Here is a 68,843-nt window from a genome sequence, read left to right on the forward strand (position 1 = left end):
ATTAGACTTCTGGAACATCTCTGCTATCATCCTTTACCTCCCATAAGTTGAATGCATTGAACTTTTGTGGTAAAATGTTCTTCTGTATGTATTTCTGGCTGAAGGAGTTAAGAACAATCCCACCATGCAGTAAGATCATAAAAAATGGCTGGCACTCAGATCTGCGGTGTGCATCTGCCCTGGTGAACCTGAATTAACCAGCCAGGGCACGCAACTGATAATGCACCGCTGGAAATAAAAAATCTAGACATGAGCCTCATGATCACTTTTTTTTTAGTAAAATAAACTAAAACCAGCCTGCCAGACGCTGCCAGCTCACCCAATTTGGTGGTTTTCCACAAACAATAAAGGATCTGGTTTAGGCCGCAGACCTCTGATGTCTATCAGCACAGGTCACTGTCTGGGGGCAAGTGGAGCCCTTGGCAAGACGAGTGCATCATCGCTTTCCCTCAACACATAATCAAGAGAACAGCCACTGACACATTCCTAGCGTTTCTCGGGTTCTCTTTCGCAGGTACTTGTATTTTACATAAATATGCTTAATCACACTACAACTGTCAAGCTCAAATCAGACGCAGTGTCATTTTAAATGCAAGTGCATCTTAAGAGTGAACAAAAAAGATCCTAAAATCCAAAAAGGTTTATATAAACCACTTTTATTCAAGAAGAATAGTTGAACACAAATATGAAACAGACATGGAAGAATGAATTTAAACAATTTAACATGAACCAGAAAAGAGAATAGATGTTTTCAGACATGACATACAAGAAAGAATCTGGAATAGAAAAAGAAATTATAGGGAAAAATATATTTCTGTACACTGGATGCAGATAACCAAAAACCTGATAAAGGTATGCAGAGGGAAACCATTCCAAGGTGGCCTTAGGTTGATCTGTAAACCAAAAAACAGTAGAAAATAGATTCAATCAACTCAAGAGCAATTACTGAACCAGTGGAGACAAGTCATATCCCATTTCACTTTTTTTCTGCTCCTAATATGTCTTGTAGCATGTAAAAATATCCCATGGACACATCAGCAAGGTTAAAAACTTTTTTTTTCATTGGGTCTTTCAAAACTGGATCAATAAGGAGAATCAGAATCATTAAAATTCAAATGATACCCAATCCCAGTCCACACAGAGCATTCCTGGAAACAATCAACCCCCAAAATTTACTATATCCAGACCCAGGCTTTCAAACAGGTTAGGGGTGTAAAAAAAAAAAAAAAAAAAAAAAAAGAAAAGAAAAGAAAGAAAGAAAGGTAAGAACAATGCAAGGATAGAGAGTGTGGGTATAACTACCAACTCCGACACACTAGAGTTCTTATGAACCAATGTTACATTGACTGAAATACAGAAAACATCAAAATCATTAGCTGCAGCTGTACCTGATAAATTGTCCTTTTAAATGCTTGTTTCATCACACTGAGCCTAAACTACATATGTACTACTGGACTTTAGAGAATAAGCTAAACCTGCAGTGACCAGAAAAGAACAAACACAATTCAAACTGAACTCAGTTGTCTTCTATTAAAACACCCTGTTAGTACTTTGCTCAACCTCACGGATAAACATGGAGAAGCTAAGTATGACAAACACATTCCAATATAACACAAGTTAATGCAGCAACCACAAACAGCCTAAAAAATGACCACCTGACTGCCTTAGTGTCAAAAAAATGCATGCTTCCAGTTCCACTAAGGTAGTATTTATCACAGGGCTATAGTGTTGGATTGCTTTACAATGTACAGCAGGTTTCTATTTGTCTGGTCACTGAGTGTATATTTATGACAGCACAGACACACAAACTGGGGGAGGATTTTAATCGATCCATCTTTCAACTGTCGGATATTGAAAAGTGGACGGACAGAGATATAGATCAGCATATGCTGCAGCTGGACGTGTTCCTTGTAAATGCAGCTGCTCACGGATTCAGTGAGTGGCAAACCGTCAAATACTGAGGACACAAGAGGTGAGGGAGACTCACTTGGGCTTGGTCTCAGCGTCTGTGACTTGGCGGATGAAGATGGCGTCCTCTGGGTGGCTTATGTCTCCCTTCTCGTACATGTAGGAGGAGGCAATTGCAAGTAGGGTGCCATCATTATTGAAGGCCAGTGAGGCGATGCTGGTCGGGTACCTGTGGAACTGACACAGGCGCTTCTTGTTGAACGGGTCCCAGATGTTCACGAAGCCGTCTGAGCCACCTGGTAAAAGGAGAGGCTCAAGGTCAACCATCAAAAGATTTGGGCCATGTTACTACTACAATATGGATCTATAATAAGTGTGTGCTCCTTATGCAACCTTGGCATCTCAATGCTAAAGGTCACAGGAAAATCCACGAGGTTTATAAAACCAAACTGCCCCATTAGAGAAACAAATTAAATGTAGGAAAAAACAAATGCTTCTGCCAAGTAATAACTAGCTAATCATACCTGTGGCAAAGGTGTTATGAACACTGTGAAATGAGATGGCATTGACAGGGTAAACATGCTCAATTCCATCCTCCTTCAGCCTGTGGCACTTGAAAGCGTATTTCTTCTTCTGAAACTCCTGGCTTGGGTCCAGGTACTCCACAGCTACACGTCCCTCGATTGAACTCAAGACATAGCCCTGGAGCAAAGACAGAAAATCTGAAGTTACCATCCAACCTCCTCACATGAACACAGTAATCTGCATCTGTAACACAATGCGTTATGAGGAGTAAATTATCTGACAAGTTTGAACTGTTGTCTGCATCTTTCACCAGAACTGTATGCACTTCTGATTTAAAAAAAAAAGAATAATAAATTCCAATTCAAAGTATACCTGTTTGTTGGGGAAGGCTCTAATGCAGCGAGTCTGATACTTGAGACTGGACTCTCTTCTTTGCTGTACGTAGCCCATGTTCCTCAAATCCCATACCAGGACACGTCTTCCTGCCGTGCCAACGATCAGCCTATCTCCAGCCACAGACAGGGTATACACCTTTCACAAAGACGACAAGTACGAAGCAAGAGTGAGACACAACAGCATCAATGCCAAAAGTCTTGATTCCTGTGCAAACACGTGTAACAATGAATGAGTAACAATGAAATAGGACATATAATACATTTAGAGTGCATCGTTAAGGGCCACCACTTTGTGCACCAGTGGCAAGCGTTTCTGAAAATGCCATAATATAAGCAAAAAAGTATTTTTTCAGCGCATAACATCCTGCTGGTTCATACTTTTGAATCATTATTCTGCATGTAATGTCCTTCCCAAACATCATATTTCTTTGAGAAATACATCAAATAAGCAAGGCAGAAAGGTCTAAAAATCCCATGCCACTGGGACCCATGTCCTCTTTCTCTAACATCTAATTTAGGTTTACAAATTAAACCTGGGATGACAACATGATATCACAGTGAAACTTAATGGGCTGTAAGTAGTTTAGATTCAGAGTAGTTACAAGACAGTCACTCATTCATAAAATCTTGCACACATTTACAGCATTTTTATACTATACTATACTCTGTATTTTTTGCTCTACCTTTTCAGGTTGAGAAAAGGTGCCAGCATTGCAGGGTGTCCTTGGGTCCCACAACCGAACTGATCTGTCCCAGCTCCCTGTTACCATGACATTAACCTCTGGGCAGTATTCCACACAACGAATGGGGGCATCATGTGTTCCAACAATTGTATCTGTTGAAGAATAATATCAATAATAAGTATTAATACAGACATACAGCAAATTAAGGTCATAGTGATGAAGATCTGCGACAGGTTTGGGTGATACTGCCAGAAACCTTTTATTAGTACTTAGCAGGTTTATGACATACCTTGGTCTGTGTTCAAATCATGAGTTTTTAATTGTGCATCTAACCCTCCACTCCAAGAATGTGTTGGGTCCTGCAAGTAAAAGGGGAAGGTTATCTGTGTGTACCAGACTTCTGTGCTTTTACATGGCTATGAGGAACCTTAACAAATACATAGAAATCTGTGACTTACATAAAATGCACAGTCAAGAACTGGAGCTGTGTGTTGGTACTTCATCCGCATGGTGTTGCTTGAAACATCATAGAGACGGACAGTGCAGTCCCAGGAAGAGACCAGCAGGAACTGGGTTGTGCTGGGGCTGAACTTGACAGCAGAGATGCCATCCTCTGGTCCCTGGTTTAGCTTGTACTCATTTGAGCCTGTCATCTGCCAAAAAGAAGCTTACCATTAAATCTGAAATTCAGACTAAGTGACACCCCAGGGTAACTTTCATACAGACAGACCTAACTGATGCATAACTGACATATTTCAATATAGCAATACCTGAACACAAGACAATACACACAGGGGTGGACATAAGAACATAAACACCTTTAAGTATTGTGCAATCTCGTTTTAAAACACCACAAACTAGCGCTTATAGCTCCATAGAGCTTTATCAACACCTCTCTTATATGGCTAAACAAAAAGTTATTCACATAATATGCTTCAGGAAAGTAATAATTATGTACCACACATACGTTCAACCCCTGTATATTATTAGTGTAATTTTATCCAAAACCAGGGGAGCTGAAACTAAACCACAGCTGCCACTGCCAAAACAAACTGGTGTCTAGAAAGTTCAGGACTCTTGACTACTACATATACAAGTGAACATTCAGTGAAACCAAATAAAACCATGGCATACAGATTTGTGATTATAAAGGTTTGCTTTGAGCTAAAACAAACACAAGCCAGCCGTTTTGTACCATAATAGCAGGTGGCTCCTAGTAGCTGTTATGAATTATTTTACAAAACCTTGCACTACAGCACAAGCTAAATCACTCAACTAAGTCAAACCATTCATTTCTTTTTCGTAAATCAATGAAAGATATACGTTAGTTATAAAACATGCCCGTTACATAGTCTTGACTGTCTGAGAAACATCTCTCAAAACTAGATTTTCCAAGGTTTACACTGGGAGAAGGCTACTGTCATAGTAGTGGATCAATCGCTCTCCTGCTCGTTGCTAGCCTACCGCTAACTTAATGATTTTGTGGATGCAGCTAACTACCCCCACCGAGTTACTTACTAATATTCAAGATCAACAACATACTTTTCTGTTGCGAACGCTGGTGGAACAATACGTCTATTATGTGAGTTTTCGCCCGCTTTGTTCTTATGTCAAACTATAAACATGACTTCCGTTACATCCAGCAATTACACCAAGCCCACTTGTGCTACAACCGGTGTTTGCTAGCACTAGCATGTAACGGTAAAGTAGGCTACAAGCCCTGGTGTTAGCCGTTTCACTGTACTTACCGTTTCACTTTGGTGTCGTTCAGATGCGACTGGTCCTTTTCTTTAAGGAGATTATTATGCCTTGGTTAACAATAAAATATAAAACATATAACGCGGGGAATGCTACAAGGCAATGTGGCTGCGTTAAGATAACTGCCTTGCCAGCGCTGCCGAAACTCCAGCGGATGCTGATTGGTTGAAACGAATGTTCAAATTCCCGCCTGCGATATGATTGGTCGATGTAATCTCAACGTGAATTTCCGTTGTTTTCGTACAGATCATATGACATGGGACTGCGCTCTCCCTCGCTCCCTCTTGGTCTCTCACTGGATCTGACTGCCAGTAATTATGTGTCTTTCATTTAAAATAGACACAATACAAATTTCATATACACTATATCGCACTATAGTAAAAACAGCAAATAAGACTACAGTGGGATTAGGGTTTAGCATATGCCAGCTATAAACGAGGACAAGTCTGCAATTACAGTTTACAAAGCTATTTTTCGACAGGTCGACTGGCTGTCAGTGATGTCACTCATTCATAAGATGAGGATGATGATATTGTATCATACAATACAAATCATCTGTATATAGCCGTCCATCATCATCATCATCATCGTCATCATCATCAATATCATTCTTTCTTTCTTTCTTTCTTTTTGGTAGTTTTTGTCTACAGAACAAATAACAGTCATCTATTAGCCAACAGGTCGTTGTTTCAGCCCCCTTCTCATATACAGAATAGAAAAGAAAAACAACTCATCCTTCTAAATATATTATTATCATATCGTTAAAATGTGTGAAAAAAATAACCACTGATTTATAGACAATTTAATCCGTTAAATTTGTTTTGTAATTGTAGCCAGTCTACCCTTTGCAAATGAGACATCCTATTTTTATCTGCATAGCCTATAATCAGTTATTTAAGAAGCACAAACAATAGCTTTATAGCAAGTGATCGAGCTGTGTAGTGGTCAAAATAGAGTATTCCAGAATAACTTCCAGGATATGGGTCATCAAACGCTGTTTAAAATTAGGCTCCCATCGCTCAAAATTTCTCAAGTCATCAGGTTAAAAACGATGGCCATCATCAATTAACTGTTAAAATGATCCAGTTTTAGTATTTTATTTTGGAAGGGACCGTGTTCTCTGCAGACCCCCATTGTGCCTTAATGCCTCTTTATAATTATACATATTATTAATCTATTTTAATCTTCACGTCATGATTGAACTGAATGATTCGTTTCCCATGTAAACCTGCATCATAATTATATTAGGATAGATACATTTATTTTTGAAACGAAATCTTTACTGAGTGTAAGACCATATAATATACAGAATTTCAATAACAATATGAGAGAAAAAAACATACACAGAAACAGAGGCTATTTTTGGCTCTTTCATGGCTTTAAAATTACCGGCAAAACATTGCGTGATAAAAACACCTTTCACCTGCAGTTCTTCAGGGAATTTTTTTTTAAGAATCACATGATTGTCCTCACTATTACAAAGAGCTTTTTTTCTGTAAAAGTGAACTGTAGGTGACGAAGGCTGGTAGCCTAATGTGAAGCCAACAGTATTGCACAATATTGGAAAATTTTCTGCTACAAACACTGACACAAATCTCTGCAAAATACATAAGCTATGGACAGTCAACCCTGTTCAAAACAAGTTCTTTTTTCAAATTCAGTACACTGAAATATATCCTACTCGTTTTTGAGCATGTAACAATTTCACTAATAATAATAATCATAAAAATAATAATAGCAATAATAATAATAATAATAATAGTTGTAGAGTTCCTCATTTGATCCGTAGCGCTTCAGCATAAATGATGATTACATATAATAATAATAATAATAATAATAATAATAATAATAATAATAATAATAATAATAATAATAATAATCTGACATTGTGTCCGTTGAATCTACAAAATATACAAAATTTTACTTTATTTTATTTTTTTCAATGAAGGTCACTCTTATTTAAAAACATATGTACAGCGTATAATGACACAGTCAGCGTTAAACAGGCCTCAGCAGCGGGACCGGGTGGGAATAGTACATGTGGTGGGGAAAAGCCAGGAGTGACTGGCTACTCGGTGAGTTTGCAGCGGGGGCCGCGGCCGTTTCTGGTGCCCCGTTCTCGTGGTAAAGTATGGGCACCCGCACAATCCTCTGCGCCGCCGCATGGCTCAGGTTGGCCGCCTCCAGCTCCGCGGCCAGCTGCCTTTTCCACTTATTCCTCCGGTTCTGAAACCAGATTTTCACCTGCGTCTCCGTCAGGTGCAGGGACGCGGCCAGGCCTGCCCTCTCCGAGCTGCTCAGGTAGCGCTTTATGTCGAAGGTGGACTCCAGCTGGAAGACCTGACTCCTGGAAAACACCGTGCGCGTCTTCTTCTTCCGACACGGCTTCCTGTCGGAGTCCAGCTCGTCCGTTTTTCTCCTCCAGTCGTCCTCCTGGTCTATTTCTTTCTTTGGCTCTTCCGAGTCACTTTCGTCCAGCGCGATATCGTCGTCGGCGCTTTCCTCTTTGGCATCTTGGTCACTTTTTTGGAGATCCGGGGAGCGCCTGTCCGGAGCGGGTGATGCTTCTCTCAGGTTGGCCTTCTCAGACCCTGAACAGAAAAGAGAGTATTCAAATTTGATCCTCTAAGCTGTGAAAAGCGTGATCTGCAGATGCCTGTATTTAAATTAGACATGTATCTTATAGGTTTATTAGTATATTGATAGGCATATTTAATAAAGAGTTTAGGGACACAGTTAGGCATATATGAACATATAGGCTAGAAATCCCACATTACTCATATGGTATTTCTTCATCATATGAAATAATTGGCCTTTTACTCCAAACCTTTACTAAATCCATACTTTTGCAGACAAGAACACGACATTTTTTTTATCTGACGAGCAAAGGGTTCAGATATTTACCTCCTGTTCTCAGATGAGTCCCGAGCGTGTATGGGTACCACCAGGTAGACGCTCTCTCCAAATACTGCGCTGATAGTCCAATTCTCTGTGTGGGCAACTCTAATCGAGGGAAAGACAAGTCACCGAGCCGGGAGAAGAAGCTGCCTTCAAACACTCCTTTGGACGAGCCGAGGAAGCTTTTCGGCTTCGTGGGTTTGTCTTCAATGTTCAGCAGGTTCTTTATGGAGAACGGCGACTCTTTTGCGGGTTGGCGAGCCTCTTGCGCATCAGAGTCTGCCATCACCGTTTACTGACCGATGTGGATCACCATCAAAATTTATAGAGGGAAAGAAAACGCCCGAAAAAGACCGTCTTGCTTTGTAGCCTATGCTGAAATCATACGAGAGAGATCTTAGAGGGAAAAAAAACAAAGTTGCCCGAAGCTGCGTTCCGCTCCTGAGGATGATGAGAGTGAGAGCGCAAAGATAACTACGTCAAACTTGCACCGGATTGTAATGATGAAATAAAAAATGCCATCCCAGTTAAAACGCGCTCGGTCTCTGCTATTGGGCAGGTACAATAGCAAATGGGATTTGAGATGAAACCGCGGGGGGGCTGTGACGAGAATAGACTCCAAAGAAAAAGGCCGCGCAAGCGTTTTGCCATCGGGCTCAACAGTACGCACCCACTTATCATCCAATTAGATTAAAGAGGAAAATGTCTCAGGGTTTTTGGGGGCGTGCGCGAGCCGCAATCACCCGTCAGTAAATTGAATAAACGGTGCAGGGATTATCACACCTCAACATGGAGTTGTATCTTGGCACAAATATTACGCATATTACGAAAATTTTACGCACGAATGTAGACATATAAAGCAACACCAAAAATTAGGAGAATTCGACTTAGAAAGTATTATATTCATTTATTTTAGCACAAGAAAGACAGGGTGCAGTAGAAGATGGTGTTTGATGAACACTGTGACCTGCTGAAGGACCAACCTGTCATTCATCTGTCGTATCAAATATTCAGACGTCTTCTGTTCCACCTGTGTGCAACAGGAAAGCAATATGCACTGCGTATTTCTCCTGGACCGGAGCTCGTTGACTTAATTTCATCAGCCAGGAAGTGCTACAGGCACAGACATCAAATTGAATGCTTACCACCGTGATAAAGGCTTTTCAAATCAGCTTTGTACAAAACGCTGCAAACCCACAGGGCCAGCAGGTGATCTAATGAGAGAGGATGACACAGCAAGTCTTGTTTCTGTCACATATTACAATGACAGCAGTGCTCGGATGTTTATATTTGTAATGAGACATTCATATGATCAAGTGTGATGAGACTAGATGATGAAGACTCAAAATGAACAGGAGGGAGATTGAGGTTACATTTCAGATTTGCAGACTTCAAAACTGCTTTTCTCCGGAGATTGAAGGAACTACTGAATCCTGGATTTTTGAATCAAACAACTGGCTTCTGCAAGAAGACATAACACATCTGTCACTTAGAAAATCCTGACACACACACACACACAATAGCTAGTGAAGGGGGAAAAACAACCTCAACACAGTGTTTGCACAAAGCTTTTGGAAATAGATCTTTTTAGCTGTAAGGTAACATTTGGCTTATACGGCCAGACATGAAAAAGCACCAAAAAACACAACACAGGATGCATTTAAGAACCATCATTTAAACCAGTCTTGAAGCAGATGCAGAGAACTAATCCAATCAATTGAATTTGCTCAACCTACAAACATGCAGCCTGTCCTTTTAGCTCATGGAGCGCTCTCCAGCTCTAAAGGACAACACTGTGTTTTGTGAAAAGCTACTTGAATCCCTGCATAATTAGAGGTCTCATAGCTGTGTTAAAGATGGGGGCGGAGAGAGAGGCTAGTTGAGCTGCGCTCGCCAGTGCAATGTGAAAAGCAGATAGCTGTGTTTTCATCAGATTATGTTCATTAAACAGGGGCTTGCACAATGGACGGAACAAGTCGGAATGGACCAGAGGGGGAAACAAAGTACTCTCAATCAGTGATGCAAATGCAGGCCTGTGTCTCCCTCCTTTCATTTTTGTCGCTTTAGTGATTTTTGGAAATGTCTGAGCAAACATGGAGCTGATCTTGTTGGTAACATTTTGTTTTCTGCCTATAAGCTTCATTTTGAACCTGTCATGTGGTCTGGCTGAGGTTAACGTGATCCAGGGCAGGTTTAAATTATGGAGATTTATATCTACATATAATAAACTCAACTCATGTCAGATTAACTCCAGACTAAGTAGACCCAAGCCTTAATTATGCTTTGTATTAAAGAGATTGATGGTGAAATACAAATATGTAGGCTTCTTTTACAGGATGCGATGATGAATACACTCCAATGTGGTCATTCTGTCTGACAGACAACCTCGACACAAATAACCCAACATTTTCATGAGGACAGGAGATATTTCATCTGAATCTAGTTCCTCATGTGGAGAAGACCTTAAAATACAAAGCACTGCTGTGTCTGATCTGGTACCAACAGGTGACACTGAATATTTGCCATAAACTAATCAGCAAATAAAATCTTATCATCACATGAATATTATCTTATTCTCATCCAAGTTACTCATTTAGTTTTTAATTAAGTGGAATAAATATTTAAAAAATGAAAATTGGGACATTTTTAGACACTTTTGGACAATGTTTTGTCAACTTAAAGCGTTCTTACTATGTCTGTTATTCTTTTCCTCTCCTCCTCAGACTAATTTACTTTTTTGAAATATGACATAATCTGGTATGGTTAGAGTGTATGAAACAACTGTTATCCAATAACTTAATGTGAATCTGATATTCCGCATCAATACTGCCAATTTTTTATCACTGCAGCAGTCTTGAATCTGACTTTTTCCACCCCTTTCACTAAATATTGTTAAGTACCGTTAATGATTAATGGCTTTCAAGACACACCATTCATTTTTACAAGGGGTCATCATGTGTAAAACAATGGATCTCATTTTACACAGCACATGAAGGCCACGGAAATGTAATGAATCTCACCTGAAAAATGATCAGTGAGTCAATTACACAAGGCAGCCTCTTTGCATCTGAAGCACCAGCATAATTAAATTGGTATAAAATATCATTAGAGGTGATGGGCGGTTAAAAGACGCGCTAATTGACTGATCTCTCAGTGAGAAGCTGCCTCAACCCAGAGTGCTGCTGTCACTCTGGAGAAGGCTGCCATCTAGTGACAGAACACAGTGCCAGTCTGCAAACAGGCGACCACACCAAAAGAAACTGACTGCACAACAGCACACATTTATTGATATCGCCACAGTTATGGACAGATCGCTCTTTACAGATTATGTAAAATCACTTCCTCATTTTCCTGACTAGGAACTGTACAGTATTTATGGAGAATATAAATGTTACAATCCACCTATTTTAGAGTGTCCTGCAAAGAAAACACACTTTCAAGTGACTGATCTCAGTCATAGCGGACCTTCTGAAGGCACAGAAACTTCCAAAAAAAAATCCCAATCAATATGTTTGAACAAATCATCCTCATATTGCAAAATATGGATCAGTTATGAAGAAGACATATGTGGATAAGCACGAAGAGCTCTACATATAACACAGTTATTCCTAGACTTTTGCAAAGAGCAACATTAGCCCTAAAGTTGGGGAAATGTAACCACATCAGTAACATCAGTCGTGGGAACTACTTAACAAGAGGAAAAGTTGTGAAACTGCAACAAAAAAAACCCCTCTACAAATATGAAAGCAAGTCTACAGCAATGACCAAAGTCATGTGAGGAGAGGAATATGGAGTGTAACACAGCAGAGTGCAACCTATCAAACTCCGGTCAGAAGGTCTCAGTGGTCGAACTCCTTGTCGATGAACTTGGCCATAGTGGATAACTGGACATTTGTTGTGCCTTCATAAATGGTACCTGCACAAGGAGACAAAACAAAGCATTAGAACGAATTCCTGCTGCACAAAAAAGGTCAATTTTGTTAGATTCCTCTACATGAATGTGCGGCTTTCACTATCAGGAGACAAGGGGGCTTATTATGCAGACTGCCGCTGCTCCAGCTGGAGAACCTGAGAGCCAAAATGGTGGTGATGAAAGGAAAAGTGACATTTTGCCCTGGCAGCTTTCCTTGGCTGTGTGTTGGTATAATGGCACTCTGAAGGGGTCGGACGGGGGAATTCCTGCAGAGTCCGATTACAGTCGCTGCTATCAGCCCCTCTCCCCGCCCCCACTCTGGTCCAATCGCAAACAGCTCCACCTGACCTTCCTGCAGCCCTCATGAGTTTTGTCCTTTCCACAACGGTAGCTTCAGTCACAGTTACCTAATCCACCTCTAACCTGAAGAACAATCTAAGAAACAGTGCGCAAACGAAAGTCAGTGTTTGTCGGGTGGTGCATATTTGTGCAGTCATGCTCACCAATTTTACAGTCTCTGTAGTATTTCTCTATGGGATAGTCTTTGGTGAAGCCTACCCCTCCCATCCATTCGATGCATTTAGATGTGGTTAGAGTTGCAAGCTGAGGAAGATAAAACATAACGAATATTATAATGACTTTAATTCAACCAGGAGGATGCCTCTGAGACTGAAAATATCATTTTCACCACACCGCATGGAATAGACAACATTGATTTTAAAACACTACAAAATATTTAACACAGACTTTTAAATAGATGAATTATGAAGAGAGAGATTTATGTTCAACACAGACAAAAATCAGAGAAATAATGTAGAACTGACCAACTATCATTAGAGGGAGAGGGATTAAAAATACAGAAAATGGATTAACAAAAACATAAAACAGATAATCGTGATGATTAAATGTATCCTAGAAATACACATGAACTGTTGCAAAACTGTTAGCAAAACCTTGTATTAAACTGTGGTCAGTGAGTGATGAAGCTCACCTCTGCACAGAAGTATTTAGCCATGCAGGCCTCCTTAATGAAAGGTCTCCCAGCTTCCTTCAGGCGAGTGGCGTTGTACGTCAGCAGCCGAGCAGCTTCAATCTGTGTTGCTACGTGGGCTATTTGGTGCTGCATGCCCTGGAATACAAAGCATAACCATAACAACGTCACTGAATACACCGGCCACCAGAATAATGTGAATAATGACAAACATCTGAAGGGAATCGACTTCGGAGCTTCACCTGGAAGTCAAAGATACGTTTTCCAAACTGCACCCTCTGCCTGGTGTAAGGAATAGTGTTGTCAAAGCAACCCTGTGCCAGCCCAAGCATCTGCAACACACAGTTTTCAGTTTACACGTTGTAATATTGAATAAAGCGCATTTAGCTTGTTTTAAATTATCTAAATAAAAATTTACCTGAGCTGCAATTCCAATCCTGCCCTCGTTCAACATTCCGATGGCGTACTTGTACCCGTGACCGATCTGTCCCAGAATATTCTTCTCTGGTATCTACAACAGCGAAGCGGAGTGTTAGTGAAAGTGTGTGCAGCTGTATCTCATTGATCCAGCACACACTGGATCGAGGTGTTTGGCAGTACCTTCACATTGTCGAAGTTGAGCGGGCAGGTGGAGGACGCACGCAAGCCGAGCTTGTTCTCCTTCTTGCAGATCTCCAGCCCCTCTGTGTCCCGGTCCACGATGAAGCAGGTGATGCCTCTGTATCCCTGTCGATGAAAAGTCAGCATGTCTTTATGCTCCAGAAGCGCACATTTCAGTTAAGGATGTTACTCACTATTGCACACCGTCTTTGTGATGTAAACTGACATTATGTATTTTATGTTATGTGTATATTTTGTACTTTTTAGCTGACAACAGGCAACAAGAATGGAAAGATGAGCAGCTACTCACAGCAGATGGGTCCACATTGGCCATCACCAGGAAAACGCCTGCTTGTTCTGCGTTGCTGATCCACATCTTGGATCCATTGATGATGTAGTAGTCTTTATGTTTTTCAGCACGCGTCTTCAGAGCAAAGGCATCGCTCCCCGACTCTGCTTCAGAGAGGCAGAAGCTTCCAATCTGTGCGACATTGACGTATAAGGAAGTTCAGGAATACATTTCAGCAAATGCAGTGCACAATACCTACAGCCAGTCAAGAGATCTACAGTCTTACAAGTGTTTTGTCATAGTTGTTTTCATCTTGAGACTACAATGAGGAAAACAACATTTGACCTATGCTACAACAACAATGTTTTATGTCATGCATTGAGTGTCAGATTGCTCACCATATCGGTCGAAAGTCGGCTGAGGTACTGCTCCTTCTGAGTTGGCGTGCCCAGTTTGGCAAACAGTGTGTTGATCAGTGTGTTCTGGATGTCACAGAGCACGGCCACAGAGGGGTCAACCTTCGCCAGCTCCTCAATGACCAGGATGGAGGAGAAGAATGAGGAGCCAGTGCCGCCGTACTCTGGATCAATCTCGATACCCATGAGCTGTGAAAAAAAAAGAAAAGGAAATCTGTATCAGAGTCACTGGATAGAAAATATCATTGTATTGTAATTCCACATCTGTTAATGATCAAGTGAATTACATACACCCTGCTCAAAGAGAGATTTGATCACTTCCTTGTCCATGGTAGAATTCTCATCCATCTTCGACACAAACGGAGCGATGCGCTCTTGTGCATATTTTTTCACTGTCGAACAACAAGACAGGTGTTCGGTGTTTTGAGGGATTTCGGCAGCAGTGGGACACAGGTTACCAGATTCACAGCTCACCTGCCTCCCTCATCATGTTCTCCTCCTCCGAATATGTCTGCAGCGGAGGAAAGGAGACCAGCCCCGCTGCCGGGTCTGAAGCCATGTCTGGGACAGGCCTGCTGGACATGCACCTCCATCCAGCCTGCCGTGCACCCCATGGTCGAGAGATCTGTCTGCAAGACTGAGAGCAGGACAGACAACAGTGGAAATGTCTATCTGCGTGTTTGAGTAAATGCAAAGGTTTAATAAGAGCGCTAGACTGACATGTCGCCCATCAGTCACCACCAACGACAAGTTAATTCAACGTTTCATTGAATGATCAGCTACGTTATTGCCGAGTTTGTGCTCTCAAGCTAACGTTAGCCGTCTGTTAGCTAGTAACGTCACATCAACAAGAGCCAGCCAGGTTACGTAATTCAAGGATAAAGGATCCATACAGTGGAAAAATTAAACTTAAAATCAGTACAGAAGCCCTGCAAATGTAGATAATTATGACCTGAATACTCAGACGCACCTTTGAGAAAATCCTGACCAACTGGGTAGCCATGATTTGTTACAAAATGTTTACATGTGCTGCTGCCTTCAAGTGCCCATTTCACGAGTCAGACACTCGAACTTCATGGGTGTGTATTCGCGTTAATGATAAAACTATTGAGAGAGAGAGCAAATACAAGTTCATGCTGCCAGGTATGGTGGGTGTTCTATATCAGTAGGTTTAAACATAAATAAATTTAAAGTGCTGTGTTGTGTGTGAAGGAAAGATTTTTTAAAATTGTTTGTGTACCTTACTATAAACTGTGGCATGTAGTGGTTACATGATCAAGGGATGCTTGACATCTCGGATAACATACACAAAGTTTTCGCTGATTTGAAAAGCGTTCTTGAGACTGTTTTGAATGTGCGAAACTGAATATCACAGTATTTCCGACAGCACACGAAGGCAACAGTTGCATTTGAGGGGACGCGGAACACGAATGCATTAGCGAAAACGGAAGCGTTCCTCTCTGCACAATTCAATCCCGATAATTTATCTCGATAACCCCATTTTCACACTTTTCTCTGAGCAGCGATAATGTTACTTAGGCACTGAAAGGTAAGATACGAACTGCGCTGAAGGTGGCGTTATATAGTCAGTGTTAATAATAATGAAAATGACGGTAAGGGTTGAGCTAGCTAGGCAACGTTAGCATTGTTGTCAATAGCAATGAGCTGACATGAAGATGTTTTATAGGCGGCTACGTTAGTAGTCACACGTGAAAACAGAGTTGTCACACGTCTCACTGTCGACTCATCTCCGTTGGACCTTTTCAGGTTCAATACCGAAGAAGGAAAATGGAAGAGATAAAGACCGAGCCGGTTGATTTTGTGAGGGAATTTCAAGAATACCTGACCCAGCAAACCCAGCACGTCAACATGATCTCAGGCTCTGTTTGCGGAGGGAAAGAGTCAGTGGAGCCGTTTCAAGCCGGTGGGAACAGTACTTTATATTATGCAGCAGTACATCTTTAATGAGTACAGTCTTAGTCATTGTGTGTTTGGCTTTAGTTGCCCCCAGGAGTGAGCAGAATGGTGTGGACCCTCCGTCTGTGGAGGTGAGCCTGTCAGTGGAGGATGGCTCGGACGTACAGATGGACGGCTTGGAGAGGACCTGCGACGGGAAATACAAGTGCAGCTACTGCAGCTATGCCAACAAGGGCATGGCTCGTTTAATAGAGCACATCCGCATCCACACAGGTGAGTGTTCTCACTGCGTTCATTCACTATAGCAACACTATGCCTAAAAAACACACATCTGTCTGAAACACTGCAGGTAATCCACACGCACTCCCGAAGAACTGTAACATGCCAGTGGCTTTCAGGCTGGGGGTCATTAAGAAAGTGCAAGGTGATTCCCTGCCACATTTTTAAAAAATGTGCTATTTTGCACTGGGAATCAACTACTGCACTGTAATTGTACTGTATGTCAGCTAGATGTCATTTTTCTCACATAAGGTTTATACAGTGCAACCACTGAGTGACCACTATATGCAGATCCCTGGTACAGTCTTAGCAAATGCAAAATCCTGCTCAAGCCTGTACACAACATTATTTGAAAATACCTACTAGGAGTTTGACATAAAGAGCATTCTGATTGATTGAACATGTGCGGTTAATTAGTTGCCCAAAAACTCAGCTATCCTGTCATTAATGTGTCATCAAGTTCAATTGGTGTGTCAGTGTTCCTCGTTTGTTGTGTCCTAGAATTTTATATTAAATGATAACACGCAATTCTCTCTAAATGATCAATACAAAATTACTAGTAAGTCACATTTATGTTTAAATGGCTTGAAACTCTTGAGAATGTCAGCTGAAAATTGTAGTCTTAGTTTGATTTGCTTCTTTTTGTCTTTGTCTTCCATGCATTGAACGTGGTACCTCACCTCTCTTTACTGTCTCTCAGTAAAGCATGCTGGGCAATATCAATATTTCACTGCAACTATTTCCTCTCCTGATTGTCACCCAGGAGAAAAGCCTCACCGCTGCCAGCTGTGCCCGTTTGCCTCAGCGTACGAGCGCCACTTGGAAGCCCACATGCGCTCGCACACGGGGGAGAAGCCGTACAAGTGTGACCTCTGCGCCTTCCGCTGCAGCGACCGCAGCAACCTGTCGCACCACCGCCGGCGACGCCACAAGCTTCTGCCCACGAGGGTCGTCCGCTCTCCTTTCTCCAGCAAGCGAATGTTGAGCTCCCTGCAGAAGAGGACAGGCTCGCTGGGCTACAGCAGGCGGCTGCTCATCAACTTCAACCCTCCCTCCGTGGGATTGCCGAAGACGGATTATCTGAATGACTTGTCACACAAGATCCACCACCATTTGAACGGCAGTGAGTATAAGAACCTTCCCAAGGTAGATGAGAACGACAGTCACGGCAGAGGTGCAAATGGTTTGACTTTTAATAACCCGCTGGACCAGCTGTCTACACTTGCTGGCCAGTTGGCTGATCTTCACCCTGAGTCTCAGACTCCTGCATCCCCAGACAGGGAGTCTTTAACAGACGAGAAGCCCATCCTCATTCAGCAGGTCTCTAGTGAACACATTGCAATGTGTTCAAATGGAATGCAGACTTCACCGCCTAACAAAGACTCCCCCACCTCAGGCCACGGGAGCTGCAGTCCCGTTCCCGGCCCCGGCTTTGAGAGCAACACTCTCACTGCGAGCGTGAGCAACAGCCTGCCGAGCACACCCGCCCCTGCCCTGACCACACCGGACCAACAGCTATTCCATAAATGCCAGCATTGTGATGTTCAGTTTCTGGATAATATCCTCTACACCATTCACATGGGCTGCCATGGCTATGAGCATCCATTCCAGTGCAACATCTGTGGTCACAAGTGCGCAGACAGATACGACTTTGCATGCCATTTTGCCCGTGGACAACATAAAAAGTGATTCCCTGCAACATAGATGCATATGGAGTCTTAGATCCTGGTGTTTTCAGTTAATTACCTGTACAGCGTCTAAGCATGATGACACTTATTTACATTTTATATTTTTGTTACGCACAGTTTACTGATCCTTTCTTATTTTAAACCCACTAACTGAGCTATATTGTTGCCTTACTGCAGTTCTACATGCCTCCCAACTTTGAGTTCTTCATATTAGCTTTGGATTGATGCATGCATACAAAGGGCAGATAAAACAACTTCATGCAATACAGCAGCTCTGCAGTAAAAACATAAACTGAAGCTTATACAGCATCATTACATGTCGTCTCATCAGTATTAGTCGGGGCACTGTCCTTCTTTGCCAGTGCAGCTGCTGGTGTGTGGCCATGTCTCAGTACTTTGCAGTGATAGCTCAGGCAGCTATATACAAGACATTTGAAGTAAAATACACATTAACAGTATTTAGCACCAAACATTATGAGCTTCACCAGCTCACTGTTCATTTTGGGGTTGTTTAAACTGTAATCTTGTCAACCATCTGTGTATCGCTTATACACCAAAGTTTCCATGTGAGCTAAATCAGCTGGACACATGTTGCTGTGAGTTTGTGTCCAGCCAGGCTTATAATCCGGCTTCCTGTTCCCATATTTATTTACCTCACTCCACTGACTGCAGAAGGTGTCAACCAAACCAAACAGTAATATTTTAGACAAATTTCAATGTTGCTTTTCTCTTTTTTTGTTACTAATTTGTACACATGAAACAATTTTCTACAAATATTTATAAACTGTCTTGAGTAGTTTTGTGGTACCAATTTTCAGTACATGTAATTTCACTGTAGCCACTTCTTATTTGTACAGTAGCGGATGTTGAGATTTTAGTAGATTTTGTTTGCATGTGATCTTATTACAGACAGGGTGAGCAAGCAGACACCATGTACATGACCACAAGTGTATCACTGTATGTTGAGTTGTAATACTTTTTGAGGAATTGGCAAGTGTCTGAACTGAGGCGATTAAATCTGGCTTCGTCAAATATCAAGAAAAGATTCAAGTCATTTATTTCCATTCATGATTCTCCACAGGATTTCCTTTCTCTCACGATCAAAAACATCCACTGCTCTTTCCACCACACGTTCTACATCAATGTCCTCTTCTTGAGTGAAAGACGCTCCCTGAAGCAACTGTCCCCGCAGGCTGTGAAGGAATGTTGCCTTGGAGTCATTCAGCTGAGCGGCCAAAGACCTCATGTGCTCGGGGCGTACTTGATTTTCTAAAGTTAAGTTGACAAAGTGATGATGATGCAGAGCTGCAAATGACAACCTGAGTAAAATATCAAATGTGTCCCATTACTGACGCTCACAACCGACCTCTGGCTGTCTTCATGGCTTCAGAGATGCGCCGTCGACAGGCCTGGTCAGCCTGGTGAAGCACACTAGTGGCGCATTTCAGGCGGTCAGCCTCCTGCAACAGTATGAGACCACAGCAGAGGTAAATTTTCCACTTCTGTGGTTGCATATTTAAAATGCACTTTAAACAGATTTAATGGGAGCTACGCTGACACCGTTTGTTCAGTGTTGTCCTCCACCGGGCTCAGCGGGTTGCTCAGTGCAGAGGAGATCAACTCCATCACTCTCTGGCTGAGGAGAAACCATAAAGGAAGTTGATGTATGCAAGCAAACTTCAGTAATAAGTTAATTTTAAGTTATTAACTGCTTATTCTTACATGTCACATTTTGATAAATTGCTTGTAGTGCTGAGTGAAATGCTGTTTGTCTCCCATGAGTTCTTCTGTGGATTTGGAGCCTCCAAACGCTTCACCATCTCCAATATCACCTCAGTGGGAATGGGTTCAGACCTGCACTGGTTTCTGTTGATGCAGAACTCCAAATCACAGTGCAGATAGACCTGGCAGAAACCCAGCGAATCTAAAGAGACAACTCACAGTTAAACCTGAGGGACACTATTTCAAAGGCATATGAGTGGTTTTGCATGTTTTATCCTACAGTGCACCAGGTTTTTACATTGATTTATTGTCGTCCAGGCAGTCAGGAGTAAACTAAAACAGATTTATGTGCAAAGTCTTAAAACTTGCTTAGAGTCAGTAATTTATCATGGTAAACACGAAACACTTCAAATTTGTCACAATTATGGTGTTTTGCAAGACAGTGGTAATGAGAATATTCACTGGTGCATTCGGATACTTAAAGATCCGAATGATCAGATCTTTCCAGATTTGATGGTTTTGATAGGTTAGATGTATAAAAGCAATATAAAAGCTTTTAGCATGCTTTTAAATATTGCAAGCAGATATCTAAAATATACAGCATTTGTTTAATGAGCTAAAACATGCAAAGCTACAAGTGTGGTTCTTTCTGAACATTCATTAATTCAACACAATTAATGGCCTATACTGTTGATGGAAAACTACGTACACTTTCTGGCAAGTTGGTACACTTCATATCTCATGCTTGGATAGTAGAAGTTGTCGTCCAGTAGAAAGAGAAGTGGTGCTCGGTCAGCTTGAGAGCAATCCAACGCTTCAGGCTGCAGTACAGCTTGAATGCATCGTTCCCATGCAGCCCCGTTGATCTGACAGCTGCTCGGCAGCTCGGCCAGAACTTGAGGCTTCTCCAAAAACCGTTCAATGGCCTGCAGAACTGCCTGTCTGTGTAACTTCCATTCAGTCTGCTAGAAAGAGAGAGAAAAAAAGACATTTTCATGGCACAAAACTATAGTGAATTATGAATAGGGGCACATCAAAACCCAAATGATGAAAATGACTCTGATACATTACAGTGAATATTTGTTAAAAGTTTGGTTTAAAAAATGTGAAGAAAAATAGTAAAATAAGAAAAGCCCTTTAAAAGTATGTCTAAGCTGACATATTAAAATTGCATGTTTTGTCTGATCAACAGTGCAACACCAAAATATATTCTGTTAAATATTATAAGGAAACTACCTGTATGATCTCTTACAATAATCACAACCTCTGATATTGATTAAAAAAAAAAGCTGAACTTCTCACAATACAACTACAGTAACTCCCAATGATAAATGACATTATATTGTAGAGAAAGTCCACTTAAAATACTTTTCATTGTGCTGTCCTATTAGTTTTATTTATGGTATCATCAGATGGAAATTTTTGGGCTTGCATCTAAATGTGCTACGTATGCCCCATTTAAATCCGGAACTCCCATGAAATATCTGCCAATTTAGCTCAAGTCTTTTACCATTCTTTGCAGTTTGACAGCGTCCTCCACCACTCTGGTCTGAAAAGCATGCTCGGGGATCAGGTCATCATACGGCACCAAACTGGCTCTCCATCCGTGCTGTGCAGCGGTGCTCAGGACCTGGCGGGCCAACGTGGACTTCCCAGCAGCAGGTAGTCCGCAGAGGACGCACAGACAGGCCGGAGGTCGGCCGACAGCCCCTGCTTCCTCTGCTGCCATGAGCTACCAGAGAGCCGCTTTAAAACTCAACTTTTTAACTCCATGTTGCACCCTCCGATGGTTGCAGGTGACAGCTTACTTCCGCATCAAGCAGCGTCAGAACGTAAGGAAAACACGTGACTTTCGGCTATTGTCCTTTCAAAATAAAAGCCCATGGAGTGAAGGAAAGTAAATAAGGGAGGGTGAAACAACACTGATGGTACAGACGCGCTACTACAGTTCCAAGAATAAAAGCTTGAAACCCACTACCTGATAGATGTTTTTATTACAATTCATGAAATCAAAATTTACAATATATTTTAATGAAAATGAAAAAAATGAAGAAAAATATACACAATAGCATAAAATACAAAAGATTTTTCCTTTTTTTTAATATTGTATGTGCATATATTTCCAATGAGTGGTACACAGGAATCCAATAAAAAAAACACATATTCCAATACATATTTACATGCCTCGTCTACCACCATGTTGCTACAGTTGACCTTAAAAAGATGCTGGTGAGTTTATTGTTATCACAGTGTTTTAAAAGTCTCTTTATAAAGCTGTGGTAAACTCCATACGATCAAAATACAGTTGAAGAAAAATGAAAAATCAGTTTTGTAGCTGCTTGGGCAGGATTGGTTTGGGCACTCCAGGACCCTGTCTGGGGGCTGGTGGTTGTGTAGGGACAGCGCTCGGTTCTATAGACCAATAGTCCAGCTCTCCATACCTGAAACTGACAAGTTAAGTGCAAAATCAGTTAAACCAGCTATACCGGTATGCTTGTGCATTAACAGCTTTCCATCTGTGTGTGAGGGCAATATGTATTGAGTGAATTGAAAAAATTAATTGGTTCATACCCAGGAATTGGAGATGGGGCACCTGGTGGATATCCAGGCTGGAATTAGAAGAAAAACAATATATAATCCTCCTTTGATTGATTTATCTCTTTTCTCTTGTGTGACTGTATTTTCAGGAAATGAAAAACTGCAAAATCAACATTACACTGCCTCCCCTGCAGTGATGATTATCGAGAAAAACAACAATACTTACCCTATCAGGGGGAGCCTGTGCGGGAGGCTGGGTTGTTGCAGTTGTCTGAACATTGCTGTTTGACTGGCTATTTACATTTCGAGCATTACTTGACCTGTGAAAGAAAAAGTAACATATGAAAAGCAATGATCTCTTCAAAATTAAATATATATAACATTTTAACTGCAGCCTCTAAAACATCTATTACTATATTCTTAACATGTGATGTTTACTTGAGACGGCTGGCGAGGCCTCCTTTTAAGCATGGGTCAAGGGAATCTCTCCTGAAGATGTAGAGCAGCACCAGAATGAGAAGAACCAGAAGAGGGACCACCAACAGGAAGAAGATCAACAGGCCGTTCCTGAGGGAGTAGTCTGACGTAGAAAAGATGTGTGAAAAAGAAACATTATAGAATTTAATTGCACACACCAGCCGGCATGCAATCCCAGCAGATCAGCTACAATGAGTGATTTGCTGATTTTGCAGTGATTTTTGTCATGAAGTTTTTATTAATGAATAAACAAACTAACATAATGCATTTTTAACATGATTAAAATGATCTAAGACACAGCCATGCCAGCAAAGGACAGAATGATTAAAAGATGAGTAATATGAAGCCCTGATAAAGGAGTATTACAGGCCACACAATCTTGTATTAAATTACCACCAATCTAGTGATGCATTTAGAGAATTTATTTGCTGATTTCCATATGGCGCCCTAAATAGAGTTCATGAGTGTGGCATTAGGTAAACTGTAGATAGTAGAGCGCCTTTGACTTTCTGTGAGATAGAATCAATTCAAACCCACCTATCTGAGTAGGACCACTGTCTATGCTGCCACCGACCCCCGGCTTGTCACAGTAAGGTGGGGCCCACCTGTCTCCACAGTGGCAGTGCCCTTGGTCATTACATACCTGACGGAAACATTATAGCAGCATAGTCAGACAAAGTCATTCATGGCTGGTAACTGAGTAAAGAAAATAAAGAATACGCAGTCTTACCCCATGGCCATTGCAGGTGGTCTCAGAGTCACAGTCCAAGTCGGGCAGCAGAGCAGAGGCGTTCACACACTGAAAGTCCAGGCAGGTCTGAGAGAGAAAACAAACGGAGTCATTACGCGTCTTTTTAACAATGCCAGTCCTGTCCTGGAACAAGTCAAACCACTTTCCTTCAGTATTCAGCGTCTGTTTACCTTTCCTTTATCACAGGGGCTGCCAGGGTTAACGTAGGCAGGATCTAGCACATCTGTGCCGAGGTTGAAGTCTGCATTAACACAAGTTGCCCCCTGAATTATTTGGATGCTGACTTGGGCTCCAGGAGGGACGGTGCTGAGGTCCACGTTGGTACACTGCACCTTTCCACACATGGCGTTCCTGCAGTGCAGGTTCAAGAGAACACAGTCAGTTGTTAATGAGTTAGAAATGTTGGAAGAAAAAAAGCAAATCAATTCTTTAACAACTAAGTGAAGTTGCATCACATAATTGTGCTTAAAATTAAGCTCTGACGTATATAATTGGAAGACTTTCTACACCTGTGATAAAACAAAGTTCCACACCTAATTAGATAAATATTACTTTTATCTACATGGGTTCACAAACAAAAGCCAATTGTACTGAGAGGACAGATGATTTGATTTTTGATCATCTAACTTTACTCTGATTATCTTAAATTTACACCAAACAATTACATTAAGTGAGCTCAGTGATGATTTAGGAGTTTCTATCCTGCTGCAGTTTTTCCCAGAATTACAAACTTCCACAATTAAGTTCATATCATTAAATAGTTAAAAACAGAGTACTTACGCTACAGTGCACTTGATATACTCTCCTTTGCTATTCCTTCCACAGTTTCCAAATAAGTTTCCTCTCGTATTTGCATGCTTAAAACAAATATCATCTGCCTTTGTTGCCGGATCTGCTCAAGAGAGACATAATAACGGACATGCTGAGTTATTATCTTACCAGATGATCACTGCTTCCTGGTAGACTTTGGGCTGAAGTGTTTTTCACTGGATTATCCACTGTCAGGGTGTTACACAAACAGATGGAAATCAAAAGTTTCTGGTTTAATTAGCTGCAGTAGTCCTTGTAAGGAGCATTACTAGATGTACCTGGTGCAAAGAGATGTCTGCACTGGAAATCATACGTCTGGCATCGGCCCTCATAGCAGTACGCGTCATTACAGGGCAGGCCGTCCATGACATAGAAGTCATCGGGACAAAATGCAGTCTTTCCATTACAGTATTCAGGAAGATCACAGGCGTCGGCAGACTCTCTGCATGGCGTTCCAGAAACTCTGATCTAAACAACAGAATGCAACAACAGAAAAATAACTACTCTCTGATTTTCCCAAGTAAAGTGTACTGCCTCGATCCAGCCCTAAGTCCAACACAGTGCTGACCTGACAGTTGTCGCAGCAGCCCCCCTGAGCACAGGCGGACCCGCGTGTAAATTTACAGGTGGCAGCATCACAGCACTTATTGTCACATTCCTGTGTGAAATGGAAATGGTGAAAATTATTACCACAACACTTAAACACAAGAACTTAACGCTGCCAGAATTTTTCATTCTAAGATCAGTGTGTGTGTGTGTGTTTATCTAATAGGCAGGACTCTACCTCTGGTTTGCCACAGTCACACTGCTCTCCTTCATCCAGCCGGCCATTGCCGCATTCAGCTGAGCCGACCACATCTGACGGGGAGGGCTGGTTTTTCAGACACATGCCTCCTCCACGGGTGATGAGCGTCTCAAAGTCTTCGCCACTGCAGCGGCTGAAAGTGGTGGAGCCACTACAGGGTGACAGGATAAACCATTAATGGAAATATCTATTTGGACAAGCCTCACATTACTGAACAATCTTAGAGCAAAGACCAGTCATATGTTTTTTTTTTCATTAATTATCAGTTTTTTGTACGGCATGTAGCATTTATAGCATGCAAAAACATGAACTAACACGCAATTATATTACCAACGTATGGGACCACAAAGTCCAATTGTAGTTTTCAGCACAATATGAACTGCCTGTATAAGACACTATGGCTGTTGTAAAAAGGCACAGAATATACTACGTACGTTTAACTACTGCTTTTTCACTTTATGTGAAGGGGTTAAGAAATATTTCATGAAGATGTGTTACCCGGCACTGGCTGCCATGATGCAGCTTCCTCCATTGCATTTGCAGCGGGTATCGTCGTGATTCATCCCCAGGTTATGGCCCATCTCGTGGGCCACCACAGTGGAGACATAAGTCAGGCTGTTGTCGCTGAACTGTGAAAAGACACCCAGTACATTCAATGCCTACATTATCCATAGTTTATATCCCTAAACTTATGATTCTGAATTGTTATTATGCAATATTATCAAAAACAACTAAAAAGACGTTTGCCTATAGATGAGTCTTCCCTTAAACAAAAGCATTGTTAAGTCACAGTGAAAGAGAGCATTTTACTTGATTCATTGTATTTTTCTACTGTTGAATCGGAGGGAGAGTCTTTCAAAAGTGTAAACCAATAGTAAAGTTACATAAAAAAACATTTTATTCATTTTATGGGAGGGCAGCGATTGTTTAATTATATTATCTGACTGGATTTTGCACACAGGTAAAATATTCTGAGTTGATCAGGATGTAAAAATGATTTGTTTGTAACCATTATAAATGTTTAAGATTAAATGTGTAACATGTTCTCAAAGTAACATGTGTTACACTAAAGTTATCTATTTAAAAAATGGTTATTTTTCTTTCCAGTGTGACTTTAAGGGTTAGTAAAACAACACAATGCTTCACAGTCCAAAAAAATTTAAGGAATCCAATAATCCAAATAAAGGTGCCTTGTCGTGGAGCTCAGGAAACTGTGTTCAAGTTGAACCTGTTTGACTGCTGGGGTGTTCGGAGCCGTGAGATGGAGCTACACTCGTAGGACTTCCCATGAATAATGCAGCCAGTATCAATTTCTGCACAAAAGCTCATGCTGTCAAAGCACCGCGGTGTCAGCTGGTGTGAGGAGTTAAAAGGGAGATGAACTAACCACGTTGATTCCTCCAGAGGATGCTACGGAGCACACCGTGCCTACAAAGGCCATACCTAACACGCCTCCATCATAGGGTTTGGGCTGACCTCTTTGAAACAAACACAACAAGAAACAAGTCACGAATCTGACTACATTTCATAACAATTCGGAGCATGTGGCTTCTATCAAGCAATCTAATCTGATGGCATCAAATGACACACATTACTTACACAATGAGTTGACCGACGTCATGTCTGATCTTTGGCCACAGAGAAGTCTTCCTCCACTTAACAAACCTCCCCAGCACCTCTCCTGCAGAGCCGTCCACACTAAAGGGATTACTGTCCTTAAAAATCTCCAGGCCCACCAGCACCACGCGGATATTCAGTGCCTTGTAATACTGGAGTGGAACAGAAAATAAAAGCATAAGTTTAGAAAGCATAGCACAGCTTTAGCACAAAAAAATTAGATTCAAGTACAATTGAGCATAATTTCTTTTATAAACAATTTAAAATCTCACCCCATCCAGTAGATTAGCCATTTCCACCATTTCCTCTTGTACCGCCGTCTCATTTTTTCTCTTAAAATTATACTGTAAATACAATTAACACAACAATATAAAACTATTTCTGAGTAGGTAAGAAAGATTGGTTAATACTTATGGTACAGCACAGGGGCAGCACTGCAACATTTGAGGGAAAATGCACATTCTTAACGAAATATTACATGGCTGATGAATCAGTGAGTGCAGTAAAAGTGCTCATCTAGTTGCTCACTCTAGTCAAAAAATGCAAACCTGTTGCAGCCAAATCATTCTCCGTCCATACCAGGGACTTCATGAACAGATGAACACACTCACCCTGAGATTATCGACAACCAGCACCAACTCCACATAACTGGTTTGAGGTAAATTGCGCTTCCTCTATTGAAACAACAAACAGGAAAAGCAGCCGTTTAGACGCTCATCCACTCTGCATTTTAAAGCCTGTTCATTCTACAAACATAAGTTTTTGTAAATGGAATGAGCATCCTAACCCGCAACAGAGAGGTCAGCGACTGGCCAGGCTCAAAGTCTTCATGGCTTTGTGTCGATGATGCAGCCTCGCTGACGACCCCACATGTGACGGGGTCGGACTGAACGTCCCTCAGTAGGTACAGAAGGTGCTCGTTGGTGGCAGACTGTGGCACAGGCTCAAGCCCATAGGTCTCATTTCCCAGAATAATCACACCCCTACAGAGAAGTATTGCATAGCAGATAAACTATTGGAGAAATTGGCCAAAGCCACACCTGCCGTATCATATTTATAGATAGCCCAGCTGTGGCTCATGTATCACTTCAAGGAGGAACTAGAAAAAGCAAAGAGCAAGAGAGATGTTCATACCTGAGGCCAGAGCATGTACTGAGTGCCACCAGTGAATCCTCATATCCTTCCACCTCTCCGTGATAATAGCAATGCACCTGGGAAAAGTAAAGAACAAAAAGGTTCAAGGGTTGGTATTCAAACCAGCCTAATTAACCTGAATGAGGAAGTATTGACCTACATGTGGTTTTGGATGTGATGACTTGTGGTCACCGGTGGCGTCTTGAGAATACTGAACAAAGTTTGGGTGTAAAAAATCTCTGACAAGAGGAGAAAAAAATACACAGGATATTTAGTCTGAAGCGTTAAGACTGACTTATAATGATGTCAGTAATATTAACAAAGCAGTGTAGTGTTCCTACCTGTTCTTTCGTAAATGAAGGAAGTGTTTTGTGTTGTTTATGATGAGTGCATATGATATTGTCTCGTCTCCATATTTCTGAATAGGACAAAAACAAGAAAGCATCCTTAATGCTGTCATATTAAAATATCAATTAAACGGATAATTTAATCAGGGTTGTTTCCTACCTCTTCTGGCTGTCTGCTGATGCTCCTTGCCCGCCTGTGAATCAACTGAGGATTTACAACGGAGTACTTGGAGAGTTTTAATGGAAGCCCATAGGAAATGTCTGAAAGAAAGGTTAACATGCAGAGAAACTAATTATTGGAAAAGTATTCTGGGTTAAATACTGCTATTTCTTTTCCAAATGCAAATAATTCAACCATGAATGAATTGAATTTGGACCTCTTACTGCATTTTATAACTCCCTTTAAAACAAGAAAACAAACAAACTCCACAAGCAGGCTTGATGGCAAAAAACAAAACACTTCTGACAATGTCCAACCATCGTTTCTGTGTAACAGAAACACGAGCTCTTTCTTCTGCTCCATGTGCCTCACCTTCGTTATCAATCCCAGATAAGTAACACAGCGCACAAACCGCGAATAAGATGTACTTTCTGACCATGATCCCGGTGAAGATGTCTAGATCATTTCTCCATTAAGCCTGTGGTCCGTCGACTATTAATGAATTCAAGTTCCGTGCCCTTGCGTCCTTCTGCTGCTCAGGTGCGTCATGGTGGGTGTGGCTAACTACAGGTGTGGAGCTGAAGAAACACAAAAAACAAACAAAGTGCAGCGGGGAGGTGACAAGACATTAAATATTTGTGAAAGGATTTACTTAACAGTTAGCAAAACGTTACTAAAGACTATGGTGTGAGTTGAGGTAAGTGTTAACTGGCGCTATATACCAGCTTTACTCCCTATTAACTTTCTCAAATGATTTCTGGTTTTCCCCCGTTATTCCCTCTATCGACGTTTATAATATGAAGATACAGTAAATCCATAATAAAATAAAGTGCCTGAATCAGAATTTGTGCATGACTAACTACCTTACAACAAAAATAATATCTGCTGCCATAAACGTTGAGAGCAGTTTTAGAGCTCTCGCGTGATTTCACTCGGTGGTACGTCACTCGCGCCCGGAAGTGTTTTGTAGTAGCGGAACTGTTGAGCTGTTGTTGTGTTCAGTAACAGTATAAAACTACCATTGTGCGTTTTAACGAGACCAAAAACAATTATCCTAGTATATTTTAAAGCTATTTGTTAAATAGAGCTGTCACTCTACACAGCAACTTACGTGTCTGACGCTATTCAAAATCATTTTGGCCTTTGTTTTGACAACTCGATGCAGTCTAAAGCTAGTTAGCATGTAAGCTAGCTGACAAACTATGGTTCACTGACATTTGTTTGGAGAGAGTCTAGCATTCTATCGTCCGACAACTAACTACGACCTGAAGTCTGAATCGTATAAAAATAAAAAACAAAATTCTCCTGCCTTATAAGGTACTTAGCTAACGCTTATTAGTCAGGAACGTTAGTCAGTCAGTCATACAGCAAGACGGATAAGTATGTCTTGAACCAACCGGTACCGGTATATGCTTTGTTGAAGTTGACTGTGACATGTATGGCTGCGTACCACTTTCTAAGAGTTGCTCATCTATTGAAGAAAGGACTACCCAAGAAACAAGTTTGGACAAAACCAAAAAACCCCTCGTTGGTGTTGTCAGCTCAAATTGTATTGTGAGTATACATTTAGTAGATTTTTATTTTTAAATGGCCAAGACGTACATCCGCTTCAAAATCATATGGACAGAAGTTATGTGTTGCTTTCTCCTTTTGTAGAATGACTGCTCTGACAGACTTTGAACCTTTGGCAAAGAGACTCAGGGTTGAAACCAGTGCCAGGACGTCCCCTTCATCTTCTCTCAAAGGTAATTTGGTTAGATACATGTTTTTCAGCCAGAGTATATGTCAGACAAGCTATTTGCTACATATTACTATACCCCTGTTGTAAAACAATTATTTTTTTATTCTTCAGTCCCATCTTTATGTATGCAGAGCACAGAAAATGAGACGGTAGATCAAGAAAGGAGGCAAAACAACACAGAGACGAGGATGGATATACGGCCAAAGACTGGCGCAGATGGTTTGCGAGGTGTAAAAACGAAAGGTTACCATCACAGAGTTGGCCCCAGACAGCAACAGAAGGTCAGAAATACTCTTGAGCGATGGTTGGTTAAGCCTTCAAACAACCAACATACAGCTGAAGTATCCCAAACCCAAGAGGATGTTGAAATGACCGATTACGGTGGCTTTCAAAGCACCTCAGCTCAGTCTCTGGACTGCCAGAATACTGAAAAACCTGCTGTTTCTAGCTCAGATGAAGAAACCCAAGTCTTGACATCACAAGACCTAGATGAAGACAATCCTGTGTCACCAGCTCCCAAGGATTCTCCAGGGAGTGATCTTATTCAGGCTCTGAACCACGATGGTGGTGGATTAGAAAAAGAAGAAAGTGAGACATGCCCAGCAAGCTCAGAGGGATCTGTCAAACACAATACCAAAATAACAGATTTCTTTTCAGGGACCTCATCACCAGCTTTACCTGTGAGACGTGGCAGGCCTGATAGGTCTCTAGGGAAATCAGATGCAGACAAGAGAAATACTGCTGTCGTCAAGCCTGATGTCAAATGGCTGGGGACACCAATCACCGAGCTGAAGAGAATGCCTGAATGTGGCGGACCGCTTCCACCGCTGAAAGATATTCCCGACCAGCACACTGTGATGATAAGGGTTTGAGCAATTCTCTATTTTTTTGTACTATTATTCACAGCACTTTGTGTGGTTTGATAATTTAACAGTAATGTAATTGGTCAACCCAATGTCTTGGCAGGTTCCTGCAACAATACTGCACTGTGTTTGGAAATGTAGAAGTTATTATTAAAGCTTCTGACTACAAACTGTAGCATCACTCTTGTCATATGCTGTTTATGGCTTGTACAATTAGATGCTTTTCATGTGGGCTTTTGAATGATTTCTAAGCATGCAAAGGCATGCTACATTCAACAACATGGGCTTTGACATGATGATTATTCTTTGAGTTTCTCTCAGACCCATATTTTATTTTCAGAAGGACTATTTGGTTTACACACAGTTGTTACATATGCTTATGCCATTTGTTTTCACTCACTCCCTTTGACAGACAGACCTTCTTCAGAATGGTCAACTTCCTGTTCCATATCCTGCTAAGTTTAAGGACACCTGGGATGATGTCCACGTCAAGATGCCCTGTTCCAGTCAGAACCTGTTTCCTGTAGAAGATGAGGTAATGATCCAAGTGTTTATAGACCTGTCAGTATAAATAACATTTGTAGTGATGCATTATATTATAATGATAAGTAAATGGCACATTAAAATATGTGATAGATTGTTTTTAATTGCACAGATCGTACACCAGTTGTTCAATTATGTGTCATGTAAACAGTGCAATCACATTATATGCCTGCTTGAACACATATTCAGTCTAGTATTGCAACCAATGAAGATGATAGGATGAGCACTTGAGTGTAAAATTTAAAGTGCTGCTTGAAAGTCATGAAGTATCTTCTCTGGTAAGACTGTAAAGAGTTTCATCAAGTTATGGTGTGTATCCATCCAGGCTGGAGCAGCTATTTACGTTCACTTTTATGTCTCAAATTTGGGGCAAATGATGGAATGGAAATCATTAGACACAGTACTTATGAATTTTAGCCATGAAATCACTGCAAGACACATGCACAGCAATGCAGCACTGTCATTCTTTGCATATGAAAACAAACTGAAATCACTCGCTGAGACCTGACAAAAATTTGTGCTTCCACAGGAAACTCGAGAACGGCAGAATAAGAGTCGGTGGGAGTTGATCCAGGAAACTTTAAAAAAGAAACTTACAAATCCACACGAGCTGAAGGCAAGTTTCACATCTGTGTCCTTTTTTTGTCAAGACCTCATGTATTTCACTTCATAAAACACAGGACAGATTGCACTATAGATGTTGTTACCAGACAGCGCCATAAGATGGCGTCATGACCCCAGAAACTGCGAGGCATACCGTCTCTCAGTATTTTGACTGTGTTGTTTTGATAAACATATATAGTATTTCTCACTTAAAAATGATAGTCAAATTAATTTTGCTTCTCAATTTTATATAATTATTGAATTTGTGTGTTACAGAGTGCAATATTGAAATACAGTGCCTCAAACGCCAAGAAATGGGACTTCACAGCATTACAATTGTATTGCACAAAGGTAAATTATATAAATACCTGTTATGATTTCTCATCTTTATGAATATCACTCTACCTGTAGCGAATGAAGTTACTTTTTTTCTCAAAAATCAACTTTTTGGAAGGTTCATTGGATTGCTGGCAGACACGTGAACACACATGAACACACATGTTGAGGATGTTAAAGGATTATTAGCTGTAGACTAATGATACTATCAACTGTCCAATCATGACACTTGATTGGATTGTTGAACAGAAGGCATCGTAAACCAGTGTTGGTGCTTCTCGCAGAGCTCGGGTCAAAGAAAGTACAGCTGGCTCATTAGTTAGTGATGGTATTATCTGCAGTTTGTGGAAGATACAGCGATAGAGATGTCTCATTTGACACCAAATTAGATTTCGCTCTATATGCAGAATTTAGTCACCACAATTATGCAGCCATTTTCCTTATGTTTTTGTTTCTCAACTTCTTTAAAACCCAGAGGTCATAGTATAAGTATAGTATAGTATAATGTTCCTGTCACGTAGTATGATATAGAGTTCAAAATCATTTTTAAGTAAAAATTTGGCTAAGGGTAGGAGTAAAGGTTTAATAGGTTTTGTGAAAAGGTGTTGTTATAATGTTTGCACTGTATTCTTACAAGGCTTTCTATCCTCCGTCATCTTTTTGAGGTTTCTGGACATCTGGGTTCAGATTATAAAGTTGGATTTTAAAGGCGTGGTTTGCACATTTTTTTTATATTTATAAATATATTTTACTCACCCCAGCCAAATAATTTTCTTTATAGGCCAAGGGTAAAATAGGTCTGACTTGCATCATGGTGGCCAGATCACTGTTGGTCCATTGGTTGTCTTCTCCAGTCTTGTTTAGAGGCCATCCATCATCCCTTGTCTTGATGCGCTCTGCGTCACCCTGTGTAGAGAATCAGGGAGGGCTGTGCTACCGTCTGGCTCATGAAAGGGAATTGGAATATTCCATTTGGACAGATGGGTCGTGTTGTGACAGTATATGATATAAGAAGCCCTGAACCTGTAGGAGTAGACAGATAATAGGCTTTATTTTCCTCAGTACGGGAGCACTCATCCACTCTGTGCTGCATGGCATCACCTACATGTTTTTGCAATATCTCACATCTCATGAAAAAAGTACATGTAAGGCTTTTTCTTGAATGCCAGTATGTCAGGTGTGTTTTTGTTATTTTGCACAAGAACAGTAATGGATTTCACACGATGGAATGTTGCAGCCCTTCAGAGGCAAAGTGGGAGTCTAGAGAAATAATTTAATCTTTCGCTGAAAGGTCATGTTTAGTAACTTGTCAAAAATAGCTGACATGACATCCCAGAGAAGGCATTACTCCAGCCTTATAGTGTTGAATCAATTGTGTGTCGTATATATGTCATAAATCATGTTAGAATGGGAATCTCATTCGATAAAATCTGAACATGTTGAGAGGCTTTAGCCACAGGCCAGGCTTTGTTGTTGCAGCTGAATTTAGATTGTCTCAATTCTATTCGAATGGCAAAATTTGATTTTTGTCAGGCTGTGAAATGTCTAGTACCATTAAATATATTAAAATAGAGTTGGATTTGAGGTGATGTGCCACATGAATTGGAGCTAATGAAATGAAACATTTTCCCTCTCACTGTTCTGGTGATATAAGTGAAGATGGTGTGTTGCCATCATTAGTGATTTTTTCAGTAAACACTTACAAATCGCTCAATCTTACATATTTGACTGTGAAAATGAAAAGTGTCATGCCTGTGTTTCATGCTTTTATATTATACTTATACACATATATGTCATTGTAGCTCAAACATACATTTGCTTTATTTATGCTCTATATTGACACACACACACACACTCACACACAGTTCCTCTTAACGACGACTGTTTATTGCTTCTGTCCCTTGCAAAATTTATTCACAGCTTGACTGAGTAATGAATCTGAATTTTAATAGTCTAATATGCCCAAGAGGCTCTAGCAATTAGACTACAATATAGTATGTGTAATATATTGATAGTAACTAGCTCACATAGCCCACAGAATATAGTGTTGGTGTTTGTTAACACATTTAATTTAAAAAACAGTCACAGAACGTCCTGCATGTTTGATTCATTTCCAGCAGCACACAAGTAAAATGGGGAATGGCAAACAGTACAATGCATTGTACCCCATTTTTGTCTTACTTTTCCCCTGGAGGTGCAAAATTGGAGACACTGTAGCAGGATGGTTTTGAGTGTCAGAGAAAAGTAGGCATGAGTGGCATAGAGTGACGGGCCAGGCATCTTCATTGAATATTCATCTCTGCACGCACACCTTATGAATAACTGAAAAGCTGTTGACGGACAGCATCAGTTTTGTTCATTGCACCTCTCTCGCCCAGCCATCGTATTTACGGTTATGAGCGCGCAAGTGTTTTCTTTTTAAATGGTCACACGTCCACAGATGCAGTCAAGCAGATTGCTTTATTGCTCTGAACTGTGGGGAATCGGAACAAGAGCGCGAGGCGATTGTGTTGAATCTGTATGGCTCTGGTTTCTCACTGCCCACACCCCTGCATCATGCTTGATTACTTTTTGTCAGTTTGTTGTGATGTACAGACAAGTCATACAGAGAGTTAAGTTCAGTTGATTTGATGCACTGTCTTCTGCTGATTTAAAGTGTTTGGCTTATACTACCTCAGCTATATCCACCGCCTCGCCCTGTCAACTGCCTGCATTTATTACGCCCATAGGAGCAGTTTATGATGTCAACCAGGTCATTACTTATGACAGTGTTTAGTCAGGCTTCCTTTGCCATAATATAAATGTCCTGGGCTAAATCACCAGTCAAGGCTCCTTGTCCTGGGAACACACTGTCCTTTCTATTTCAAACGCTTGGTCATTTGCATCCCTTCCTGGAAGACTGTTTAATCAGCTGGCATGGCTGTGTAACCTTGATGAAATTGCTCTGTGATTGATCATTCTGACATTTTGTGGCCAATATGGATGTAAATACTGGTTGTATATATTGTCTAAGATATGTTAGGGCACTTAAGCAGTGTTGTGAAGTCATGGATGGTCGATATGTTACTTTAATATTTCGTTCTGGTGTTATTATTTTAGACAAACTGTCGAGCTAAAGCCAGGCGTATTTTAATAGTCTAATGGCCATGTCTTTCACAATTTATTTTAAATGTTCAACACTAGCTGTTTAACAGTTGCATGCACAATGTTTTTAGTCTGATAGTGGAATTTTTCTTTTCTAAAATGATCTGTATAGCTTGTATTTAGCTTCTCTCTAAAAATTGTACATAAAGCCTGAAAATTTTGATTTGGATCAGAGCTGTTAATGTTATCTGTCTTTCTCAAACTAATCATCCCAAACAGCTAATAATGTCACAGCTGAGTTTTGTGGCAAAACAACAAACATAAACAGATCTCCTGCTCTCTCCAAGGTCCTGGAGCCTGATGCAGCCGAACATCTGTTTGGCTCCCTGCTGCCAGACATGGTGCAATTAGCATTGAGAGCATCTGAGCTCTGTACCAAGGTAACAGCCATCACTAACCAACAGACACTGACTTACTGCTCTGTGACATGGTAGATCACCACAGCAGGTTGATCCCAAAGGTCATGACATGACAAATAATCTTGTGAAATGGTAGTAAAAATGTTGAGGTCAAGGCACACAGCTATTGATGGTAATTTGTCCGATGTTTTATAGTCCTTTTTGTCGCCTGGTCCTTTTTGTCATCTGGTTCAATCATCTAATTTTAGCTTTCATAACTGTGTGTTAATTGTATTGCTAGTTTGATTAATTCAACACTCAACGTGGCCCACACGAGCAAAAAACATTACCCATTCAAACAAGTTTGTGCTAAAACAGGATTTGGTGATGCATGTGGCAAAATGAGTGTTGTAGGCCATCCAACATCAGTCTTCACACTATAAAACTTTTTTAAATCTTCTAATAGAATAGAAACTATTTCTTAAGGAATGAAAAAATGAATTGCTAGTCTAAAATTCTACTGATTCTATTGAAATCTATGGTCTATTTGAGGAGAAGAGAAGAGAAGAGAAGAGAAGAGAAGAGAAGAGATTCATACTAGAGTCAACTGAATAGACTCTTATACTGCTCATCTACTACAACATAAAATAACTTGCAACTTGAATTGAATGTGTTGAATACTGGAGAACTTAGAAGTCAGACTTATCCATCATTATTGCTGTGTTATTTGTTGTTAATTTTCAAACACTTTGTCAATGCACCTTGCAGTCAGACAGTCAATTTACCTGTTGGTCAGTAGTCTTAATGCAACACGCTCACCTCATTGTCCTTACAGAATTGCTTATACAGATGCACTGCATATTTAAACCCTTAGCCTTTATTAGCATTCGAGATCTCTTGTGAGGACGTTGATTGTAATTATGATGGCTGATTCAACAAGCATTGAGTGGTGCCAGATTAGTACTTTTATGCAACATACTTCAATGTCTCATTTGGCGAATTGACAAAACAAATTGTTTTGACCTTCCTCAGCTGTTCCTCTGTTCCTCCTCTAGCCAATACCCCTCCTCAAGAGAGGCATGAGCCACTCCATCACCATGTCTCAGGAGCAGGTGGCATGTCTGCTCGCCAACGCCTTCTTCTGTACCTTCCCCCGACGCAACTCCAGAAAGACTGAATACTGCAACTACCCAGACATCAACTTCTTCAGGTAATTTAGGGATGTGTTAGTTTCATTCGTGATGTTTAAAGTTGCGCAATAAGATGGTAAATGATGCTGCTGTGAGAACTTTCCATGAGGGGGCACTACTGTATATGCTTTCCTCACTTTATTTTGTCTTCTGGCTGGGTGTTAAAGCAAAGAACATTTGCATTGTACGTAGATTTGCACGCAAGCAAACACTCTTATAATGAGAGTATATTGTCTGACTTATTTACACACTTATGTAAAAAGGGTTTACCTTTAAAAAAAAGACATCTGTTTTGAGATTTTTCTTAGTGTCTTAAAGCACAGGGCAGTCATTTCCTTAGCCTGGGCTGCTCACCAGAACTATACAATACAATACTTTTTGTCAGTTATTCTATTTTTCGCTGGCACTCGTCAGTTTTACCAGTATAATAAATATGAATATGACAAACGGGAGGGCAGGAGGGTCTTTTTCTAATCCCTGCAAGCTTTCACTCTCCGTGATCGTCTCGGTGGTGTAATGCAAAATCAGCCTGCAGATCACTGCTCAGTCATGTCCCCGATCTCTGTTGGCATTACAGTGTAATTACCTAAATGGAACAGAGAATTAGATTAACATTGACTCAGATGGCTGCTTTTGACAATGGAGAAGGCCATTGGCTGTGTTGCAGAAGGCTGTAACGGAGTTCAGTCGCATCAGTATTTTATTCACATGAAGGTTTTGGTGTGATTTGAAATGAAAGCCAGAGTCGTCTTTTTAGGCTTTTTGTTTTATTGCTTTTAATAAAGATATGAAGGATCCAAACTCTTTTTTTTCTGTGTTTTTGTTTCACAGGACTAGGTAGAGGAATTAAAAACAAAGCTTTTTATCTGCGGATGTTCTTTTATCTCAGTGCAGACTTCTTATTTGCATAGAGAGATCAAATTGACAGGGGAGGGCTTGATTGAACTTGGGCTCTGTCATTCAAAGTATTCTTCAGCAGGCAGTATTTATTATTCTACTATGAAATGCATTGAGCTCAAACAGAGTTTCCAGGCTGGATTTCCCTGTTTTTTGTGTTGGTGATGCAGAAACCCAGCTGCATACATACTGTAGTCCTGAGTTACATCATAGCTTTCAGCACATCTGTGGGGGGGGGTGTATTGATGTTATATAATTCTGTATTAATTCTCTATTCACCAAAGACCACATTGTGATTTGTTACTAAAAGCCTGCTCACACTTGTGGTTATCTTATGTCAGAGACCTTTGGCTTGAGGACTACATGGTGCACGATTGTATCTTGGGCCCACACTGACAAAAAATAGAAAGGAATGCAGGAGTTGACTTCGATGAATGAGTTCCCGGACCCTGAGGGGCTCTCAGTGCATCAAGCTTTTGTCGTCATTTCATTTCACTCACATGAAATTTCTTCCTCTTTATTATGGCATGTGAGGTGGGCTGTGAGGTTCTTTATAGAGTTTGCTCGAGAGGGAGATGACGGGCTTAATGTTGAAAATGCATTCAAACCCGCCCACTGCACCTCACTACCAGCAGCTTTGTGTGTGTTGTGTGTGTTGTGTGTGTTATTTTTCAGGGGAATTGACCTTTTTCTCTCCTGAGGACTCTGTTACTTAAAAGGGACACAGGGCTTCTTAATGTATCCCCAAGGAGGGAGCCCTGTTTCCCTCTCTCTTCCTTTTTTGTGTGAGTGCTGTGAAGTGGCACATGAGTGTGACTCTGTGATGGCAAGCCTGGGGCAACTCCATTGTCGTAACAACGAAGGAGCTCCTACATAATCGGCTAGTGACTGAAAGGGAAGCTGAGTGAGAGATGAACTAATTCATATCAAAAGTTAAAGCATGACTGAACTCACATGGCCAAAGTGGAGGTCTTGGGTCTCTATGGCACTGGTTATACAGAGTCATTTTTCCTGTTTTTTGCCCATAGTTTTTAATCATTGGCAAAAGTGAAAGAGTTGATGGTTGGCTGTGATGCCATGTATAACCTGCTGGCTTAAAAAGTGTGCTTCACTTTTAGAGGAGGAACATAAATGCCTAACATCAACAAGAACTGAATTAAATTCTAGATCCCTTCTTGCCTTCAGGCTGTTTGAGGGATTGTCGTCAAGGAAGACTGAGAAGCTGAAAACCCTGATGTGCTATTTCAAAAGTCTCACTGAGGAAAGTAGGTGTTCAGGTTTAATTTTCATATCTTGCAGCAATACTTTGTTATTGATGTAAAGTAAGATACAATATTGACCTTTTTCACCTCCCTTTTGTGCTTTTCAGAGCCTACAGGACTTGTAACATTCACACGAAAAAGATTGGCTACACCTCCGAATTGGAAAAGGTGTAGTATATTGACACTGTAATCAAAGAAAAATCTTATCTCTGTTAGTAGTAGCGGTATGACAATTGTTTTCTGCCAAAAATCCCTGTAGTCTGCTAAACCCAGTATACGCAAACAAGCACAGATCCATCTTCTCAACTGTAGTCGATAACTGGAAAACAATTATTTTTTTGTGTTTCAGCTCACAGGCTCAGCTAACAAAGCTCCACATTACTTGTGAAGGGACCATTGAGGATGATGGTCATGGAATGCTTCAGGTAAGATGCAGAGGAGGAGAAGTTCATTTGTGGAAAAGCAAGATGATAGTGTAATTTAGAGGTTCTGTACCTTGCAGAATCCCGTTCTTTTGCTTGGAGGAGCTCTTAGTTTGAGAGAGACCACTTGTGCTTGGTTCCCATCCTCTTTTCCCTCTGTTGTAGTCAATCACTGAGCCACTGCAGTCTGGAGTCTTTCACCCAGAATGCTTACTGCTGCTGAAAAGGCCTTTGAGGGAGCCTGTGACACGTCGCAGGGAGTGTGTGCTGGGACTGGGGTCGAGGCCTCTGAGCCTCCCCTGCTCTCTTGTGTCGCCCATGCTTCCTGTTCACTGTCAGGATGTGCCGCTCTGCCTTTCACCTTTTGTTTGCCTCCAGTTGCCACAAGCTGACAGTTGACGTGCACACATGACCGGCTCTGGGGCACACCGCGGCCCGGATTGATGGATGCTGTGCTGGGGTGGGGGTGGTGCTTGACAGCCTGTCAAAGCAGACTTTGGAGGCAAGCTCGCTGTCCCAGAGTTGAGTGACCAGTTTGGGGAGATCTGCTTCTCAGACTGCTGCTCGCCCCTTTGCAGCTTCTTCCTTTGGGTTGTGACGGCGTTGACCTGGGCTGTCTGCAGGCCAATGAGCAACAACTGTCAGTCCTGAAATTGGATTATATGTTCCACATGACTGTTTTCCGTCTAAAACAATGAGTTGTCACGCCCGTGTCTGACCTGAAACGACGACATGTGTATTTTCTTTTGAATCATAAACAGACCAAAGTAAACAAGTAAATCAGTGTCACCAATAGATCTGCCCACAAACTGAGAGAACACAAGCAGCAAAATATATCACAGGCATCAATCAGCAGTCAGTTTAACAGCATGTTATGACTGGAGGGAGATGTTTACTTTGGACTGTAGGACTGTTCTCTTGATTTGATATTTGCTACTGGCAGCAGCACACTTAAGTGCTGCTCCTCTGGAGAGCTCGTTTCGGCATGGGGGACAGATGTCTGAGTAATGCCAGCACCTCAGGCTACCTTCCCAATCAGCTTGTCAGGGATTCTGTCACAAATAAACGAGAAAGGGCTGAGACCCTTTCATGAGGTGTTTTACTCCTGTTTGTTTGGGAAACTATTCATTTCACAGTCATAGAAAATGTTCAGTTGCTTTAACTCTACATTGTGTTTGAAGTGTTGTTTTATAAGAATCTGTGCATGTGACCAAACAGTCCGGTAGTTTCTGCAAGACAAGGTTGTTCCACAGTGCTCTCTTCATCATCAGTCATCATTTTTGATTTGCAGGTGGATTTTGCCAATCAGTTTGTGGGAGGAGGAGTCACCAGTTCTGGTCTAGTTCAAGAGGAAATCCGTTTTCTAATCAACCCTGAGCTTATTGTGTCTCGCCTCTTCACTGAAGCCCTGGATCATAATGACTGTCTAATCATCACAGGTCAGTGAACAAAGACTCTCCCACACCTTGTTTAACAATAATTTCCATTGAAGGAATCATGCTGTTCAATTATTCATGATATAGTTTGTTAATCCAGATCACATCAATAATTCTCTGACTTCACTTTTCTTATGATTGACCTATAATTTGACATAAGAAACATAATGGGCGTTTCTAGTCAAACACAGCATGGGATGCACATTGAACACCTCCAGTTTATCCCGTCCTGGCTCAACAAGAGGTTATGGATGTTTTTGATTGGCTGCAAAGGAGGAGAATGGCACCAATTGGGAGTTGGAGATTGGGCTGTCCTGATTGCTCTGTTGGGTCTTTTCGTTGAGTAATTCCCGCTGACTTCAGTATTGAATGGTTGCAACAAACAAGGTTGGGACAGGCCAGTAAGACGAAGTAACAAGAGCTACACTTACGGAGCCCCAGCAGGAGGCTGATGGCTCCTGTCTGTTTCTTCCCCTTTTTGCTGTCTGTTTACCACCGTTTGTCTAGACAGTTGCTACTTGATTGCGTTTGATGAAGAGGTTACAAAAGTTATGTAACATAGCAATGGCTCATCAAAACTGAAGGAAGTCTACACAAATGCAGTTATCCTGCAACAAAAAAAAATCTTATAGACAGCTCACTGAAAATCAAGACTGCTTCTATTTAAATAGATCTAGTCAGCCCATCATATGTAAAGCTGACATGAATTAAATAGATGTGAGCAAGAGCAAATGACAGCCTTTTGACTTGCAACTGTAAACGCATCAAACTATTGATCTGGGGCTATAGAAATACACTTGACTTTCCATCTCATTGTGGTCTCGTACAGCCTTAAAGCAGCTATCATCAATAGTTTTATGCTAACAATGGATCAGACACAGGCTGATATTTTTAGTGAAAAAGCTCAAATAAATTATCTGTACGCTACATGTCAAGCCCCAAGCAACAGACAGACACAATTAGTGACTAGTAAAGATATTAGCTGCTAATTTGTCACTAAACCCTGATATTTCCCTCAGGAGTTGCTGTAAAAAGGGAGAGTAAGTAAGACTTAAATTCACCAGATGACCAGAAACAGGACTCAAAATAATTGCTAACATTGCTCTGTATTTGCTGAATGTGTAAATACGAAATATTAGATTAAAAATACCCATAATCCATAAATAGATGCACTGCCTTAACATTGCATAACAAGTTGTTTGGAGGAGGACAGGAAGTGAGGCAACAGAGCCTCCACCCTGCAGATCAGCAATCATACCGCTGCATCAGGTCTTCCCGCTTTGGCAGAGTCACCTTCAGACTTCTTGCCAGCCATTTATCCCATGCTTCCACTTAGGCCACTTAACTTTATTACTGGACCCAGAATTAATTATAGCTGGAAGACCTGCCCAAGACCTGCTCTCCTAATGGACTCTTCCATTCCATCATCTTTATTAAACCCTGACCGTATCTCTTGTCCCCCCGTTGTAAAAGTCCAAGCCTTGGCTGCATTGTGGCCACGTGGTAAATCATATTCCCCAGTGATGCGTCTTGGCATACAGTAGGGAAGCTAATGGATCTTTACCTCTGCACTGAAATTTGCAAAAGTGCCCACCAGGCCTAATTGAATTTTCCATGATTGCTAGATATCTGGCTGCCACTGGGGCGGTCAAAAGTATAAACAGTATCAAGGAGAGGCCATGTGATTCATTGATGGCAGTAGTGACCAGAAAATGTGGTACAAGCTTGAAGCAGGAGATACATGGGAATACATGGGAAACAGTGTGGTCTTAAATACTTGAAAACAATCTTTAGAGAAACCAGCCGTGGCCTTACCTATATTTTTCAACCTATTTTTTTTTTTTACAATATTTAATGTTGTTCTTATTGTAGACAAATATGATATGAAACCGTGATATCCTCATTTGTTCACATGCAGATGTCCTCAGTTACCTCTTTTGCCTAGACATGCAATGAGATGCGCCTCTGACCTTTTACAGTCTGGTCCACCACAAATCTGAGACACTTTGTTTTCACGTATTTACACATGAATGGAACAACCTTCAGAACATTGCAGATTTTTATGCAACCTGTTTGTTATTTTGAAATCATTTCTAATGACCAGACACACCTTCCTCTGGCCAAGATCATCTTCTTACTACAAATAATTTTTGAATAACAAATGGCTTGCATAAACCTAAATCATAATTCATATTGTCTGTGAAGGTTGGTCCTTTCAAATGCAAATATGGTGGATCGTAGAGTTTATGTTTTTTGGCGGACCAGTGAAGGTCAGGTGTATGCATGGTTAACATAAGGCCTAATGATTTTATGGTGGGAGCGTTTAACATTCAGATAGGTAAATGTCCAGGTGAAAACCAGACGTTGTCAGGGTTCCCATGGCTCCTTTAAAATTCTTACAAGGTATAATAAAATCCAGGAAATTATGGTTTTGTATTTAATATAGTGTAAATTTGCTTTGGTATTAAATTGCCAGATGGTGCATTTAAGGCTGATGGGAAAATTGTCATACTCAGTAGCCTACCTATCTAATAGCACGTATTTGTTTGATTAGCCTAGTATTAAACTGACATTCTGTTATTAATAAAAGTTTTACGTTACGTTAACATTACGTCAGCTAGCCATGGATGTTGGCGTCTGTCTGCATGTCTTCTTTTGATTGTTGTTAGTCATGGTTAATAGCTAGCTAACAAGCATCAGCAAACCATTGTTTGCTTGGTTTAGCCCTTAGTATAGCTGAAATACTTCGACCATTATACAGTTACTGCTAATCTCTGTTGCTGTAGCAGTGTTTTTGGTGTGAGAATTGTTTGGGTGGCGTGAGACTGAAGGTGAAAGCGTTCCACACGCTGGAAATGATGTCAACCCTGGTCTTCACACGGCGAGCAGACACCATACATTCAAGTCAAATGATGACATAGGTTAAGACTAAATAATGCAAGAAATTGTTTTGGGGTCTGAAATAGCAGTTGTTGAGGTCTCAAAAAACATTGATTTTGACTGTCAAAATTGTGTAACAACCCTGTTCTTTTGAGCCAGCTGAGTATGCAACTTTTTAATGTCCTTACCATGAGACGTGCTCTCATACTGTCTTTGACTGTCAAGCTGCTGGGACTGTGACCAACCATGAAGTTAATATAAAGTTAGGTGGTATGTTATATAGCCCATTCTGCTTTTTTCTCATCTGTTTCGTTTTAATGGCATACTGGTGAACTAGATTAGGTACTTCAGTGTCTTATTCAGGTCGTAATTTTGCATTATTACTTTAAAAAAGCGAGAGGCAGCCTGATTATTAGTGAAATGTCTGTCAAATGGAGTGTGCTCTAGAGATTACCTCCTCCCATGTGCACCTCTGAATACCTGCTGACCAAGGCCCCACTACTAATCACTTGGTTTATTCACTTTGCTGCATGAAGCATCTCAGCGAGTGCTCTCGACAGCCAGGTACTAATGAGCTCTAATGAATGGGAAGTTAATTCGTGGCCTCATTTGTTTGACTGTGCTGTTGCCTCCCCACCCTCCACTCCCCTTTTACAGGTGGTGAATGTTCCCCTGTGGGCTGGCGTTCAGTCACTGCTTCTCACGTTGTTTCGGGGGGATGGGGGGTAATAGCTTGACCTTCCCCCTGTTAGAAGACAGCTGCTCCTGTTACATCTGATTGCATCGGGCAGATTCACTACAGACACACCTGCTAAAAACCTTTGGTTATTACAATGAATTTTTACAGCAGTTTGTATTGTTGGGTGTCCATGCAAAGTGTTCTTTTTTTTGCTTTTGCTGAGTACTTGTTTGTTGTTTTGTTTTTTAAATGAATAGATATTTAAATATATTGAGCAGTTTCTTTAAGTGCATGTTGTTGGTTTACAGTATGGTATTTATCACACAGTCTTATTAGCATAATTGAAAACAATTATTGAATTAAATTGAAACCCTTTTGCTATCTCCCTTAAACCATTTTCTCCGTTTCATTAGTAGCTAAACTGGATTTTATGTGCCTGTTAACACAACGTACTCTTAGCTATTCTTTTGAGTCTTTTGAGGCCACCTAAACACAACCAGAAGCATTCTTGAATTCTGGTGACGTTTAAACTAGGGCTGCAAGCAAAGATAATTTTTTCTGTCGATTAATCTGTTCATTATTTTCTTGATTAATGGATTAGTCATTTGAGTTGAAAAAATGGGTCTTTCACAAAGCCCAAGATCATGTCCTCAGATGTCTTGCTTTGGTCACAACCAAAATACATTCAGTTTACTGTCATAGAGGAGTAAAGAAACCAGAAAATATTCACATTTAAGAAGTGATTATCAGAATTGTTTGATCAATTCAATAGTTGACTACTAATTGATTAATTGTTGCAGATGTACTTTAAATTTCAAGATTGCATGTTAATGATTTGCAGTTGTGTGTGACAAATGTCCCTGTTTATTACCAGGAACACAGCAGTATAGTCAATACACAGGCTATGCTCAGACCTACCAGTGGAGTGGGAGCCACCAGGACACAACTCCAAGGTAAATTATTGGACATGGATGCTTTAAAGACATGCTTAAATAATGCATGAATGCTATAGTTAACCCCTTAATTCTGATAATTTTTAACCCACAAAAGCTCATGGGAGCTTTTGTACAGACTTTCATGGTGGATAAATCCTGCTAACTTTTGGGTCCTCAAGTGCCATAATGCAGTTTTGCATTTTTAGGTTTTCAATGAAATACTTCGGCAACTATTGGGTGGATTACCATAAAATTTGACATTTCTGTGTCCCTTAGCCTGAATTATAATAATGGTAACTATGATCCCCTCACCTTTCACCTCGTGCCATCATTATGTAAAATTCATGTATTTTAATGTCTGAAAAAAACGGTCACAAAGCATGCTTTCTGTCAGGTTTTTTTTAATTGTATTTTATACAACTCCCTATTTCCAATGTGGATGTAGCTACAAGAAATTGTATCTGAAATGGTGCAAAACCAATTTGTTTCAGAGACGGGTGGCAGAGAAGATGCACAGAGATTGTGGCCATCGACGCGCTGCAGTTCAGGAGCTTCCTTGAACAGTTTCGCCCAGAGAAAATCAACCGAGAACTCAACAAGGTTATCTTTCATTTTCCTATTAATCTGTGTTTACTGTTTTTTTTTTTAGTTGCTTTCTCTGCATGTTTTTGCTTCTTTCTCATAATGTGTTGGGTTGTGCTTTTTGCTCTTGTGCTTGGCAGCGGTTGAGATCGAACTGTGATGTTAGTTTATTGGAAGATGTGTGTTTGTGATTGTATGATCAGTGCTTTTTTTGTTTTGTAGACAAATGAACAGTTTAGTTTATGGCAGTGATAGTGTGGGGGCTGTCTAGCAGTGCTCTTTGATGTTCTGCTTGATCTTCCATTGTCATGTCTCTTTAACAATGTATGGCTCCAGTAATGTTACGTTTTAACTTTAACTTGCTGTTTGGTTTGCACAGATTTAATGACTTTAGTGTCAACCCATTTTGTTACTAATCAGAGATGTCCTCACAAATGGTAAATCATGGTAAATATTTGAATTATAGATAAGTGACACATGAAATACAGACTGATGGATTGTCATATTTGTAGAGAATAATCTTAATCTTACTTATTGCACTGTCCATTAGGCCCAGAATGAATTTCAATGAACATAAATGACCTCAGGGTGATTTTTTTTTTTTAATATTTGGAATTTCAACATGTGTGCAATGTTTCCAGTCAAAGATGTCCATTCACAATAGAAAATCAAGACGTTGATCTTGTAAAGTCTGCTGTCAGAAAGCATGGAGGAGTTTGACAGCTCTGACAAGGGTGTGAAGAATGCACCAACATTAAGATCAATGCTGTTTCGAATATTGTTCAGCTAACTGTCATATCTGCCCTTTCAAAGGAAGAATTTATGACTGGTCAGTGGGAGGATGGGCACTCACAATTCATTTTCACTATTCTTTTCCTGTGTAAATGATGTCCAGCGTCAATTCAGATCTTTCATTTGACATCTCCTGCGTTTACAAATTATTTCTCAAGTGACATACAACCCACATGCTATTATGTCAAGTGCTCTTGTTTGTGCACACAGGGTTAGTCCATAATGTACAATTATTAGCATTTCCCACGCCAATTTCTTTCAGGTGAGGGTAGAGGTGTGAAGTGACACTATGTTAAAAATGTATGCTCAGCCTGGCTGACCAACCTTTATGTGTTCATGCATTGAATAATGTGTCAAGCACAGGCCTGCAGGCGAATCAAATTACTTTGTTGCCCTCTGTTCCATTTATGTTTGATCGCATGGAGACGTTTTGTAGGCCTGGTTCCTATAAAACATACCAGTGATCTGGAACAATAAGGTGATCTCAAGACCTGAGGCTTATCAGAGCTGATTCCACCTTTATGTACCCAATGACACATCATTCTCCACTTACTTGAGCAGCCAGGTCTTGTGTGGCTGAAGTCTTGATGTAATGTCATCCCAAGAAAACCTGGTTCATTCACAGTTTTGATGATGGAAAGGCTTTGCAATGGCAATATCTGAAATCATTTCCTGCTTGCTACCTAGTGCATTATAGTTATTTTCTGCAACTTTGAGTGTCCAAGCGTAAAATTTAAGCCCTCAAAAATTCCCAGAACTGACCACCAAATATGTAGTGTTTACAGCATGCATACTACTTTCTGCAAAAATCCCATAGTGCAAAGTCTCAATGTACTGCTCACTTGTCACTCACAGAGTTATCGTGTTTACTACGTAGAGAAAAGTGAAGGATTCAGACACAGCAAATGTTTTACAGTGTGCTTATCTCTTTGTGTCTGCTACAAGACACTTGACAACATTGCCTTTCCTAATGTGCTATATTTGATCTTCCCTTTACTCTGTCATCATTTAGGCCTACTGTGGCTTTGCGCGCCCTGAGGATCAAAGACAAAACCTTGCAGCGGTGGCTACAGGGAACTGGGGCTGTGGGGTTTTTGGGGGTGACACACGTCTGAAAGGTGAGGACAGACGTAACTCTTCCGTCAGTAGATCTTGTGGAGAAATGCACTCATGTCATCTTGCTCTTAGCAGTCTAAGCGTACTCTCTTTCCTGGATGTAACGGAATAAATTTCAGATTGACAGGCTCCAGTGGATCATTGTGGGCATCCATTTGTCTTCCAGGAATGCGGTCATTTAGTTAAGGCCTATTCGTCGCCTTCCTTTTATTGATCAAATGACAAAGTTAATATGTTTCATTAATAGTGAAATTGATCGCCTGCTCGAGTCCATCAGTCTGTTACAGCTTTTTGTCTGAGCCTTGTATCACTGTCAGTGAGCAGGGAGCTTCAGAGGAGTTTATGCTAACCGTTTGCAGTAGTGGCTCCATTTCTTACTCTCTACCTTACTTAGAGCCACTGTGCTTGCAAACTATACATACAGGAGATCTATGCATATTTGTTAATGAGCTCCAGCAAGGTACAGCGCTCCATAGGTGCCTACTGTCTGTTTAATGGCACGCCTCCCGGGAAGACTTTTGTAATGCAGATGCTTGTCTCCTCCTGGGTTTACCTTCTACAGCCTCACATAACCACATATTTTTTAGTTGTCAGATATTTTTTTGAAAAAAGCACTTGAAACAGAGCAGAAGAGGGAAGCTGCTGAAGCGTAGACGCATTCAGCATAGCCCTGTTCTAAAAATGTTGATTCAGTTTTGCTCATTAATTTGCCACTGTCCCATTCTTCATTAATAAGCGCACATATTTCCAGTCTCTTAAAATATTCACAGCTCTGCGGGGCCATACCTGGCCTCTCTTTGTAAGTTCTCAGTGGGGGTGAGACCTATTCCCCCGATTACTTACCTTTTACTGTTCGTGCCACAGAGGCTGGTGCTGCACGCTTTTAATGGTAACATTAGCACAACAACTTGAGGACCTCTGTTTATTTGAACGTTGTATTTTTTTCATGCAAGAAGCTGCAAAACAAACCCTATAATCTTGTACTGTATTGAAACAAATATTGCACAGTTCTCACTGTTGAGGTTTAACGCTGGTTTCTTTTCCTCCAGCTCTGCTCCAGATGCTGGCAGCTGCTGAGGCGGGCCGAGATGTGGCTTATTTCACCTTCGGTGACAGCCAGCTCATGACAGATGTCCACAACATGCACTCTTTCCTCACTCAGAGGAAGATCAGTGTCGGTAAGGCAAACAACCATCGTGCCTGCTTCTTTTTTACACTTTTTTTTGACTACTCTGCCAAGGGTGTGATGCATGAAATAATAACATGATTAATAATGTTTTGGAATAATATGTCCTCTTAGGATTCTGTTGAAATTTATGTAACGTTATCAAGCAATGAAAGGATAATTAGCATTCCTGAAAACTTGTCTACATTTTGCTTGCTGTGATATCAGTCCACTGTAGAGACGAGAAACAATCTCACAATCTCCTTGTCTCCGTCGCAGGGGAGGTGTATGATCTCCTGGGGCAGTACAGCTCAGTGTGCAAGAGCTGCCACAGTCGGCGCCCTGATGTCAGCCTCTACTCCTTCATCTACCAACAGGTCAGCTCCTCCCTGGCGCCAGATGACTCCGACAGGGGCTCGGCCAGACAACACGTCCCCGCAGACTGCCGTTGAGGTCAGGTGGCTGATGAGTCACCGTGCCTTACTGTCGGAAAACGAAACACTTGCCAAATTAAAACATTCTCTGCTTGCCTTTAGCTTTATTTTTTAAATCTCATCTTTGTTTGTTAGGCTACTAATTAATAGTTTTGGATGGACCAAATATGGTTGTCCACCACTGGCAGTTGAAAATGAAAATCTAGCATTCGGATCCTTTTCAAGAATAACTGAGCAGCGGGAGGTGATTAGTTATGACCCTGTCTGGCGCTGCAGTCCAAGCTGTGTTGATTTTGCTGCTGCTGGTAATGCGCCAATGGATTGAGCTTCAATACGACGCAATCCTGATTTTAATGGTGCAGCAAAGGTTGCCATCCATCTTCTGAGTTTGTCATGTTGCCTTTTTTTACACCCACACATATCCAGCCTAATTGAATTGGCTGTCAGAAATCAAGTTAAAGTAAAAGAATAACAAGAACAGGGTTTGGAAAGCTTGGAGGAGGAAAAAGGTTTGATTTAAAGAGCAGACTGGCGCTTTGGGAAATAACCTCTTAGTTTCTGCATTTGTATCATAATTGGAGTTGCAATTGAATACATTTTTTGGGATCTTTACTATGTATGTGATACACGTGCCAAAGAGCCCAGTTAATGCACTTAATTTGATTTGTTTGTTTCTGTATTTTACAACTGATATCAGTGTAAATCTGTTATTCGTAGGCTTTAATTATAGTTGCGTAGCTACACTTGAACTAAAAGTGAGGAATTCTGATTGTTTTCTGGAATAAAATCAGTTTTGAGTCAATGTAATATTCAAATTTTTAATAGTGCCTTTGTTTTATTCTGAAGCACCATTTGAATGGAGCCCCAAATGTCTCGGAACAATGAGGAATGAGAGCTTCTTGTCCCATGAACAAAATGAGTTTCCACACAGCCTCGCCATTTATCTTTAGCCGGCACTTGCTTCACCCTTTCACTCACAGTTTAATAAGGTCATACCTTTTATATAAACTGTACATGACACCTCATTAAGTAAAGAGTAGATCATAGAACATCCAGTCAGCGGCGAGAGTCAGGCAGTGGGTCTCCCTGGTTGATTTTTCTGTCTGTTGAAACACTGCTCGAGTTGAACCGAGAAGAAGAAGCTGCCTTTGATCTTTGGCATTTTGGATTCAGGTTTGAAAATTGTTTTAAGCAACATGCATATTTTGTTACGTTTGTGGACATGTAAAAAAAACCTTGGCACACAATGCAATTTAAGCTATTTGACAATGGGTTCACAGTATTAAAAAGACACCACACAACAAAGTATGTTTAACCTAGCCTACATATTTGATGGAAAGTGAGTGAACACCCTGTTTGATGCTGTATTGTTTTTAGCCTTGTATGGTTTGTTGATTATAAACAGCTTGATTAATATTTCAGTGATGCATGTTGTGTCTTTTCCTCATTGTGTGATTGTCTAGTTTCACGCCTAATGAGCTGATATCTGTCACTTTACAGATTACCCAGTCAGCAGGAGTTTATTGGCTAACTATTTTTAGTTAAATGTTAAATTGTTTTCGTCCCTGGAGTATGCGGCCCTGAACGGACCGCTGGCAGCCTGTAAGTGAATGAATGAGGTGTAGGCGTCTCTGAGATTGCTGTCTGCCTTCATGGAATCAGGACATGAAGTCGGGGGTCTCTCTTTGTAGCTTGCAGAGTTCAAAAAAAGCCTTTGGTGGCCTATCTCCTGAGGGGATCCACCACAGACACACGGTCCTACTGGATTGATCCCTCTGCAGTGAGCCCCATGTGTGTCTTTGACCTTTTGGCTACCATCTGTCAAAAAGTCACGAACAGTGTTCAGTCTTTTCAACATCATCACGCATGATGACACATGACCGCACTGCATTGTGGGATGGAAAAGTTAGGTAAATAATGCAGTTTGCAAATTAGACTTTGAACCTAAGAAGTGAGGCACAGAGAGGAAGTTGCACAAAAACATTAAAAAATACTTGTTAAAAAAATTGTTTTTCCATTTTGATGATAATGTAGCCATGACACGCAGCAGCCGCAGGTCGGATTCATCACCTTTGAGCTTCTCCTTCTGTAAGTCTGTCTTCTTACCTCTGCTGATTAGTTATATTATTATTATATAATTGAATTCCTGTCACTTTTTACAGAGTAATTTGTATAGCATGTAGCCATGCTGGTCACCTGGCAACGTCGGCTGGTCTGTCATTCGTTCTAGATTAAAATATCTCAAATTCCATTGGATGGATTGCCATGAAATTCACCCAATGACTTCAGTGATCCCTGAAACGTCTCCTTGAGCGCCACCAACAGGTCAACGTTGTTACATACACCTTGAAATAGCTGAACATCTACTGGATTGATTGCTGGAAATTTTGTACAGACGTACATGGTTCCCAGATGATAATTTCTGCTTCTTCAGGGTGAGTTGTAAAATTTTGGTGACCCCTTTACTTCCCAAATAGCGATCCACTGTTAAAAAATTCAATTTGTCCACTACTTTGTTTTCTAAACTAATAATTCCTGCAAAACAAATGATGTCGGTCCTACTACTACAGCTGTACTTCGTGATTACAGCAAATTAGCAAATATTCGCATGCTAAAATGCCTTTTTAAGATAGTAGACGTGATGTAATCTTAACACCAGTGTGCTAGCACAGTCACTGTGGGCATGCTAGCATGCTAGTGTTAGCATTGAGGTCAAAGCACCACTGTGCCTATTTAAAACCACACAGAGCTGCTAGCATAACTGTAAACTTCGTCCTTTTTTCTAAATGATTTGTTAACAAAATGTAACTAAAAATGCAATTAATGCATTTATTTTAACCTGAACACAGCTGTACAAATTGTGGTAATAGCGTCTGCTAATGTTTTGAATAAAACTGACGAATGGTGAGGGGGAAACAGCATATCTTTTTCACCGTAAGGACTAAAATTTTACTCCGTTAATGATGACAAAGGCCATACATGATGAATATTTACTCAATTAATGAAAGCCACACCTTAGGTTGTAAAGTGAAATCTAGCTGAAAAAACCTTCCAAGAAGATGCCTGAATTTGGAAGTGATTGTGGAAAACGGGATCAAGCAACCTTTAACAGGTACAGTGTGCTCATACATTTGAACTGAGTTATCATACACATACAGGAGCACAGCAACTGCTTATTTTCTGTATTCATTTGTATGAATTGTCAATGGGCCCCATAGAATAAATAAAATGCATCAAACAGTTAATCGTTAGATTCTTTTTGAAGCCGGAGCGACTGACATATAACGCTTCCACTTGTGCTTTGTTTCCATCCAAGAAGGTCATCTCTGTGTAGGGTGCTCTATTATAAATGGAAAGGCCTATTTAAATTCATTATAAGCTATTTACTTCATATTTCCTTATCATTCTTGATCATTAGTGGAAACTCCCTGTAGTGTTTGGAGGAGTTACACAAGGTTCTCTTGGCCACAGATTAAAGGCAATATCAGCTGAATATTGATATGTTTGCCGAAGCCCTCGGAGCTGTGGCTTACATTTGTTTGGACTGGAGATATAAGACAAAAATAGGATTCGTTGTCATGAGCTCGCTTTTGCTAATTATTCATACTTTGTCCTTTGCATGATAAGAATCTCGCTTTATGAAAAAAAGATGGATGCTGCACATACAGTGCACCCAGGGCACTGGAGTACTTGTGGGATGCAGCTTATTTGCAATTTATTTAATCTTGGAACCTCATGAATTATTACCATTTCACACTATTTGTATTAGCAGAGATGATCTGTAAAAGTCATCCATTCCAATATCAAAAGAGACAAAAAGAAAATTATAGTCAGACTGGTTTCACCAACTTAACATTATCGTTAACATAATTAGCGTTATTGGAACCAATTACAGCCAATGAGATAAAAGACAATACTCCATAACACACCCATCAGTGTGTCTTATATTCCTTGGCAGACAGGATGTCTGCCTTGTCATACTCATTTTCTTTAAACGCCGCTAAATCAATTTTGTACCATGACAATCGACAAACCTTGCTGTATCTGTAAATGTCCTGAACTCACACTGCTGTAGCTGTGAGCATGTTTGAACTTGGCGTGACCTAAATGTTTCGCCGTTTCCTCTGTGTCCTGTGTGGCGCCTCAGCAGTGTCATAGCCGCCATCCTTTGATGGTAATTGTGTCTCTCCTCCGGCTCTAAACATGCTGAGATGGTTCCTCGTCCAAAGGCAGTTCCTCCGCTGCTCCAAACAAACCTGCTTGCATTGTCTTTTGCTCGGTCTGAATAGCCTGCAGTTAAATATGGGCCGCTCTGGAGGAGGCAGGGGCTGTGTATAAATCCATACAGCAATTATTTATTAGTGACAGCTTTCTATGGCCATTTTAGTTCAAATGTTTACGCTGCAATTGATTCAGAAGAGAAAATCCATTTTTATGTGATAGCTGTAGCTTTTAACCAAACTGACTGCTGCCTCAGTGAGGTCAAGGATTGAGTGAGTGAAGTTATTTTTGCTGCTACTGTTATTAGATTGCCTATCTATCATTGGAGTGTCATGTGATTGATACTGACTCAGTTTGAATGAAAGATGGAACAAGGCCATTGCTGCTCTCACACAAGTGTGAACAGTGTGGCTAACTTGCAGGAAAGAAGCCCTTGAAGGACATACAGGGGAAAAAATGACCAGCTAACTACAACTCTGATTCCAAAAACGTTGGGATGCTGCGTAAAACGTGAAAAAAATTGTTTGCCAACGAAAAGTGTTTGCTGACAACAGTTTTACAAAGTGTTCCTGAGCCCATGTAGTAACAACACCTTTATCCAATCATGTGTTCACAAAGTGGCGACTGAGCCTTTCCGGAATCAACCTGTTTACCTGCGGAATGATCCAAACAGGTGTTTTTGGAGCATTTCACGACTTTCTCAGACTTTTGTTGCTCCTGTCCCAACTTGTTTGAAACGTGGAACTGCATCAAATTCAGAATAAGCAGATATTTACAAAAAGCAATGAGGTTGATGAGGTCAAACATTAAATATATTGTCTTTGTAGTGTTTTCAATTGTCAGAAAGGATTAACAAATGATCACATTCTGTAGTATTTATGTTTTACAGAGTGTCCCAACTTTTTTGGAATCAGCGTTCCCTAAACACTGTTTTTCTTTATAAAACTTACAGCCTCAGCACGTTAAGTGAAATGAAAACAGCTGGATAGGCAGTTGTGGAAGGATCATTACCTCCATGTGTGTATGCCAACACTGTTAATTTAGGGACAGTCCACATTTTGCTGACCACTTAAAACATCATGAACTGTTCATTAGCTTTCATGTGTTACCTATTTCATTTTACCATATATTAGCATTCTAGACATCAAATTTATCTTTAAATGCACCAGGAATGAACTTTTAATTTACAGAATATGGCTGACTTGGTTTACTTTCCTGAGTTTATCTGTTTTGAACTTGAAGGCATCTCTTCGGGCCTTTAATTGCACACTTGTTGCTCCTTCCACCCACGAGGTAGATAACACCATCTGTTCCTTGTCCACAGACGACCAATCATAATTTCAAAAAGAGAAAAATGTATTCTGTTCCCTGGCAAAGATTTCACAGTGCTACAGGAAGCTTATTAGGGAGTATGTAAAACACATATTTTTGCTTTTAAAACGTTTTAAATTCCACCATTATTTGCGAAGGGCTACATGCTAGAGTGAGATGTATAGACATGTGCATATATGTTGATCTTCGGATGCTTTGGGCATGTTACCACATCAGACAGATGTCTCTCTCTGGGTTTCAAAGGTGCCGGAGACAGATGTTTCCCACACATTTCAAAGGAGACATTTAACCGGCTTTTTGCCTTGATCATTTTCATGATATTATTAGGTTCCGGCACATGTCATCAGTCATTAGCTGGGAGAAAAAAAGAAAGTTAAGCGAATAAGTTTGTGTGTATTTTACTTTCTTAGCTGTGGTGCTGAAACGGTTGCTCAGTTAATTGGTGAGTCAGGTCTTAGAAAATTGCTGTTTTGATGAGGGATTCATCACTTAAGTCATTTATCAAACAGAAATTCCAAACAGTGACTGCTACCTACTTCCTCAAATGTGAGGATTTGGACTGTTGGTTGAACATACAAGCAATTTGATGTCACCTCAGGCTCATTTTCATTAATCTAACATTAACCTGACATACAGCTAATAGCTAATCTTAATATAAAAAGGGATTCATTAATTTTGTGATAAATACCCGGAGAATAGGAACCTGAACAAGCACTTTTCCGTCTTGATATGTTGTTGGCGTCACGTATGTGAGGGCTTGGTGACAGTGGCCTGTGTGGAACGGCAGAGCGGGGGGGCTCGGGGCGAGGGCCTGTCACGTGTCACAGGTTGACTCTGTGCGTTCATAGAAAGGAGGGAGCTGTCTGCATTTGCCTTTAGTGCTTTTCAGAGTAGCTTTGGCAGAGTGGACCTCGAGGCTCGCGCTGTGCACTGGGCTTGCTACGGAGCTGTCACCGTCAGGGTAGCAACACACAACGCATCGGCCCCCTTTCCCGGAAGCTGGACGGGATATGTGGATTGTCAGAGAAAGGTGCAAGCAAATGAGTTCTGTGAAGACCTGCCGTTTGTGCTCCCTTGACTGTTATGCACAGATAAATTAACCAACCAAACTATCAGTATTTGTCTGTTTTTTCTGTGGCGAAACTGTAATTACAGTGTTTTGAAAGCCCAGATCATTCGCCAGCGAGGCTGCACGGGGGGCTGAGGATTTCCTGGTTGGAAAGTGAATCCCTGCTGGGCCTTTTTACTGAATGTTAATTGGATTTCATCTGTGGAAGCCCTCCAGTCCTACAGAGACATCCTTTTTAATCAAAACATAAATGAGACATGCTAAAGTGATCACAAGTATCATAACTCAGGGGGATTTCACGACTTCTAATTGAGATGAGAAGTGCTTAGATAGACTCTTTGCACCGTGTATACAATTTTACAATCTAGTACGTAATTTGGGATTAACAGGATATATTAGAAAAAAAGAGTGATTTGGTGGCAGGGCCTGTGTGAAAATATTTGCATTTAGAGGTGTAACTGCTTTGTTTTTTGCATCTCAGAGGGATAGCATATACATTTTTTTCTGTATTCAGATGAAAATTTGATAATATCATGCTTCATGTGCAAAATTGCAAGATGTCCATTAGTATTTTATTGTGGCTCAAGCACCTTGATGGTCATAGTCGTCATCTAATGGGGATAATTTGAATCATTTTGTTGCTTTGTACACGTGTCAGTACTTTGTCTGCTTGTGGAAGTAAAAGTCTGACTTTGCAGTTGTTTTATTTTCTGCTGTAATGTTTGTCTTCACACTGGCAAACGCAACAGCGAGGCTGTGTCAGCTGATTTTTCTCTGAGTCAGTTTTGAGACTGAAAATGCTATATGGTCTGTCTCTTTGTTGGGTAATTGTAAACTATAGAGACAAAGCCTATTTGTCGCACCCATCGGAGCTGTCTTGTGGGCCAGTTTCCCTGACAAGTGTGGTTTGAGGGGCCATAAAGCCACAATGCCCCCATTCCTCAGTCACATCCTCTGTTACATATGAACTAGTGGCTACGCTGACAGGCTTATTTGCACCAGGACACATGTAGCTGAGATGATGCCATCGCTCCACTGCCAAAAGCCGCTGGTTCACAAACATATCTCATTGACAGACTGCTATGAATGAAAGGCAACAGAGAGGGGGTAAAGAGAGAACACCAATATCAATTCACCAGTCATTTAGTTTGAATACACTTCCTTTACGGATAAGTGCATAAGACCTTTTTTTTTCTCCTGCTGTTCAATTTCCCAAGCACCCATAAAAACCTGAAGTTCTGTCTCCGGAGTGAGATATTGTCGCGCTGCACGCAGCAATAAGAGGGAGATTTAGGATGAGCCTTTCCACTGTGACAGAGGCTCGGCAGAGGGACCCTCTCTGTCACCAGATATTGCGGTCCCCAGCCGCTCATTAAAGACGGAGCCATTACTTTACAGCTCCGGCTCGGCTTCTCCCCGCTCCTCCTTCATCTACCTTCACAGCCCCCTGGAAGTAAATAAACACAAATGAGCTCGAGGAAGCGCATGAGACAGACCTGAGAAAGGTGGCCATACTGTATTACTTCACAGCTGTGTGGCCCATTAAGTTCCTAATGTCTCTTATCATACTTCTCATAACACCGCTTAGTGCTCAGATTAAGTTTATTTCAGGAGAAACTCTGTGAGTGTAATGTGTAAATAGCTTGATCATAGTGTGTGTGGTCACACAGAGTAATGAAGTAATACAAACTGCCCTTCAGCTCTCCTGTATACATCAGTAGCCTCTCATCTTTTCCATTAGTTTTATTGAGATAAATCATACAGATAGACATTCATACAGTTACATATCACTATGCCAAGCAATAAATTATAAGGTCATAAGACCTTCACTCCTTAAACCAAACTCAAAATGACCATGTAAATGTTGCATGAAAATAAGAATGATCCATTATGAACTTTAACTTTAAAAAGTCTCTTTTTGTCCCTTTACATCAGAAGCGAAAAAGCCCATCAGCATCATATAAGCTTTTCTCCTCTTTCGCCGGACAAGCGAATGAACACACCGCTGTTCTGCCATCTGTTGAAGCTGCGTTTCGTTCTTCTTAATGGGTCACTGTAATTGGCGGAGTCAGGAAGCGGGCGCTGCTCGGTGCCGTGTGGTTCAGTGACTGGAGTCCTGAGAGTGATGGAGCTGCTGGCAGCTGTGGGCTCGAGGATGCCGCTGCCGCTCACTGCAGGCCTCTGATCGTCTCCTCTCCACCCCACACAGCTCTGCTCCACAGGGACAACGCTGCTGGGACAGATGGCCACCTGGGAGCTGAGCACTTAATGAAGCACACCTTTTTTTTCCTTTTTTTTTTTTAACTCCTCTTCTCCTCAGTCGCCCCCTTTTTCCTAACACGACAACCCCTCCATCTCACATCTGGCCTGGCAGCGGAACGGATCTGTTAGGGAACTCAGGGAGTGAGGGAATTGACTTGTGCAAAGTGTGTGTCTCGCGTGACCACAGCCACAAAGCCTACATGCATGCAAACTCATGCCTTTTTATTTGCTCTCATGACAGAATAGCTATTAGCGGCCTGGTGGTTGTTTTCACTTGTCAAGCATTATGAGATATCCTTCAGAACTCATGGCCAGTTCACAAATTTCTCTGCGTCGCCGAGATGGGGTTTGTGAGGAGAGTGCAGCGCTCCTAATGAGTTTCCTCCATCTAACTTTTCTCCCTCCTGTCGCCCTGGATCTATTCATATTTGGCACTTATGCAACCGGCTCTCAGAGCTGCTCTCATGCCGAACAAGGAGGCCACGCAGGCAGACGAACGGTTGTTACTCCGATGTGAGGAAGGCATTTAAGCGATTGTCTCTTTGCAGTGCTTTTGTGGATGATTGACTCTGGTCTTAAGATGATGGCCTGGCACAACCATTTACTTCCCCAACTCACATCCAGTCATGACCTCTCACTCTCTCTCTTTGTCTGTGTTTATGCTCAGATCTAGTGTGTGCATGCGTGTTCTCGAGAGAAGTCCAGGCATTTATACTGCTGCGAACTGAACAGTGTGCTTATGATTATGACGGTAAAGCTAATGATTAACGACCGTGGAGGTTTTTGTCCTCCACACCAATCATGACTTTCTGCACTTTCTCTAACTGTAACACCCTGACCCTGTGGCTCGCCACCCCCACTATTCAATCAGCCACCTCTTTCACTGAGGCCACTCAAATTAGCTCTGGCCATTCAGCGAGAGCCCAACCGCTACAGGACATGTTGCAGGACCGAGGCATAAATCATTCCCCAGAGCAGGAGCCGTGGCAGGCCGAGACGCACATCCACCACCCGAGATTTACGCTGCACATCGAAGCACAGCCCGGCAATCTGGATCCTCTCCACCGGGTCATCTTCAAATTGGTTATTGATCTTCCAATCGCAAAATGAATCATACGTTGCCAGCACTGTTTAGGTACTACGTTTACAGTAGCGTAGCTTGTGCTGCTGCTGATATGCAGCCTGGGGATGGATTATTGTTTTGGAACCATGAGGGAACAAGCACCTGCGCTGAACAGGGAGTCAACGGGAAAAGAAATTAGAAGCAGTCTACCTTGAGATGAATAGGTGCCACGTTGTCATCCAGCAGAGCCTCATTATAAAATATCAAAACAGCTAAGAAACTGTTGACAGTTGCTGAAGTGAAATGCTTGAAGTTGCCTTTTTTTTTTATTGTGATGATATACAGTACATGTAGCAATGCGTGATTATGACTGCAGTCATTTTAATTGCAGCGTCCATTATATTATTACACTGCAATTCTTCAGAAAGTACGAACATTTCATGCTGTATTTTAGCAATTCATCTTTTATGTCATGGATTCTTCACATACCCCATAATTTTGACTTGATACCTGTTTAAAAAGCCATAATGGAAGCCGCCCAGACACTATATGACACTGAAAAGCACAGGATTCTGTCACAGCAGTATCAGTCTTTTTATCTTCATCTAACTTAAATGGGACAGGCTCCACGGAAGTACCTCATTTCAGCTCTTGGCATATACTGTATTGTGGCGTATTTTTTTAATGGGGCTTCACTTCTTGCCCAATTAGGCTCCAAGATGGTGTGTAAATGTAGCTTCTGCCCTGGGAGCAGTTTGCTCATAAATGCCAGAACGGCCATTATCAGAATTCCTTTGTGAGTGAAAAGAGACAGCTATAATATAGACTCAGCCTTAATTGAAAGATTTTAAGAATGGCAGTGGTACGCTCTTTGAATTTCCTCTTAAATGTCTTGTCTCTTTTTTGGAGGGAAAATGCCAAGCTCAGTCTGGCTTTCGAAGATGGCTCATGGCTTCTGCATTGCCTAATATATTAATAGCGTGGGGAACACATTTAATGACAGGTTCCGTGTAACTAACTGGCTGTTGAATGGAGGCAGATTGTAATCGTGTAGCTGTTATTTTTGATTCATGTGCACATGTTCAATTACAGAGCCTCGTTAGGACTCCACGGTGATTAGCGGTTACAGTGCATGATGTGATTTATGAAAGCTGACGTGGGCTTTGGAGCATGTCCAATGGTCAGCTGTTCGGACAGGCAGCTAAGTTTTTACAAATCAATGCCTGTACACTCTTATTTTAGGAACTGTTGTCTCTCTTTAAAGATATTTGCTCTTTCTGTATTTTGTGATTTTTAGAATTAAATTGCACTTCTGAATGAGGATGCAGAATTAGCTCATCAGCCTTGAAGCTAATCATTTCCTACCTATTCCTGCATTACAAGAGATGTCTCTTGTAATTCACGCTACCTAGTTATCGTTCACTTTGAGGGAGAAGTCTATGTATGAGGGTCTTAAATTGCACAGACACTGCCCCTGCTTTGCTTTTTTCTCAGTTCAAACCCAGCCTCCATGTCCTTTCATTTCTCTTGGTCTCTGGCAGGCCCCTAAGCAGGGAGGAGGGAATCTGGATGGACAGCTCTGCTCCCCTCTGCTCCCCTCTCGAGTCGATAGCAGCCAGCAGGTAAGGCTCTGTCTCCGTCTGCAGCGTGGCAGACACTTATTAGTGGTAATGTACTCCCATCATCCATCTCCAGGTGGGCTTCCGTCATTGATCTCAACACAAGGCTTGGCACTAGCCACTCCTCACACAGTGAAAGCACCGGCCGCCTGCAGCACTGGCTTCAGATGACCCAGCTTGATGTTCTGTCGATAGATTAGCGGCTGGACAGCCGGCATTAGAACAGTGACTTGCACAGCAGTGTGGCATGTTTTCTCCACAGTGGTCCTCAATACCTAAATTCAGCCTGGACAAACATGAATGAGGCACAGAGGCTTATGAGAGTACATCTATGCCCTCTTTCAGTTAGTTGTCAAGGACTCTTGTAACACAGTGGAAAGGGAAGAATAGTTTTTGTGATTCTGAGGCAAAACGATGCTGGGTCGTCTGGCACATGCAAAACGCATATTGCAAGGGGCGAAGCACAGTTTGTATTATAGATGGTGTTCACCCTGAGATGCTGAAGATGCTGATTTTGTTGAGCTGACTTGGTTTACATGTGTCTTTAGTGTTACTTGAGTACAATGTCTTGTGGTTCCCGTTCGTTTTTAAAATGAGGCCAGAAATGTGGTCCCATTGTTTCACAGAGAAGCTTATTTGAGAGTATTTTCTTCTCTAATTGTGGAACAGTGAACAGGCTCTTTGATCTTGCAAGGATATCTCAGGAATCACTGCAGTTTTCCCATTTATCTGAATTTCTTTTGTAAATTTTGGGAAGGCTTATGACTGCGTACCCCTGGTCATGTTGCAGCATTCACTTCAGGAAGGGTGCTGAGGTGCTGTGGGCCATCGTCACATTGTCAGGAAGTCCGACAGGGGGCAAAGCTGAGGAGTGGACAGTGTTTTGTCCGATGACCTCAGGATTGCTGCTCTGCTTTTTACCAATGATGCCATTATGATGTTGGCTTCATTTGACTGTGATTTCCACTGCACACCGGAGGGATTTGCATCCTAACGGGAAGCAGCCACAGTAAGAGTCCAGGAATAGGATGGAAAACCTTCTTTGAGTTGGAGGTGAGTTGCTGCCCCAGCGAAGGACTTTAAGGGCTAGTGCGAGATCAACAAGCTGCACCTACGGAAATGCAAGTCCTGCCGTGACTGCTGTGGTGAAAATATTTACCAGATAATCTTTGAGTTTTGCATGCAAGTGGCTGAAATTAACTTCATTGGGCAGGGAGTCTGGGCTCACACCTAGGGACATGGCGAGTAATGGCGACATCAAGAAAAGTCAAAACTTTAAATTATGACTTCTAACACAATTAGTGACCCCAAATCACAGAGATACTGATTTGCAGGGGGCTAGCCTTATCACATGGCAGAATTGCACAAGATTAAAATTATCTATGATTATTACAAATTACCAGAGATCCCAGGTAATACTTGTTATGTGTTAATAGGGTTTTAGACCCCTTTATGTGGAGGTTTTCTGGGAATGTCAAAATAGGAGGAGATTCAATTACATACGGCACTTGGTCTAAGAAGGCCTTGAATCCCTCAGAAGGATATGTGATATTGTGATAAAGCAAAGGGTAACAGAGACAATTAGAAGCAATATCAAGGAACTGCACTGTTTTGTGCTTGTTACCACTAACACACTGAACTGTTTGCTTAATCTGTGTGTGTCTGCATGATTTATTTTCATCCCAATTTGTATTCCAGTTTTTAATTGAACCAGCTCATGGAAGCTTGACTAAATGTTTAATGTTTTTTGGGCACTTGGTCGACCTGGTTCAGTGGTTTAACCAATGGAGAATTAAATTTGGGTTTCTCCCCGTGGACCTCGTCAGATGCCAGTGAAACGAGGCCATCTGTTGGGAGTGTGTTAGTGAAGTGGCCATACTGCAAACAGACAACCCTATGCAAATGAGTTCAGTTGTTTCTCCAATAACAGTTGATGCTAATTGTCATGGTTTGCATTTACTTCACAGCCAGGTTAGCTTAGCATTATATTTGAAAACAGAAATTAAAGTGAGTAAATGTGTTCTTGTGCGTTTGATATCCTAGTTCAGGATGTGGCTGTGCCGCAATTACAAACTGTTTTACTCCAGTACAGATGTAAACAAACCTCTCTCAGACTCAGTAAGCATCAGAAACTTTGATTTATAGTAGTTTCATCATGTTTTATTCAACTAAAATTGATCAGTCAATTGCCTGTGTTGTTTTTATGCAACATTTTTATTGAGATATTCACGTTAAGAGAGCAACATCTGTAACTGAATCCCTCAGCATCTGAACGTTGCTGCAAAAGTAACTGTCGTCAGAATGTCGACCGTATGTAGCACAGTCAGTCTGCTGCAGATAACTTTTATTATACTGTGTAAGCAATTAAAGTCATAAGCTGCATCCCAGCTCTATACTGCTTAATAATTCTGAGCAGGTTCACAGTATGTCGTGCAGTCATACTGAAACAGTGACTCAGTATCCATTCAAATTTAGAGCACAGCAACATACTTGTAAAGGAGTGATTGTGTCAATAGTGTCAATTCTAAATAATGTTGAAAATGGGCTGTAGCTGAATTCAGGAAGGTGAAAAATGCCATTAGGCCACACTGCATTGTTCTGTGGATGTGTTTCCAGCACAAGTAGAACTTTTCAAGTTTGTTTTGTTTTCACGGAGGCTCTATAAGTGCTTTAACCCACCAAAATAACGCAATTTGAATGAGCACATTAGATTTTTGCCCCATTTTTCTGCAGCCATTTACCAGACTGCGCCTCCAAACTTATTTGAGAATCATGTATTACGGAAAATTAGCTAAACATGGCTTCGATTACAACAGAAAACACTGACACTGTTGGATGTGATAGTTCAAAGTTCATTTTATTTCTGAAATCTGAAATCAGTTTTTGATACAGCACAGTTTTATTGCATCTTAAGTTGGCAATGTCTTCTATCAACAACCTGTTGTTGTAGCCTAAAAAAAATAAATGAGCCTTTTGTTTTCTTTTTCATAATGATAAATATACGACTTTGCACTGGACATTCATTGATTTAAATGACTTAATAAACACTATATTCTCCCTGTCTGTGACACGTTACACATCAATTACCATTCACGAAAATATTACCATGGATGAGTGTAACATTAATGTATCAGGCCACAGGGATACTATGCTGTGGTATAACAGCTGGATTTACTCACAGGGATTATTAGTTTCTTCTCACGAATGAGCCGCAGGGAAAACTCACTGAATAACACATGACACATATTACATTCTTTAACATGTATCACTCAGATTAGACAGCGAACACCAAGTAGAAACAGGTCAAATAAACATCAGAGGTAAGACATTAAACATTTATAGAACACTACATCTGGCAGGAATTCTGGAAAACAGTTTGCATCACGTTATTTTAAGGCATTTTTGTTGCTTATGTGTTCCCTTTTGCAGTATTGTCCTATGTCATATAAGCTTTTCATGTGTACATATAAAAATACATTTAGTATGTAAGAATAAACATGCATGTGTGTCTTTTCTCGACATGTATTTTGTGATCATCCACAGTGGTTCACATCCACTGCGACTGATGACAGCTAGATACATAACAAACAAGTCATCCGGACACAGGACAGCGAACATCGTCACAGTTTCACCGTTATAGACCACTGATTTGATTTGCTGCAACATGAACCACCACAGATTGAAACAAGACGTATGCAAATACACATTTGCAGAAGAATCCGCAGCACACTTTGAACGGACGTTTTTACACAGCATGCATGACGTAGATTGCCTCAATTCATTCTGACGTGGCCACTAATATCCAATATTTCTCAATATCAAAAATAGCAACTATAGTTCTTTTAATATTACATAAGCTCCATGCATCTAATGAACTGATTTGGTAAATTGCACATATACCCTCACTGCACTTGCTAATGTGTTATTGCACAAAGTACCTACAGTACAATACATCCCTACCATTATTCTACCATTAAGTGCAAATAAAAAGCACTTCTGTACACATCAACACAGTGGTTTGCCTCAGTCACCACTGGATTGTATTTTAGTAGTTCATTGCACTCTACACATATTAACTATTGCTATAACATAGAACGCATACACACAGTACAACTAGATGACTTCAAATGTGCCACTGGAACCACATCACATATGTTTTCCCTCTACACACATTATTTATAACCAGTCCACTATGTTCACAGTACAGATATTCATTCATATATTGATATCGATATCTTAAAGTGCCTCTTCAGACAGTCTTCACATACACACAACGTCTTTGGCAACCTTACAGCGTCAGTAGAATCCAGAAATATACATAACAGCTGAAACGGTACAAGAATAAAAACAACTTTTTGCACAGTAAAGTGGATCTGGTCTAATAGAGCCAGCTGTTGAACACACGATGTGAAACAGGTAGGCAGGATCACATTTACAGGATGTCATGATTGTTATAAGTCACTTAAATATGATGTAGCTACTTTTTTTTTTTTTTTTTTGACATTACATTTACACTATGGCTCGATGTGTGTAAGATGAATACATTGGGATCACTCAGTTGATTCACTCTGATAGAGGACAGGCCCTCACATCAGTGCTACAAAGCGGGCATGGCTTCAGTTTCCTAAAGGCAGCAGACCAGTTAATGTCAGTCTACTGAGTCGAGCGGGGTCTTTGTTGGACCCCAAGTCATTCTAATGTCTACACACATCCAAAAAGAAAATGTTTTCCAGTTTTTGTTCACATTTTTTAATATTTACAGACTTAATGTGAACTTTAAGGCTTTGCATTTTGTTAGTAAAGGAAAACTATTGCACAGACGACAAAGACACAAGAAGGCCTCTCAACTACTGAGTCTAGAGCTAAAGTCTAAGTCTAAGAGTGTAGAGTGGAGCACATGAGTGGGCGTGCTCTCGCAGTATGGCTTACTTCCCTGATTTATGAGGCTGGCCAATGCCCTGGCTGCTATCAGCCTGTTTGGTAGCTGCAGCGCTGCTTCTATTGCACAGGTCCCTGATTTCCAGCAGGCCCTCGTTCAGGGCTTTGACGAAAACGGCCGAGCTCGTCTCTGTGTTCTCCCAGAAACTAGACACACAGAAGATGATGTGGTCTGACTGCGGGTTGTAGCAGGCGCCGTAGCCGTTGGGCACCACCGGGCCGTAGCAGCAGAACATTTCCACTGTGGTAGGGACCTGGAAATAAGAGGACACAGTCTGGGTTAGCTCTTAGCAAGTTAGGAGTGTGAGCTGTTTAGTATTTGAGAGAAATTAATCAGATAATTGCTGCAGCTAACAATTTTTATTATTGTTGTTTCTATTGATTCTTGTCTGGATTCCTCATTTAGTCTATAAACTGCCAGAAAATTCAGAAAAATGCTCAATGCACATCCACAGAGCCTAAGCTGATGTCTTTAAATAGCTTGTTTTGTCTAACCGACAGTCCAAAACACAAAGATATTGCATTTGCAATGACTGGAACCAGCAAATGGTTGGCATTTTTTACTTAATAAATGACCCAAAAGATTCATTTTCTGTCGATCAATTAATTAACTAAGCTCTAAATTAGATTTTCTACCCAGTACATTTTATTACTCTGGTGTCACTTTACATCTAATCTCATGCAGCGACTGCTGCTTTCACGCTGCTGGTGTTATGCAGGTAGAAATCTTTCACCTGTTGTATGTGATGGTAACAGCAGAGGCTCCTTGTTTTGCCAGAAAGGGTGAAGACCAAGGGTGGCAGAGCCTTTGCTGTTGGAATAGCTTATCTGATGAACTCGGACTAGAAAATCCACTGCCGTCTTTTAAATCATGTCTGAAGACCTACTTTTACCATTGGCATGTCCTGTCTGTTACTATTAACGTTATTCTTTATTTAATCCTTACTTTTTCTCCTGTTTTGTTTGTTATTTTTACTGACTGTGCTTATGTATTTGTCTCTTCTCCTATTTCTCACTGGTTGTGAAGCACTTTGTAATGGTAGTTTTAAAAAGGTGCCATATACCAGTTAATCTTATGATTATTAGCATCACTATTACAAATTAGAAAAGTGAATCAAAGCTTAAGAGTCGTATAATTGCATTGAACAACAATGCAGCTGTAGTGTAATGAGTGTGTGTGCTCCATATAGTTTATGTGTGTTTAATATAGCTGCCTTAAGCAATTTATGTTAAAAAAAAAGTTATTTAAAGTGTGGGGTTTATGTGCTGTCAGGAAAACTAAAGCTGCAAACAGAGATTGTCCAAGTGAATAAAACTCACTGCCGAGGGCAGTAGATGAGCCTGGCAGCGTCTCCAATTAAAAAGACTATGGCAGGAAGCAGATGGCCCTCAGTGAGGATCCCAAACACCAGCGTAAACTGAATAGTTTTAATGATTCTGGTGCATTTTGCAAAGTTTTGTTGGGTTGCAAATTCACTTTTGCAGTCTCAGTTCCTGTTAAAATGACTTCAGTGACTCTTTTTTTAGGTGCCTCTCCCTCAGCTTTTGTATTTGGCTCTCTATTGGCTGCACAGCGTTGTGCTTTATAAGGTCATGCCTTCGAAGTTTCCTTTCGAAGTGGCCAGGTAGCAAAAAATCACATAATGTTCCTGTTCTCTAAGAACTGTACCTCCTTTAATGGCTCAATCAGGCTCAAATAGGAATCTTAATATGTATGTGCATCTGTTTCTGCACATAAGAGGATGAAGTAAGGAGGGATTCTATGCAAAGCAGCAAAATATTATCAGCACCAGTATTTCCTCAACAGTGTCTCCACTGTGGACTCTATAAATTCATAGCTCTCTGCTCGTAGAAGAATCCCTCTGTTTCATTAAAGCACCCGTCTTGACACAAGTGTGGAACTTGATAGGTCAGGGCTCTGGCCAAGTACATGTATATGTTCGTACTGACTTGAAATAATTTCTAGAAAACATTATATGGTGGCATAGGATGGGATCGCATTTTACCTGACTGGTGGAAAGGATGAACTGGTTACTGGCCACATACGTCGCATCACAGAAGATCTCGGGCTTTTCCATGTTTAGCTCCTTCGCGATCCTCAGAAGCCCGAGGAGATGATTGTCTATTGCCATTCCTGTAATAGCCTGAAAGACATTTTTTTTCTAATGAAGTATTTTGAATTAGGAATGATCCAAACAGGTGTTTTTGGAGCGTCCCACGACTTTCCCAGTCTTTTGTTGCTCCTGTCCCAACTTGTTTGAAACATGTTGCTGCATCGAATTCAGAATGAGCAGACACACACATATATGGATAAAACTGGTTTAAAATACTTACAGCAATAGTATAATTTGTCTGGGCAT

General features: G+C 41.0%; 8 protein-coding genes across 11 annotated transcripts in view; 2 read left to right on the forward strand and 6 right to left on the reverse strand.

Moving 5' to 3' along the window:
• Positions 1-630: 630 nt before the first annotated feature.
• On the reverse strand, positions 631-5,402 carry bub3 (BUB3 mitotic checkpoint protein). 2 transcript variants are annotated; one of them, XM_041962960.1, is made up of 8 exons: positions 5,260-5,402; positions 3,970-4,164; positions 3,801-3,870; positions 3,512-3,663; positions 2,806-2,964; positions 2,433-2,610; positions 1,988-2,204; positions 631-893 (listed from the first exon to the last, which is right to left on the reverse strand). In XM_041962960.1, exons 2-8 carry the CDS (start codon positions 4,162-4,164, stop codon positions 884-886), a joined length of 981 nt encoding a protein of 326 aa, XP_041818894.1. In that variant the 5' UTR covers positions 5,260-5,402; the 3' UTR covers positions 631-883. The 2 variants fall into 2 exon arrangements, with proteins under 2 accessions (XP_041818894.1, XP_041818895.1); XM_041962961.1 differs by lacking the exon at positions 631-893 and having other exon boundaries at positions 1,261-2,204.
• A 1,865-nt stretch (positions 5,403-7,267) lies between these two features.
• Positions 7,268-8,453, reverse strand: LOC121625172 (homeobox protein HMX3-B). The gene is made up of 2 exons (XM_041963243.1): positions 8,174-8,453; positions 7,268-7,860 (listed from the first exon to the last, which is right to left on the reverse strand). The coding sequence occupies exons 1-2, from the start codon at positions 8,451-8,453 to the stop codon at positions 7,268-7,270; spliced, it is 873 nt and encodes a 290-aa protein (XP_041819177.1).
• A 2,984-nt stretch (positions 8,454-11,437) lies between these two features.
• Positions 11,438-15,419, reverse strand: acadsb (acyl-CoA dehydrogenase short/branched chain). Its single transcript, XM_041962987.1, has 11 exons — positions 15,347-15,419; positions 14,851-15,013; positions 14,668-14,768; positions 14,359-14,565; positions 13,982-14,152; positions 13,672-13,797; positions 13,490-13,582; positions 13,314-13,403; positions 13,072-13,209; positions 12,584-12,683; positions 11,438-12,083 (listed from the first exon to the last, which is right to left on the reverse strand). Exons 1-11 carry the CDS (start codon positions 15,377-15,379, stop codon positions 12,007-12,009), a joined length of 1,299 nt encoding a protein of 432 aa, XP_041818921.1. The 5' UTR covers positions 15,380-15,419; the 3' UTR covers positions 11,438-12,006.
• A 370-nt stretch (positions 15,420-15,789) lies between these two features.
• LOC121624738 (zinc finger protein Pegasus-like) lies at positions 15,790-19,294 on the forward strand. The gene is made up of 4 exons (XM_041962592.1): positions 15,790-15,925; positions 16,144-16,300; positions 16,378-16,566; positions 17,336-19,294. The coding sequence occupies exons 2-4, from the start codon at positions 16,165-16,167 to the stop codon at positions 18,259-18,261; spliced, it is 1,251 nt and encodes a 416-aa protein (XP_041818526.1). The 5' UTR covers positions 15,790-15,925; positions 16,144-16,164; the 3' UTR covers positions 18,262-19,294.
• A 7-nt stretch (positions 19,295-19,301) lies between these two features.
• LOC121624739 (L-seryl-tRNA(Sec) kinase) lies at positions 19,302-21,790 on the reverse strand. 2 transcript variants are annotated; one of them, XM_041962594.1, is made up of 6 exons: positions 21,493-21,790; positions 20,692-20,944; positions 19,983-20,184; positions 19,821-19,896; positions 19,627-19,720; positions 19,302-19,529 (listed from the first exon to the last, which is right to left on the reverse strand). In XM_041962594.1, exons 1-6 carry the CDS (start codon positions 21,709-21,711, stop codon positions 19,312-19,314), a joined length of 1,062 nt encoding a protein of 353 aa, XP_041818528.1. In that variant the 5' UTR covers positions 21,712-21,790; the 3' UTR covers positions 19,302-19,311. The 2 variants fall into 2 exon arrangements, with proteins under 2 accessions (XP_041818528.1, XP_041818527.1); XM_041962593.1 differs by having other exon boundaries at positions 20,692-20,947.
• A 167-nt stretch (positions 21,791-21,957) lies between these two features.
• Positions 21,958-29,156, reverse strand: zgc:174164 (uncharacterized protein LOC570656 homolog). Its single transcript, XM_041962410.1, has 22 exons — positions 28,994-29,156; positions 28,622-28,722; positions 28,456-28,532; positions 28,275-28,353; positions 28,115-28,191; positions 27,768-27,963; positions 27,592-27,654; positions 27,253-27,324; positions 26,963-27,132; positions 26,751-26,841; positions 25,862-25,992; positions 25,343-25,514; positions 25,127-25,216; positions 24,837-25,026; positions 24,529-24,640; positions 23,919-24,099; positions 23,728-23,814; positions 23,535-23,640; positions 22,959-23,100; positions 22,747-22,840; positions 22,554-22,591; positions 21,958-22,429 (listed from the first exon to the last, which is right to left on the reverse strand). Exons 1-22 carry the CDS (start codon positions 29,058-29,060, stop codon positions 22,306-22,308), a joined length of 2,460 nt encoding a protein of 819 aa, XP_041818344.1. The 5' UTR covers positions 29,061-29,156; the 3' UTR covers positions 21,958-22,305.
• A 75-nt stretch (positions 29,157-29,231) lies between these two features.
• On the forward strand, positions 29,232-51,395 carry LOC121624618 (poly(ADP-ribose) glycohydrolase). Of its 2 annotated transcripts, XM_041962412.1 has the most exons (18): positions 29,232-29,318; positions 30,083-30,175; positions 30,278-30,366; positions 30,474-31,228; positions 31,638-31,760; positions 32,298-32,384; positions 32,648-32,722; positions 36,139-36,231; positions 37,245-37,399; positions 39,462-39,541; positions 39,646-39,706; positions 39,888-39,963; positions 41,252-41,399; positions 45,830-45,908; positions 46,382-46,490; positions 48,277-48,382; positions 49,430-49,558; positions 49,825-51,395. In XM_041962412.1, the coding sequence occupies exons 3-18, from the start codon at positions 30,279-30,281 to the stop codon at positions 49,995-49,997; spliced, it is 2,337 nt and encodes a 778-aa protein (XP_041818346.1). In that variant the 5' UTR covers positions 29,232-29,318; positions 30,083-30,175; position 30,278; the 3' UTR covers positions 49,998-51,395. The 2 variants fall into 2 exon arrangements, with proteins under 2 accessions (XP_041818346.1, XP_041818345.1); XM_041962411.1 differs by lacking the exon at positions 29,232-29,318 and having other exon boundaries at positions 29,538-30,175.
• A 15,075-nt stretch (positions 51,396-66,470) lies between these two features.
• The window catches only part of LOC121625139 (choline O-acetyltransferase-like), a 10,822-nt gene continuing 8,449 nt past the window's right edge, over positions 66,471-68,843 (reverse strand). The window contains exons 13-15 of the mRNA XM_041963200.1: positions 68,818-68,843; positions 68,490-68,627; positions 66,471-66,737 (exon numbers count right to left, since the gene is read on the reverse strand). The exon at positions 68,818-68,843 is cut by the window's right edge and continues 37 nt beyond it. Of these exons, the coding sequence (XP_041819134.1) occupies positions 66,471-66,737; positions 68,490-68,627; positions 68,818-68,843 (431 nt within the window). The remainder of the gene's footprint in view (positions 66,738-68,489; positions 68,628-68,817) is intronic.

Source organism: Chelmon rostratus, chromosome 21 (assembly GCF_017976325.1).
Source record: "Chelmon rostratus isolate fCheRos1 chromosome 21, fCheRos1.pri, whole genome shotgun sequence".
Lineage (NCBI taxonomy): Eukaryota > Metazoa > Chordata > Actinopteri > Chaetodontiformes > Chaetodontidae > Chelmon > Chelmon rostratus.

Coding starts and splice junctions, on each gene's coding strand:
- LOC121624739 (XM_041962593.1), bottom strand. CDS start 21,711: ATGGCAGCAGAGGAAGCAGGGGCTGTCGGCCGACCTCCGGCCTGTCTG. Junction 19,897..19,982: donor AATTTATCAAAATGTGACAT/GTAAGAATAAGC, acceptor GTTTCTCCTCAG/CCAGAGAGTGATGGAGTTGA. Junction 19,530..19,626: donor AGCCATGAAGACAGCCAGAG/GTCGGTTGTGAG, acceptor ACTTAACTTTAG/AAAATCAAGTACGCCCCGAG.
- bub3 (XM_041962960.1), bottom strand. CDS start 4,164: ATGACAGGCTCAAATGAGTACAAGCTAAACCAGGGACCAGAGGATGGC. Junction 3,871..3,969: donor TTCTTGACTGTGCATTTTAT/GTAAGTCACAGA, acceptor TTTTACTTGCAG/GACCCAACACATTCTTGGAG. Junction 3,664..3,800: donor TGATTTGAACACAGACCAAG/GTATGTCATAAA, acceptor ATTCTTCAACAG/ATACAATTGTTGGAACACAT.
- LOC121625172 (XM_041963243.1), bottom strand. CDS start 8,453: ATGGCAGACTCTGATGCGCAAGAGGCTCGCCAACCCGCAAAAGAGTCG. Junction 7,861..8,173: donor GACTCATCTGAGAACAGGAG/GTAAATATCTGA, acceptor TTTTCTGTTCAG/GGTCTGAGAAGGCCAACCTG.
- LOC121624738 (XM_041962592.1), top strand. CDS start 16,165: ATGGAAGAGATAAAGACCGAGCCGGTTGATTTTGTGAGGGAATTTCAA. Junction 16,301..16,377: donor AGTGGAGCCGTTTCAAGCCG/GTGGGAACAGTA, acceptor GTTTGGCTTTAG/TTGCCCCCAGGAGTGAGCAG. Junction 16,567..17,335: donor GCACATCCGCATCCACACAG/GTGAGTGTTCTC, acceptor ATTGTCACCCAG/GAGAAAAGCCTCACCGCTGC.
- LOC121624618 (XM_041962411.1), top strand. CDS start 30,060: ATGGCTGCGTACCACTTTCTAAGAGTTGCTCATCTATTGAAGAAAGGA. Junction 31,229..31,637: donor AGCACACTGTGATGATAAGG/GTTTGAGCAATT, acceptor TCCCTTTGACAG/ACAGACCTTCTTCAGAATGG. Junction 48,383..49,429: donor GGGTGACACACGTCTGAAAG/GTGAGGACAGAC, acceptor CTTTTCCTCCAG/CTCTGCTCCAGATGCTGGCA.
- acadsb (XM_041962987.1), bottom strand. CDS start 15,379: ATGGCTACCCAGTTGGTCAGGATTTTCTCAAAG. Junction 13,583..13,671: donor TCAACTTCGACAATGTGAAG/GTACTGCCAAAC, acceptor TCGCTGTTGTAG/ATACCAGAGAAGAATATTCT. Junction 12,084..12,583: donor CTACAGAGACTGTAAAATTG/GTGAGCATGACT, acceptor CTCCTTGTGCAG/GTACCATTTATGAAGGCACA.
- zgc:174164 (XM_041962410.1), bottom strand. CDS start 29,060: ATGGTCAGAAAGTACATCTTATTCGCGGTTTGTGCGCTGTGTTACTTA. Junction 25,027..25,126: donor GCTGCTGCGACAACTGTCAG/GTCAGCACTGTG, acceptor TCTGTTGTTTAG/ATCAGAGTTTCTGGAACGCC. Junction 22,430..22,553: donor GCCCCATCTCCAATTCCTGG/GTATGAACCAAT, acceptor TTAACTTGTCAG/TTTCAGGTATGGAGAGCTGG.